Raw genomic sequence first — 60,948 nt, forward strand, 5'->3', positions numbered from 1 at the left:
GAAGAGACCAACACCAACTAACTGTCCTGGTTTTGTGAGACGCCATGGACCAGCCATGGGCTGCAGGCCATTAGCAGTTCTGAGTCAGGCAGAACAGCTGACTCACAGGTGTATCCCATACCATAAATATCAAACTTAGTGTAAAGGAGGAAGTTTGTTGTGAAATGGAGGGTCTTTTGCCAAAGTATCCTTCTTGGGCTTATGCTGTCCTTCTTCTGAAGATTGCCTTTTTGTGTAGTGTGCTTGCTGTACCTTTGCTGTGCTGAGTATAGCTTTTTTATAGTTTGTATTGACATTGGTATTGGTTCATTAAACTTGTTTTCATACCAACCCGTGGGTCTTCTCTTGTTTCTCTGATTATTCATCTCTGCTGGGGAGAGGTCATCAGGTGATAATACAACTACTATGGTTTAGCCCCAGATACAGGCAAACGTAGATGTAACTGTATGGTTGTAAACACCTAATTTAAAAAACACATACAATCAAAGATATTCCAGAAGAGTAAGTAATAGAAGCACACAAATATATTTAACCCCAGCAATCTAGGAGAAACACGAAAGGATGAGACAAAGTGCTGCCTATCCACTTCTTTTTACTTTTGCCTGGTGAAAAAATAAATGGTGTGTGTAGGGTTAATCTCCAGGAAAATTCTGAAAAAATAATTATGTCCACTTCCCTAATAATTTAATCCACCCTTTTGCTTGAAAATTAATTTTATTATTGGGGGAAAGCAGGGGAGGAGAGAGAGAATATATATGGTTATTTTGTTCTGACATGGAATGAAAACATGAAATTGTCATCAGGTGTGATTTACTCTCTCCGTATATCAGTCTTTGTGATCTAAAGAACATATATTTCTTTACTGTGTAGAATGACTAAGAGCCAATTGTGAAGTTATATGCATTCTCACTATTGAGAAGAAGTCATGCAAAAAATTTAAGACCTGAACACTCTCAAGCATATGAATAGCTTTTCTTCCACATGAATTATCCTTTTGGCTTTCCTAGAACTGCTTACATTTTTCAGACTCAGCAGGATGAGGATTATAATTTTTATCAAATTTAAAAATTCACTTAAAATAAAACCAAGGCAGAAATTTGTTAGTGTCAAGAAATATCAAAAGCTTGTCAAATTATCCCCAGAATACAACACAGTGAAAATCCACTGCAAAAAAAACAGGTTTAAATTTGAAGGTATCCAGTAAAATGAAACATACTTAAATTACTGCATTTTCAGTTTTAGTATCATAAGTCAACATTTCCCAGTGTATGTTTTGTTGTCAAAGCATGCTTCTCATTAACATATAGTTCAGCCTTTGATTCTGAGGTATTCATGTGATCTTCCATAACATTCTGAGCGGAGTCCACCACCCATCAGTGCCCATGGGAAATGTATCATTGACTTCTGTCCCAAGATCTATTTGGAGTCCTAATTACATGTATCCAAGAGATCCATTCTTAATGTGAGGGTGATTCACTTTTTAAAACAGATAAAGCAAAGGTACATAGTGCTGATGCTCTATAACCATGCATGCGTTTCTCGATAATAAACACCACCAGTAAGACAGTTTTCATCATATTTTTCAGGTGAATAAAGTAGGAAAAATAAAATCAGTCTGCAAGAATTCTGCTTTTTTTAAAAAAAAGCATTCACAGTACCTTTTCAGTATTTTCTGTGAATTTCTGTAAATCTAAAACTGCGGATCAAAGTAAAAAGGAAAAAAAAATGAAAGAGATCAGTTTCTATGATTTAGCACTCTTATTTCAACACTACAAGTTGTCAATCACATTAGAACATGACTTTAGATGTTTTAATTTACACTGCTATACCATTGTCACAGGTTGAGTTGAATTTGATGCTGATATTCAATACCATGCTGCTGTCATGCCAGCTTCAAAATGAAAGTGCTGGCTGGAGCAAACGATTATAGGGCTTGAAGTTTAGATTGTAACTTAGAGGCTTCATGTTCTGGTTGCTGCTTTTGGTTTCTGGCTTTGGGGTGTTGGGCTTTTCCACTGCGTGTGCTGTGGGTTGGGAGGTGAGGGAAGCTGCCGGCTACTGCTGCCCCTGCTGCCTCTGCTGCCCCTGCTGCCCCTGCTGCCTCTGCTGCCCCTGCTGCCCCTGCTGCTTCTGCTGCTCCTGCTGCTTCTGCATTTTGGTGCACTTTTCTGCAAAGAGGCTAAGGTAATTGTGCATTTTATCATCTCCTTAAACTCTCTTTTTATCTCAACCCCATGGTTTTTTTGTGTGCTACTTGCCCTCACTTCTGTGTTGGGGGTGGGGAGGGAGGAGGGCATGTGAGAATGAGCTGTGCTAATGTGGGACAGTCCATATTTGACATCCCAATGTGCACCTCTAAAAGCAGGATGTCTTAATTACAACGGGCGATTTTGGCAGGAGACAAAAAGGTTAAGATACCAAGAAGCAAGAAGTGATGTGGCAGTGATGCGCTGGGGTCCTGCATGTACTCACTGTGGCGATGAGTATCACCTTAGGGGAATGGCTTAGAGCTGTGCTGTTGCTGTGCTGGTTACTGGCGTGCCAGGTTTTGTTCAGAGCAATACAGGCCTCTCTCAATATCACTGAGACATCTGCCCCGAGGCTGTATAATTATGAATGGCAGGGTGTGAGGGAGAGTATGGACAAGCGCCTAAGCTTCCACTTCCAGTGTTTTGGAATTTCATCCCTGAGCAAGTGCAAATCCTGACAACCTGGTAAAATGTTTGGGAAAAGTCTGTTGTCAGCCCAGAAGTTCCCAAGACACAGAAATCACTGTAATGTGTTGGGTCCTGGCCCATGCCTATCAAGCCCTTCTCATCACTGTTCAGAGTGCTCAGGGGCAAGAGAAAGTCTCTGGGCCTACAGAGAGACCAACAGGCATGGCAGTTGCACCAGAGAACCAGCCTGTGCTGGTATCAGCTGCCCCCATGCAGAAAAAGAAGCATACAAAGAAAGCAGTGCATCTTGCAAAAGGTGAGTATGAATCAAAATCACCGCAGGAAAAAGAGACAGAGCCAGGAGTGCTTGCTCAGTCTTCATCTCTGGCTGTGGAATATGGCCAAGGAGAAATGATGGATGAAATGACTAGCAGGCTCCAGCAATATGAGGGAAGTCTCTCTTCCACTGGACAAGCCTGTGTTTCAGCTGTGGAGGAACGGTCTCAGGAGGTCCATCAACTCAAAAAGAACATATTCTATTCCCCAACCGTGGGGGACTGCGGTGGGTCTGCAGATTCCTTGCCTGGGAAAGAAGAACTTGACCTTGGGCAGATTACTGTGTATCAGTAAAGATATGGGAGGCTCCAGAGATGCAGGTGGTTTGCAAGAACAAAGAGTGCCTGGGAAACTCTAAGATAAGAGGTTTGAATCATCTCATGTGTAATTTAACAAGAATAGCTATTACCTTAGTGATGTAGCAATAACCAATAAGACTATTAAAAACAATTTGTTAACCGATTAGAAATAGCCACGGTAGCATAGAAATAACATAAATGTGTGTTGTTAATAATAAAAAAGGCTCTACATTTGATACTCTACTTGATCTGCAACTATAAGTGTGTATGTGTTGCGCTCACGTACACGTACAATCAATCTGCCACGACAGCGACACCCACCTGTATGGTCCCTTGTTTCAGCCATGAGGACCAAGTGCTCTCCTGTCCAAGGGAAAGAATCTGAGAAGTACACACCATGGTGTACCCTGTGGTTTTACCTACATGACCATGGGGAGGAAATTAAAAAGTGGGATGGAAAATCTGCTTCACTCCTAGCTGCACAAGTACATGAATTACAAGGAAATTCTCTCCCAGAGAATATTACCCCACTTTCCACTGGAAAGTCACCCAATAAGAGCAGAACTGACACTGCTTCTGATCCTCCTGAAGGGAGTCCCAAACCATCTTCACAAGATGCAAGTGATTCCAGTCAGAATTAGAGATGCCCTGTCTCCAGCCAGATGGAGGAGACGGATAACTGGGTTTATTGGACCATAAGGATCCAATGGCTTGGCAAGTTGAATCCACAAGAGTATAAAGCTTTAGTAGATACAAGTGCACAGTGCACTCTAATGCCATCAAACCACAAAGAATGGAACCCATCTTTGTTTTGGTGTGACAGGGATCCCAACACTTGGAAGTGTTGGAAGAAGAGCACTGGAATGCAAGCCACAGCTTGCTTTCACTTAGAGGGGTGGAAGGAGTCACTGGAGTGAACTGCCCCAGGGGTGGAAACAGCCCCACCATTTGGATCCAGATTGTACTGGAACAGGGTGGAGCTCCAGAGCATTTGTGGTGACAAGTCTTCTGTATACTGCAAAGTGATCTCATTTTGAGTGAGAATGGGCAGTGACTGACGTATGATGTGTGTTGTTTGATGTTAATTGCTGCTGAGCGTGATATAGGTGGTATAGAATAAGGGCTGGAGAATGACATGGGTTAGGTCTAAATCTGCTGCTGCTATTGAAAACCATCCTGCTTCATGCCAGCTTCAAAATGAAAGTGCTGTCTGGAGCAAAGTGTTATGGGGCTTGAAGTTCAGATTGTAACATGAGAGACTTTGTGTTCTCCTTGCTGCTTTTGGGGTGTTGGGCTTTTCTGCTGGGCAGGCTGTGGGCTGGGGAGTGGAGGAGGTCACTGGCTTCTCATGCTGCTTTTGCTTTGCACTGTACTTTTATGCAAATAGGCTAAGGTAATTTGTGCATCTTATCATCTCATTAAACTCTCTTTTTATCTCAGCTCATAGGTTTTTTTGGGATTACTTTCCCTCACTTCTGTTTTGGAGGAGAACAGGTGTGAGAGCGGGTTGCATTAACCCAGAACAATCATTCACTTAACATTTTACCATTAAACACTCAATCCAAGAAAAGGACAAGCACCATAATATCCTAGAAACTTTCAGAATATCTAGTAATGGAAGCTTCTAGAATTTGAAATAAATATATTAAATTCCCAGATAAATATTTTTTTACAAACTGAGGCCTTATTGATTTTCTGCAGATATATTTTTGGTGCTTCAAAATATTAACAATACAGCAGAAGGTATTAACTTGAGAATTCAGACAGTTTATTTATTCACCCCTGAGGTGGAGTAATATGGAAGTCATCTCACAACTCCGTATATAACTAAAAATATATGTCTTGGGAGCTGTGCCCTTTGCAATCTAGTTATTGTGGTTGCATTCCAGTATAATCCAAATTGATTAGTTCTATTTTGTTTCAAGGTTATTTAGAGGATGCAAACAAACAAACCACAACAAAAAAACCCAGGCACTGCTAAATTTTCCTTATTCACAACAGTAAGTAAATATTATTGATTTTTATATGCCGCTTTTAAAACCTAATATAATTTAGATTTAAGGCAGCAGTGAAACCAAAATCTCTTATGTCAGTACTGTCCTAAAGAGACAGGGGAAAAAATTAAATATTCCAAAATAAATTATTTAGTCTTTGGATACAGCCCAATTTAGACAAATTTAAAATGTTTCTCTGATACTGCAATAAAAGGAAGAGTAGAATCATACAAACATAGAATCATAGAATTGTTTAGGTTGGAAAAGACCTTTAAGATCATATAGTCCAACCATGAGCCTAGCACTACCAGGCCTACCCCTTAGACACGTCACTTACCCCTTCTACGTGTCTTTTAAATATCTCCAGGTATGGTGACTCAATCACTTCCCTAGGCATCCTGTTCCAATGCTTTACAACCCTTTCAGTGAAGAAGTTCTAAATACCAAATCCAAACCTCCCCTTGCAATGATTTCCTTTTGTTCTGTCACTTGTAACTTAGGAGAAAAGGCCAACATCCACCTCACTACTGTACAACCCCCCTTCAGGTTGAAGAGAGATAAGGTCTCCCCTCAGCCTCCTTTTCTCCAGGCTCAACATCTCCAGTTCCTTCAGCTATTCCTGACAGGGCTTGTCCTCTAGACCCTCTACTAGCTTCATTGCCTGTCTCTGGACTTACTCCAACATGTCACTGTCTTTCTTGTAGTGTTAGCCCCAAAACTGAACATGGTACTCAAGGTGTGGTCTCACCAGTGCTGAGCACCGGGGGACACCCATATCCTTAGTCCTGCTGACCACACTTTCTGATACAGGCCAAGATGCTGTTCACCTTCTTAGTCACCTGAGCACACTGCTGGCTCATATTCAGCTGGCTGTCAGCCACCACCCTGAGGTCCTTTCCCAGCAGGCAGCTGTCCAGCCACTCTTCCCCAAGCCTATAGTGTTGCATGGGGTTGTTGTGACCTAAGTGCAAGGATCCAGCACTTCACTTAGTTGAACCTCATTCCATTGCCATTGGCCAATTGATCAGGCCTGTCCAGGTACCTCTATAGAGCCTTCCTAGTCACAAGACCAACACTCCCTCCCAGCTAGGTATCATCTGCAAACATACTGAGGATGCACTTGATCCCCTCATCTGTATCATATCACAGAATCACAGAAAACATTTGGTTGCAAGACACCTCAAAGATCATCCAGTCCAACCTTTGACCCAGCACACTGCTGACTCATATTTAATCGACCGTCAACCAGAACCCCCAGGTCCCTCTCAGAGTTCCAGCTTTCCAACTACACATCCCCAAGTCTGTAGCTTGCCACAGGGTTGTTGTGAGGTGAGGGCCTGGCGCTTGGCCTTGTTAAATGTCATACAATTACCCTTGTCCCATTGGTCTAGCCTGTCCAGGTCCCACTGCAAAGCCTCACTACGTTCCAGCAAATCAACACAGCCACCTAGCTTGGTGTCATCTGCAAATTTACTGAGGGTGTGCTCAATCCCCTCATCCAGATCATTGATAAAGATATTAAAGATGATAAGCCCCAGTATTGTATTGTATCATATTGTATCATATCATACCATACCATATCATATTGTATCACATGCTTACTGCAGAGGGGGTTGGACTAGATGACCTTCAGAGGTCCTTCCAACCCAGACCATTCCATGATTCTATGATTCTATGATATCATATCTTTAATATGATAAAGATATTAAAGATATTGTGCCCAAGCCCTGGGGAGCACAACTTGTGGTCAGCTGCCAACTGGATTTTACTCCATTCACTACCACTCTTTGGGCCCAGCCATCCAAACAGTTTTTTACCCAGCAAAGACAATGTTCATTGAAGCCATGATCAGCCAGTTTTTCCAAGAAAATGCTGTAGGAAATGCTGTATAAGACTTTACTAAATTCTGGGTAGGCAACATCCACAGCCTTTCCCTAATCCTTCACCTCTCTTTCTCATACAATGAGATCAAGGTAATCAAGCAGGCCTGTATCTAGCGGAGTCCCTCAGGGGTCAGTACTGGGACCAATACTATTCAGTATATTCATCAACGACCTGGATGAAGGCACCGAGTGCACTGTCAACAAGTTTTCTGATGACGCCAAACTGGGTGCAGTGGCTGACACACCAGAGGGTTGTGCTGCTATTCAGCAAGACTTGGACAGGCTGGAGAGCTGGGCAGGAAGAAATTTAATGAAGTTCAACAAGGGCAATTACAGAGTCTTGCACCTGGGAAAGAATAACCCCATTGATCAGTAGAGGTTGGGGACTGACCTGTTGGAGGGCAGTGAAGCGGAAAAGGACTTGAGGGTCCTAGTGGATGGGAGGTTGACCATGAGCCAGCAATGTGCTCTTGTGGCCAAGAAGGCCAATGATATCCTGGGTTGTATAAGAAGGATTGTGGTCAGTATGTCGAGAGAGGTTCTCCTCCCTCTCTACTCTGCCCTGGTGAGGCCACGCCTGGAATATTGTGTCCAGTTCTGGGCCCCTCAGTTTAAGAAGGACAGGGAACAGCTTGAAAGAGTCCCGCACAGAGCCATGAAAATGATTAAGGGAGTGGAACATCTTCCTTATGAGGAGAGACTGAGGGAGCTGGGTCTCTTCAGCTTGGAGAAGAAGAGACTAAGGGGTGACCTCATTAATGTTTGTAAATACATAAAGGGTGAGTGCCAAGAGGATGGAGCTAGGCTCTTCTCAGAGATGCCCACTGACAGGACAAGGGGCAGTGGGTGGAAGCTGAGGCATAGAAAGTTCCATGGAAACAGAAGGAAGAATTATTTCACTGTAGAGTGACAGAACACTGGAATGGGCTGCCCAGGGGGGTTGTGGAGTCTCCTTCTCTGGAGATATTCAAAACCTGCCTGGATGAGTTTCTGTGTGATCTGGTATAGGTGATCCTGCTCTGGCAGGGAGTTTGTACTGGATGATCTCTCGAGGTCCCTTCCAGCCCCTAACATTCCGTGATTCTGTGGTGCTGTGATTTAACCTTCATGAACCTATGCTGATTTGACCTCCCTTCCCTGGCACCAAGGTCAAACTAATGGGCCTGTAGTTTCCTGAAATTGCTTTCCAGAATTTCTTATGGATGGATGTCACATTTGCTAGCTTTCAGTCAACTGGAACCTCTTTAGGGTATCCAGTACTGCTGATAAATGATGGAAAGTGGCTTGGTGAGCACTTCTGCCAGCTCCCTTAGTAACCCAGGGTGGATTCCATCCAGCCCCACAGACTTGTGAGCATCTAAGGGGTGCAGCAAATGGCTCATCATTTCTCCTTGGTTTAGGGGTGCATCCTCATCCAGCTGCCTCTTTTCCAACTCGAGGGGCTAAGTATCCACAAAACAACTTGTCTTACTATTAAAGACTATTAAAGAAGTGAAGAATGCAGGCCAGATCACTTCAAAAGCATTAGAATGTACTACCAAGAAAAAGGTCTTTAGAATTTTAAGTATAAATTCTTTGGAGTGGTAAAAATATGCAACATGAAGGTTATTAAGTAATGTAATAATCTATAATAACATAAAATTAAGCACTTTTGCATTAATTACTCTCCAATACTTATCGTAGGCTTATAGTTAAGTGAATATTCTCGTCAGAATAGTGCTATGCCTGACAGACAGTTGATAAGTTATTTACCTTGGTAGTGAAGAAGAGAGCAAGAGAATTTTTTTCCTATACGTCAATATTTTATACAAAGGAGCCTTGATCCCTCTTTGGAGCATCTACAAATTAGTGCCAGTAAAAAATAACTACAATTGATTTACAATAGTTCTACAGTATATCTGACTCTGTGCATCCCTATGTTATATTAGATGCTGTTCAACACTATAAATATTTAAGTAGCTAATATTAATGGCCACTTTATCATAAATAATTATTACAGTGGCCACAATTTACACTTCTATCTCATGCACTTCCAATAATAATGATATATGCTTTCTAACAATCATGAAATAAGGAGGCTTCAGACAAAAAAGTAGTTGAACAAGCATCTCTGCAGTTTGTAGAAGAGAGTAGGCAGAGAATGAAAACATTGGATAAACTATATTATATCTACAGAAACATTCTGTATTTTTAGACTAGGCATTTCATCCAAGCAAGTTATCTGTATTTTATTTTTCCCATTAAAAACCTGTTTAGCAGAAGTCATTGTAGTATGGTCAGTGTCACTTTCTGCATTAGAGAGTACGTTCCAAAAAAAAATCTCAGAATGATACACATGTAGTGTGATTTTTTAATGTATTTTTTAAAATTAATAATATTGCCTTAAATGGGAACGGTATAATGAAGTAAGATTAAATGAGTTAATTTAAACTTAATTATCCCTAAATGATTATACTTTTTTTTACCCCACTGAGCACTGCTAGTCATCTAGAGAAAAATAACTCTAGTTTACTGAAATGTCAGATGAGGTAAAGATTTACTACTGGCTTCAGCAACAGTTGATGGCATTGCAATTCCCATAAATATTTAGAAATAGAAAAATATATATCATTCTGATGAGAGGAGGAAAGCACTCACCCCGATAACAATATTAACAGTGTTGTTGAAACTAAGTGCAGGCCACAATGTATATTAAGAAGGTTGCTTGTTTTTTCTCTATTTAACAACTATGCTGTAGTATTTGTTTACTTTTTTTCTCTATTTAACAACTATGCTGTAATATTTGTTTACATTCCCTCTCTTACCCTTTAGCCCAGATGTAAACCTAGATGCATCAAGATCCCTTATGAAGTCCTAAACCATTAATAGGATTAAAACAACTGAACATCTACCTACACCATCTTGTGTGTGTACACACTACAGATGTAGTAGTTGGCATCACATTTATAAAAACTAAGCTTTCACTTAAAAATATGTTTCAGTTTTATATTAATTATATGGTAAATACACATTTGACAGATACTAAGAGACATGGTACTGCAGATGCACATTTACTACTGCATGAAGATCACTGAAAATGTATTGTGTTTATGTCCTTTAGTTTTAGTTTTCTGTAAGATTTCTTGAAGACTGAGTGAATGCTGAAATTGTAATAACTAGTACCAGAAAAAATATTGAACCTATGTAAACAAATAAATATAATCTCAAGTGAATCTTTTTTTTTAACACAACTAGGAAAGAAGAAATTGTGCCAGATTGTGTGTTGTCTGCAGTTCTTTTTGACAACCACTTTAAATGTGAATAGCACTTCTAGCACTCTCAGGCTAATAAACTTTCCAGTGGCGTAAAAGAAACATATGCTTGCAACCAGTGTACAAGCTAATTTGCAGGTAGCTTTGGACCAGTATACTGGTAGTCGATAAAAGGCTAATCATGCAATGCACAAATAATTTGACTATTCCTGCATTTAATTTTTATATACTGCACAAAATTTCAAAAGTGATTTAGCTTGTCAAAAAGATGTTGTTTCATTGCTGTATATTCTGTTCACTTCACTCTTCTTCTATTGCACACAACTATAGTAAGAAGTCTTTGAGAGATGCCAAAGTGAGCAACTAAGTCAGGCTTCTGGTTTCCGTGTTTTTATAGACTGGCTTCATTGAACACAAATGTTTTAGTTCCAAAGGAAGGGTCAAGAACAAATCAATTTTTCTCTTTGGGTATCTCATGGGGGATTTCACTCCATGTCCATCACTGGAGCGTAACTCTTTGATTCTGCCATACTGATGATGGAGGATGTGCAAAACTTATGAGGATGATGGTGAAATATGCACATAAGGGATTGAAATCTTTGGACACTCCATTCAGCAATATAAAAAAGCTCAATGAATGAGGCAAACAATAATACTTTTTTCTCCTCAACTTTGAGTTTTAATGCTGACGACTCATGTATCATACAGCCTCCAGTGGCCCACATAAAACTGTTTTTAGCCTCAGGCGGAATCATATTGTGAGATTTCTTTTTAAAGCAAATTCATGAAATCACAGAATCACAGAAAACATCTGCTTAGAAGATATCTCAAAGATCATCCAGTCCAAACTTCAACCCAGCATTGAAGGGTCAATACTAAACCATGTCCTTAAGCACCAGGTCCACATGCTGCTTAAAGACCTCCAGAGACAGTGACTCCACCCCTGCCCTGGGCAGACCATTCCAATGTTTGATAACCCTCTCTATGAAGTATTATTTACTGGCATTCATCCTGAACCTCCCCTGGTGCATCTTAGAACCATTTCTTCTAGTCCTTTCACTTGCCACCAAGGAGAAGAGGCTGGACCCTGCCTTGCTCCCATGTCCCTTCAAGTAGCTGTAGAGAGTGATGAGGTCTCCTCTGAGCCTCCTCTTCTCCAGACTCCCTCAGGTGCTCCTCCTACGCCATGTACTCCAAGTTCTTCACAAGCCTCATTGCCCTTCTCTGGACATGCTCCAGAACCTCAATGTCTTTCCTGTAGTGAGGGGCCCAGAACTGAACACAATACTTGAGGTGTAGCCTCACCAGTGCTGAGTACAAGGGATGACCACCTCCCTGTTCCTGCTAGCCACAGAGTTTCTAATACAAGCCAGGGTGCCACTGGATTTCTTGGCCACCTGCGCACACTGTTGACTCATATTTAATTGACTGTCAACCAGAATCCCCAAGTCCCTCTCAGAGTTGCAGCTTTCCAACCATACATCCCCAAGTCTGTAGCTTGCCATGACATTGTTGTGACCCAGGTGGAGGACCTGGCACTTGGCCTTATTAAATGTCATACAATTAGCCTTGGCCCATCAGTCTAACCTGTCCAGGTCCCGCTGCAAAGCCTCACTACCCTCTAGCAGATTGACATAACCACCCAGCTTGGTGTCATCTGCAAATTTACTCATCCCCTCATTCCCTCATCCAGATCATTGATAAAGATATCAAAAAGGACAGGCCCCAGCACTGAACACTGGGGGACACAACCAATAACTGGGCAGCAGCCAGACTTAACTCCATTCACCACCACTCTTTGGGCCTGGGTATCCGGCCAGTTTTTCATACAGTGCAGAGTGCACTTATCCAAGCCTTGTGCCATGAGTTTCTGAACAAGAATGCTGTAGGAGATAGTGTCAAAGGCTTTACTAAAGCCCAGGTAGACGGTGTACATGGCACGTCCCTCATCCACTAGGTCAGTCACCTTTATGTAGAAGGAGATCAGACTAGTCAGACAGGACCTGCCTTTCATAAACCCGTGCTGACTGGGCCTGATTGCCTGGTTGTCTTCTAAGTGCCATACAATGGCACTCAGGATGACCTGCTCCATAACTTTCCTGGCACTGAAGTCAGACTGACCAGCCTGTAGTTCCCTGGATCATCCTTCTAGCCCTTCTTGTAGATGGGCATCACATTTGGTAGTCTCAACTGGGAACTCCCCAGTTAACCAGGACTGTTGACAGATAATGGTGAATGGCTTGGTGAGCACATCTGCCAGTTCCTTAACTACCCTTGGGTGGATTTCATCTGGTCCCACAGACTTGTGCACATCTAAGTGGCACAAGCCATTGATCATTTCCTCCTGAATTGTGGGGGCTGCTTTCTGCTCTCTATCCCTGTCTTCCAGTTCCAGGGCCTGAACTGTCATGGAGCCACTGGTCTCATTGACAAACACTGATGCAAAGTAGCTGTTGAGCAGCTCAGCCTTTTCCTTGTCTTTGGTCACCAGGTTATCTCCTTCATCCAGCAGTGGGTAGAGGTTCTCCCTAGCTCTTCTTTTATTGTTAACATATTTATAAAAGCTCTTTTTATTATCTTTAATGACACTGGCCAGGTTGAGTTCTAGTTGAACTTTGGCCTTTCTAATTTTCTCCCTACATATCCTTGCAAGGGTCTTGTACTCTTCTTGATTTGCCTGCCCCTCCTTCCATAGCCAGTGGACTTTCCTTTTCTTCTTGAGTTCTACCCAAAGCTCTCTACTTAGCCAGGCCAGTCTTCTGCCCTGCTGACTCATCTTCCAATGCACAGGTGTGTCGGTGTGAGCTGAAATTCCCCCCCCCCCCCACCGACAATAACCAGGCTAGCCCAGTCTGGAAGCAAATGAAGGCTGTATTTACAAGCAGATGAAATGCAATGAATATGTACAAATATACAAAATTCACAACACTTACATATATATACAATCAACAGAAAAACACAACCAAGCTCCCTTTGCTTCCCCCCCCAAGGGGACCCTCCCAAAGGGGCCTCCCTCTCCCAGGAGCTTCGCCCCCAGACCCCCCTGGACAGAGAAGCAGAGTTTAGCTAGAGCAGAAAGTTGTTAACTTAGCTGCCAAGGTCAGTGTGTTATCTTCAGCCAGAAGAGAAGAAGAAGAAAACAGCAGCCAGACAGCCCAGCAACTGCCCCCACTGCCGAACGCAGAATGTGCAGAGTGCCTACCTTGTTTTGGGTAATAGTTCTTAAACATTTCTATCTATCCAATGGAAGTGTTTAGAACAATCAGTATTTTGCTTTCTTACACCCAATAGTGACTTATTTACATTCTTTCACTTTCTCTGTTCTGAACTTTGCAAGGAAAAATTAAAAAGACAGTTTCAAACCACCACAGTGGGACAGCTTGGACAGATTTCCCTCCTGAGGAATGTGCAGCAGTTTGACAATTTGCAGGGCAAGACTCCTGGGCCTGCACCAGCTCTTGTCCCTGCAACTTTTGGCTGTAAAAGGCTTTTAGCTGTAACCTTAATAGCAGCTCTTGTTGACTTTTCAGGTACAGAACAAGGCATTTTAGCTTATACTAATAACGTCCAAAGACAATCAATGGTAGAAAAGATTGGAAGACATAAACACAATACCTTAACCTATGGAATCAAGTTTTGCCAAACATGGTCATACACACATTCTGTGTGTTATAAGGTCAGACCCATGCACAACACATGCCTAGTCCCTGACTGCAAAGAAGTAAAATAAATTACCATTTGTGATAAACAGAGATATGGAGAGTAATTTTGCTTTAGCTCATTAGGCTGTAGGTGAGCAGGAAGATGTGAAACTGCACCCCGGGGATGGAAGCTGAGGGCATTTTGTAAGGGACAACTGCATAGCAGTACTGGAGGCCAAGGGTTCAACCCTGAGGCTTCATGCACTGACCACTGGGAAGACCACCACCTGAAATGCAATGGTGGGAACTGAGGTGGGGGTTTCCACATTTCTCTGCTGCAGTCAGTAATTTCTGTGCATGGGACCCAGGTAAGAAAAGACTGTAAAGTATTACTCGGGATGGCTGGGAAGAGGGGATTGAAAGGCATACATGTGTGTGAAATGCAGAGCTTCTGCAAAGTGAGTGCGGAGTTCTTCTAACTGCGGTTCTGTTGCCCCAAGAGGGGCCCAGCCAGTGAAGGAACAAAGGTGTGACTGTGGTCTCCCCCCGGGGAAATGGGACAGGGTGGGTGTTACCCAAGTCTTGGGAACCGGAACCCAAAGCGGGACTAAGAACATATTCCCCGACATTCCTCCAAAACCAGTCTATTAGGGAGGATGTTGTCGAAATGGGGCAGGAGGGGCCTTCCTGCAGCCGGGAAAAAGGGCTCACCTGTATGGAGATGATGGAATTATAAAACGATGGTAAAGAGGCTGCGATCTCAGCCTCCGGACCGGCTCCATCCCCATGGCAACTCGGGGACCCGGCGCGGTGCGGCATGGTGGCTTTCGAGGAACAGAGGCCGGGCAACACGTGCGGCGAAGCAGTGTTTCCTCTTGCAACGGACAGGCGGTTTGGCAGGTTCGCTACATTCAGCGGGGTGTCTGCTTTCGGACGGGGAGGATTGTTTTCCTCGGGCTTTCAGTTTTGTTTCTGCATTTCTATGCGTTCCTGCAGGCGGGGGACTTTTCCTGGAGAAGAGTCTTTTTCTTGGTGCTGGGGATGCTATTAGGAAGAGGCATCACGCATTATTGGCTGGCTGGACGAGCTGGGGAGTGATGAGGCGTGACCAGAGACGGAGGCGCGGGAAAGCGTCCACTGCCGTTGCCCGGTTCCAACCTATAGACACGAGCTCTCCTCATCCCCGCTCTTCAGATGGCATGTGGGGTGGGAGCGCAGGCAGTGTCAGTCCAGCGGGGCGGGGCCAGGCCGGGCTGTTCCGCAGGGTTTTGACGAGCGAAGTTGGGGGGCGGGTCCTGTGCTTGTATCCCTCCGCCGCTGAATGCTGCGATGGGCCACCGAGTTTGAGCACAGCAGGCCGACGGTTATCGTGAGAAGGAGGGGGAACGTGAGGCAGAGGCTGCAGCAGAGGGTCTGGCTGGCTGACCTCCGGGTAAGCCTCGGCAACTACTGGTCTCCCTGGCTCGACGCCCTGTGCCAGGCCCCCAGCCTTCTCTCAGCTACAGGGACGATGGGGTTTTCTCGTGGTTGGGCTGCATCATGCTTGGGGTGTTCCGTCTGCTGTCATGTAGCAGGGAATCCTTCCTTGCATGGGAGAAGTGGGGAAGCCCTGGGGTCCTGGACTGTGGTAGTTCAGGGAGAGCTCAGTTAGAAAGGCAGAGCTGGCTGTCTGCTTCTTTAAGAAGTCCCAGTATTCTGATACAAGCTGGCTTGCATTCTCTGAGAGGTAGCATTGGTAGTAAGATGCTGGTACTTTATGCTTGATTATCAAAACTGTGTAATAAAGGGAATTAGAGAGGTTGTCCCAGGGGGACTGAATAGATATAAAGCATTTGATGATAAACAGGGTAAAGAGGAAACACCAACAGAGTGGCTGCAGAGGCTGAGGTAAAATATTCAGACAGACAGCAGGTGTTAAAGGCAAACTTTGTTATGCATGCATGGCCAGACATACAACAGAAATTAAAAAGATGGAGGACTGGAATGGCTGGGGAATGAATAAATTATGATTATGGACAGAAGACAGGTCATTCTAACAGGGATATCCTAAACAAGGATTCAAGGTTAGTGCAGGAGGAAGGCAGTTACACTGAATAAGGGTGTTGGGAGCTCTATCTCCTGGGGTCAGAACAGAAAAACATTACAGTAATAGGGGCAAAAGGAGAGGGCTGAACATCCTCCCTTGAACACTGAGTTAAGCAAGACAGTGTTAGATCCACTGAATAAAACTGGGAGGGAACAGAGTATTTAAGTAAGGTGCTTTAATAGGAGCATGGCAAAGGAGGAGAGCCAGGGAAAAAAGAGGAAGGAGGGAAGGGGCTGGTACCATGGAGCATTGGTGTGGAGCATTCTGGTGTCCTAGTTCATATTCTGGGTCTCTGGGGTGTATTCTGCCTGGGGTTGGTGGTTTCATCTACTTTGTTGGGTTGAGCTTCTCAGAAGAATGGGAGGCCGCCGGTCTGGCAGTCCATGATGATGTTGCCATGGTGGTGATTCCAGTTGGTGGGTTTGTGTTCCAGCAATGTCAAGGCAGGGAAAGACAGTCTCTTGCATTCACTTCACACCTTACCGTTGCTGTCCCAGGCACGGGGTCCATGGTAGCATGGAGGTGGGAAGGGGAACGGAAGAGAGCATGGGTAGGAATGACTCTAGCTAACTCTTAACAACATCAATGAATTAACGATGTCAACTTTAACAACATTAACTAACTTTACAAAGCCAGGGATAGATTCTAACATTCTGGGAGCGCAGAAGGGGAAGAGGGAGATGGATCAGAAAGGGAAGGGGTATTAAGTAGTAGGCATTTGCAGGGACAACAAACAATTACTGCAAGCACAAACACAGCAATGCCCAACAGAGCCAAGGATACACAGAAGAAGGGAATCAGCATGCTCAAATCAAGCATTTTGGTGATGCAGCACAGAGCAGTTGTGAATAGACCTCGTGGTCTGCTGCTGTGGTCTGCTGGGGTAGAGATTAGTGTATGCATCACATACAGGTTGTATATATGCAAAACGTGTTTGTATATATCGTATAACAGCTTCTGGTTCATATAATTGTTTTGTTCCCTTATGTATGGGATGGACAATACACTATATTTAAAGAAGGGAGACAGGGACTGAAGCCCATAATTGAGTCATTAATTGTTTGAACCCTGTATGTCACCATATAATACTCTCATTTTACCTTTCAAGAAGGATAACGAGAAGGTTTTGAGAAGGTTGGGAATGATTTGATGGGTATTCATGTTTTGTGGATGGTAAAAGGTTTAGTGGATATGTTGGGATATAAGGGAAAGTACTAGAGAAAGGAAGTTTGACATACATTTGGAAAATCTGGAGGGAAAGAGAAATGATCAACTCTAGGGTTGGTTCATGAACAATTAATACTACAAGTATTAGAGGCATTAATAGAACCAAAAGAAGTGGCAATAGTATATATGAATGGACACCAGAAAGGAATGAAGCTAAGGGAAATCACTTAGCTGACATATAGGCCAAGGTGGCAGCCTTAGAGAAACCTGCTAGAATGTGGATCTTAATACCAAAACTAAAGGAGTGGAACAACTTCCCATATTTTCTCCTGAAGAAGGGAAAGATATGGAAAAAAACTGGGGGAACCAAGAAATGTTGCTTTAGCTAATTGGGGTATAGGCAAGCAGGAAGAATGTGAGGCTCCATCCCTGGAATGGAAGCTGAGAGCATTTTGTCTAAGGGACAACTGTATAGCAGCACTTGAGGTCAAGAGTTCAAGCCTGAGGCTTCATCCACTGACCACTGGAAAGCCCACCACCTGACATGCAGTGGTGGGAACTGAGGCTGCAGTGGCAGGAATTCATGTTGTGGGGGCAGGGGTTCTTTGTTCTTGGATCCAATCAGGATATTGCGTGGGAAGGGGTCCTGTAACAAGGGTGGGTTATAAAGCACCCAGTGGGGGAAGGAAAGGTGTACATGTGGGAAGGCGTGTACCCAGTGCTGTAAATAAACCTTTAACAGACTGTCCCTCAACAAAATTTTTAGGAGGGTGAGCTTGTTTCTTACACCATTGGATGTAAAAGGAAAATAATGATAATGTCTATATAATTCATTGGATTGCTAATGGGAATACAGAGCAGAGGCATAAACAGTTCTCTTTTTTCTTCTGTTGTTGCAACTTTCCTGTGATCTTACCAGAGTATCTATGTTTTGACTACTGTGTGAGGTAATGGGAAAGAGGGAGGGAGGAGGGGAGGAGGTGAAAGGGGCCCCTGGATCCATCCAGGGAGGTCTGAGGAGCTTGTGTTGTTTATAAACTGTAAAAAAAAAAATATATATATATATATATATTACATATATTGTATACTTTGCACATACTCATTGCATTTCGTATTTCTAGATTGTAGTTTGCAGCTTCATTTGCTTCCAAAACCTTCTGAGCTAGTCTGGCAATTTTCATTTTGGGGGTTAATTCTCCAAATTAGTTGGGGGGGTAATTTCAACCCACTACATCGCTAAACTGTAAACTCCCTGGGACCTACAGTGTTTTCTTCCATAGATCCCTTTCTAATATCTATACAGACCATCACAATGAAGTCATCATTGCCTTAATGATCAGTCCTAGCACACTTCCAGTATTCTGGTCTTCAGAGCTGGAACAGTCATTATGTTACTTTTTGTAAAACAGATGTTAGACACATACTGTCCATATTTTATACTAGATACTATGTAACAAAGACTAGATTCCAATTTAATCCTGTGTAAGGATGTACTATACACATACAAAGATCTTTGAAAGTACATCCTAGAATGTGACTTGTGTCACGTGATGTAAGTGTCTCAGCCACCAACATGAATTTGACATTAATTTAGATTTTTTTTGAATGCTCCAGAATATTACTGAGTTTGTAATGAATTAATATTCTGCATCTGTCTGTGCAGGATCTTAGAAATGTATTATGGTAAGCAACGGAATCTCCAAGTTGGAAAGGTGACTGAGTGCCATTTTATATTAATGCCATTCCCTCAAGGGAAGAACAGCACTAGTGCTACTTGTCAAAAGTTGTTTATTAAATAGCTACATTTCCTCACCCATTTGTTAACACCTAGTTTTAATCTTGCAGCTGGCTCTTTATAATTAAACTTACATTGATACTTGTGATAAATTGGGGAAGCTGTTGCACTAAACATATTTTTCTTTTTCCTCACTAATGTCTGAAGAAAACTTACTATGTAACCTTAGCACAGACAAGCTGATCCAAACTCCTGTGCAGTGTCCATGTAATCTCAAGAGTCCATGTTCCCTTTTTTTTCATTAAACATGCTTCTTCCTGTAAGATGTTTATCCCATCAAGTCTAAACAAATTAATTAGATGCATATGTCCCATTATCAACACTGGATGGGTTCTGAATTAGACCATTAGTTTAATTCTGTGTTTATCAGTTCTCTCAGGATGCATTGAATTTCCTCTGAATGAAAGAGTGATGAGGGGAAACTGATGATATATGAGATCCCCCTCATTATTAATCATGAGGAAATCCTATTTGCTGAAATTATTTCAGTTTAAGTTTCAGTCACAGTGCAACCTTTAAGGTGTCTTACCTCTAGCCTGGTACATGAAAACTGAAAAATGTAAACACTTTTAAGAAGATGAGATCATGGAAAAAATAGAGCCCATGAAATATGCTCACTTTTACTGAGGGTTTTTTTTTTTGTTTTTTGATTGGTTTGTTAAGTTTTCAACAAAACACTGACTGAAAGTTTCCCTCGTTCAAAATAATTAGGGCTTGGCAATTCTTGATTCTTCAGTATTAGCAATATTTACTGGGTTCGCAGTGAGCAGCCAAATAAGAATGTACCAGTTTAAGGCATTTTTAGATTTCAAAGGCCACTAACCATATTCAATCACAGACATTTTCATATAACATCTGATCTGATACTTCTACTGAAAGGGGCTGGAAAGAAACAAGAGCTATCTGTTAAGTTACATGAACAGTCCCAGAAACATCACAAGACAGGTGCTCTTTAGGGAGGTCTAGAATATATTCCAGTATTATTCAGGATGCTGTAATTTTTTTAACCACAGAGTTCTAGATAGTCCTAGCCTTTAAAAGGAAACAAAGTCATTGCTTTTGTACCTAATTTGGGAATCCTCATTGGATACTTTGCATTCATTTTTCATATATGTAACTTTACCTTTCCTTTTCAGATCCAATTCTTCTAACAGTTGTGGTGGGTTGACACTAACTGGACACCAGATGCCCACCAAAGCTGTTTTATCATTCTCTTCTCCAGATGGACAGAGAGAAAAAAATTACTAAAGACTTGGGACTCAAGATAAGGACACAGAGAGATCACTCACCAATTACCATCAGTGGCAAAACAAATTCAGCTTGGGGAAAATGAATTTAATTTAACACTAATGAAATCAGAGTAGGATAATGAGAAATAAACCCAAATCTTAAAACATTTTCCCCCATGCCTCCATTCTTCCCAGACCCTACTTCACTCCAAATTTTCTCTACCTCCTCCCCACAAGCAGCACAGACAGATGGGAAATGGTGGTTGTGATGAGTTCATCATCTCAGACACTCCTTCCTCCTCAGGGGGAGGACCCCTCACACACCAGCAAGGAGTGCTTCCCGTAAGAGACAGTCGCCCACAAACTTCTCCAATATGAGTCCTTCCCACAGGTTGCAGTTCTTCAAGAACTGCTCCATGGCATGCAGTCCTTCAGGAGCAGACTATTCCTGCAGTGTGTGACCCCCACAAGGTCACAAGTTCTGCCAGAAACCTGCTCACCTGCTCCATTGTGGGTTCATCTTATTCCACAGATCCACAGGGCGTACCAGAAGTCTGCTCCCAGGGAGCATTACACACTTTTCACATGTGGGGTCCTTCATGGGCTGTAGATGGTTATCTGATCCATATTCACCTCCACAAGCTGTACAGGGACAGCCTGCCTTGCCATTATTTTCACTATGGGTTGCTGGGGAATCTCTGCTCAAGTGCCTGGAGCACTTTCTCCCCATCCTCCACTGACCTTGGTGTCTGCAGTTGTCTCTTGTATATTCCCACTACTTTCTCCAGCACAGTTGTGCAGCTTTCCCCACCCCCCTTTTCTTAAATACATTATTTCAGAGGTGCTACCACTATGGCCTTGGCCAGTGGTAGGTTTGTCTTGGAGACAGCCTTCAGTGGCAGACACAGGGGAAGCTTCCAGCAATTTCTCATAGAAGTCACGCTTTGTAGCCCCCTGATATCAAAATTTTACTACACAAACCCAATACAACAGTTTTCTAGTTTTCATTGATAGCACTATTTGTGACTACACTTCATGTGACTTAGGCATTACAAGAAAGTTTGCAGTGATATCTGCACCATCTGGCTACAGGTACTGCAGGTCAATACTCTCCATCTTTAAAAAGAACCCTCTTCTTAGATGGAAATTTCTTCTGTTTAAAAGGAAAATTTCCTCTGCTTTTCCTGAACATACCAGGTCATGCACAAAGGATCAAAGATTCCAGTTCTAAATTTTGTCTCAATGAAACTATTTTATATCCTTCTCCCATATTCAACCTCCATGTAAAGTATGCTCTTACTGCAGTCCTTTTTTATGGTAAGAGAAACAAAACATTTAAGAATGGTTCCAAAGTATTCCAGAGTGCAACCAAATGACCACAACCAGAGTAATTCAAGTTATCTTTTTTGAGCACACATTACACTTCTGCAGTTTAAATGTCTACCACTGAGAGATACAGCTACCATGAAACAGGATGCTTGAATGTTAAGGGTAATTCAGGCCTGTTTGAACTATTACCTATTCTCAGCTATGTACATGAGAATGCTATTCTAGCTTGTTAGAGGTGGCAAGGGGGGCATCTCTGGAGCTAACACAATATGCTGTTAAACCTCAGTAATGCCATACTACAAGCAACTGCTCAACTGATCTGTAGTGGGAAATACAATGTTCCCAACTGGAGCAAACTGTAATAGAAGGCATGCCTTCTATTGTATCTATTATATCTTTCTCATCTATCTGATGAGAAAGAAACGATTGCCTTGAGTGGGGTTAACCATCAGGTTATCACAGAACAGTTAGCAGTCTCATTACCCTCCAACCATATTTGAAAGTTCAATCCCTGGCATTTTAATAGAAACATAAATAATTAAATTATCATTCCAAAGTAAATATTGTCTGTATATATTCTTATTCAGGAGAGGGTTGAGTATCTATGATAGGTCTAATATTCAGCGTCTTAATTTGGCTTGGCTACTAGAACGATGAAAATCATTCAGGAATAGATACTCAACATATTGATAAACAGAATGATCAAAGACTATTAATTTTTAAAAATCTGTTTTATTGATACAGTAGGTTATTCTGCATGCAAACTGCAGCACTCTGATACGGATTAAACTCATGTAAATCACCAGATGAAGGCATTTCCAAGAATCACACCAAGAGAATCAATCCACATCCAGGTCATCTTTGAAAAATACCTACAAGCTGGTTTGCAGAAGGCATCAGTGATAGACGCCCTTGCCCTCTTCCGATGTCTGTAAATCATAACTCAGTTGCTATTTGTAAAATGTGTTACTAAAACACAAGCATTTTGTGTCAGTGTGAAGTTTTTGCTAGCCTATTTTAAGTAGACAAAAGTTAATTAAAATTTACATTAAAAAATTACTGTAACATTTTCTACAAATCACATTAGATTTTTTTTTTTAAATATAGGATTGTAAACTTTTTTTTTTTTTTCCTCATAGTCAAGGCAAACGTGTAATTTGGGATGCCAGGGGTCACTATACCTGGAGACACTTCATATGGAAGACAGAATACTTTAAAGAAAGATCTAAGCACAACAAAGCTGCATTTTGGTGGAACTGGACTCAGATAGTCCTACCCTGACAGTGTTTGCTGCGTGAAAACAATAATCAAACGCCGCTGTTTTAACAGAGTGCACATACCGATGGCGGCTCAGCAGACCCCACACAGAAGTTAAGGGCTGAGGCAAGCAAACACCGCACCTGCTTGAAGGCACCTTCGGACTATTCTGAAACGCCGCGTTTCCAACCCAGGAAAAGAGACAGATGACGTTCAGACAGTGGGTGGGAGCTCAGAACCCCAGCTAGCACAACCCGCAGCTAGGTTCGGCGCCCGGCGGAGCGGGGCGGGACGAAGCTGGCCGGAAGCGGGGCTCTGCGCCAGGCGGGGCTGGCGTTGCTAAGCGGAAGTGCAGCTGCTGCAGCGGTTGGTGTTTAAAGGCTCCGAGGCGGTAAACGGGTGACGAGTGGCGGCAGGACGGGAGGGTCGGTGGGGTTCTTGTACAGTTTTACGTCTCGACAGCGGTTGCGCTTCCTGGCCCCTCATCCCAGAGGTTCCCGGGCGGAAAGGGGAGATGGTTTCCAGAGCCGCCGATCGGCTACTGATCGTCGTCTCGGTCCTGGAAGGTAAACGGGGGGACTGGCGAGGTCGCGGCCTCCCTGATGTTCGTTGTCATCTCCGTCTTGGGTATAACATGGGAAGTGATCCCTGCCTCCAGATGTGTTTTTTTGATGGAGTAAGCGGGATAAGCTAAGTCGTGTCTAACAAACTGGTTTGTTACTAAAGCTGTGAAGGTACATGTCTTTGAAATCAGTATGCACGACCCCGAGTTTGTTTGTGGAAGTATTTAGCCAAAATACTATTTTAAGTAATGAAAGGGTTCTTCGTTTTTTGAAAAAAGATCTGTCTGTATTGCAAAACTCGCCTCAAAACTGCTAAAACTTGTCATTTAAACTCCATATCGCTGCTGTCCCTAATGGGTGCTTTTGCCACCCTTCCGTCTGAATCAAGCCTCTAGGTAAGCAAAGACATCCCTGCGTCTTATCCAGTCCTCGCTGCTACAAGCAGCAGCATTGCTAGCCTTTCTGTACGAGATGTGGAGGCTCAGTTTTGGCTGGCAGGCTATGGAGTCTTTTCAGCAGGGCCTTGCTTCAAAAAAGCTTTATACCTAAGCATTGGAGTCCATCCAGTGTCTTAAAAGGGGATCATTTTATACATGTCTGTCATTTTTTTTAAGAAGCATTCTAGTATTTCTATTGCCTATTAGAAGTCTACTGTAAACTTTCTTACAGAGTTCACTCAAATCTTGAATACTAGCTAATCATTCATCATTTTGCATTTGAACAGATTATACTTACTGAGGTGTAATTAGCGTGTGGGTGTTGGGATTTTGTTTGGGATTTTATTCTGATTTGGGTTGTTCGGCTTAAGATTTTGTTTGTCAAGTAAATCCTATTATCTCTCTGTCCTTTTCTTGGTAACTTTAAAATCCTGTCATCTGACATGCATATAGCCCCTCCCCACGCAGTGATACATGTAAATTTAAAAATTATTCTGCTTTACCACTTAGGTTATTAACCAGAATATGGGATGATGCTGAACCCAGGACAAATCCCATACAGCTTTAGGCAGTCTACTAATATAGCACTGATTTTTAAAAGTTAATTTATATTCAGGAGCAAGTAGTTGGAGAAATACCTTTCACTGCTTGGTTTTTGCTGCTTTGATGTGGGATAGTGGTAAAATGTGGAGTAGAGGCAAAGCATGAAGTCTTCCTCTCACCTGTTTTCCTTGATCTATTCCAATCATGGATTTCCAAAATCAAATCATAGAATTTGTCCAATTTTTTCCCCCGCTTTGTGGCTTAATGTCTTGCTATTTCTGGATGCTTCACTAATAATCTGTTCCATGTTATGCTCTTCCTCCGTATTTCTGCATAATAGGAAGACTTTTTATGCAATATGAAGAGCATAGCTTTAGATTAAGCATGGGAAAGATGATAGGGTAAAAGTATTTTTATGTAATTTACTTATGGCATAAATGTGAGCTCTTGCTTTTTTTTTTTTTTTAATGGTATCACATGGCAATTACACTCTTTTGCAGGGCGCTATTTTCCAAAACGACCCAAGTACATGCTCATAGTTGAAGCAAAGTTTGATGGTGAACAGTTGGCCACTGATCCTGTAGAACATACTGATCAGCCAGAATTTGCTACAGAACTGGCTTGGGAGCTTGATAGGAAAGCACTTCATCAGCACAGGTAACGTAAGATAGTTAAATCTAATTAGGAGATAAAATTTGATTTTGCTGTCTTTGGTCTTGGTTTTTTTTGCAAAACTCTTTTTAGCTGTACACTGATCTAGCATAAATTTGCCACAACAAATGAATGTATGTACATGGCAAGAAAAATTGTATTTAACAGTTCTAAAGGGTATGTTTTTACACCGCTGAAAATGCCCGAGAGCTTACAGTAAGTTAATAGGGCTTGAACTATATAGTTCAAGCACTGGATTCAAGCTTTCTTATGTGTACCGTGACACAATTACTTCAAGCCTGAAAAGCCTGCATAAAATATTTTTGACAATGTCAGATAGAGCTGAGACATTGACAGTTTTCGAAACCTTAGTCATTTGATTTTAACTGACACAGTTCTATGTCCATCTTTTCTAAGTAGTTAAGAAGGCCGTATTATCTTTGATACTTGAGAGAAAAATGCCTAAATGCACATTATGCTAGACAGTTTTGTGTCTTTTGCACAGATATCTGTTGGAAGCCCTATTTTTTTAAGATACCTTCAGAACTGAAATTGCAGTTTCTTGTCAGGTGCATTGCTTATTCCTTGTACATAAATGAGAGTGAATGTATTTGTCAGTAATGTTTCTTCATTAGGATTTGAGTCTATGAGACTCCAGTACACTCCTCTGAGAAAATCAATCCACTTGTTTGTTCTCTGATTTAATGATGAATTTTTAGACATTCAGCATGAGCTCAGTTTCTGACCTACTGAAACTAGTTGTGTAATAAATACATTTTGTGTGATTGGTATGCTCAAAACTTAAGAATTATAGCTAATTATACAGAAATTTTATATTTTTATTCCAACTGATTTGTTGTTTCAGGCTGCAGCGTACGCCTATCAAACTCCAGTGTTTTGCTTTGGATCCTGTGTCTTCAGCTAAAGAGAATATAGGCTACATTGTACTTGATTTAAGGGCTGTGCAGGAAAAAACCCAGGTATGTTAACATATATGAAGTCTGTAAAAATTATCTTTTGACAACAGTACTGCTACAGGTACTAGAATTTGATTTAAGGCACAGGCAAAACTTTTGAGTCTTTTTGACATCATGCTTCTTAAGGATTTGTGGTCCATATAAATTTCTGTACGGTTTTAGTTGAGAACTTGAAGATTCTCTCTTCTAATGAAGACACTCTGGTGTAATTTTCTTGCTTACCTGTTTACTGAACATATCACTGAAAGAAGAGTATGTTCAGCTAGTCACCCAGGAATCATTCTGTAGTATCTTTTAGTGCAATAGTGCACTCATAAAAGATTGAATTTTTGGAAATAAAATCTAAGGTATATTTCAGTAGATGATAAAGTAGAAGTGCTAGAACAAGCCTAATTTTTCTGTAACAGTATTATGTTATTTCACAAGGGTTTTTAAAACACCTTTGGTTTATTTTGTTTGTTTGGTTTTGTTCTTTTAAAATTATGTAGGCACCAAAGTGGTATCCTCTTCTTAGTAACAAGTACACTAAATTTAAATCTGAAATACAAGTAGGTGTTGTTTTGGAGACTGACTCAAAAGCACTGGTCGGTGGTTTTAAAGCAAAGGAGGCACCCCCTAGAGAAGGGAAAGGTAAGTAACATAAAATAACAATATCCCTCTCTTTGAATTAAACATGCTGCTGTGCCAGTTAAACATACCTCTTGCAGCAAATGTGTTAAGTCTTAAGAGGACTTTAATTTCATTGCATTTCCAGTGTAAATTCTTTACAGCTGATTCATGTACCTTGTGGTAACTTCAAAAGGTAGTTGTGCTACTTTCATATGGGCTGAGTTGCAAACCAACTGATCTTTAAAATCTGAATCAAGGACACGTCTACTCCTATGGGCATTATGCTCATATTTCAGGGCTTTAGAAAGTTCTGTACTGAATAAATAGGGAAGGAGCTTCTTCAGAGAATGCAATTTCAGTAGCTTGGGCTTGGAATTACAAAGTAGTAAAGTATTTCCAATTGTTTGGTAGGCAGCTACTTTTTTTTTTTCTGATGGGATTTTAATCATTCAGTACTTAATCCTGCTCTATTGATATTTTTGTAGTAACAGATACTTTAAATGAACTGCTGGGACTTATTCCACTTCAGAGTACTTTCCTCTCAAAAGTAATTAGTGACAAGTATCAAAAACCTATTAGAGCTCAAATACTAATGCAAGTAGGTGTCTGTGTGCTGTGCTCTTCAGTAATTTTTTTTGTCTGTAATTTTTAATGCAATTTAGTATTTTAAAACAAATCCTTGAACTTGATTGAAGACCCACCCAAACAGATTTATCTTCCCTCCTGATCCCCCACCTAAAAACTTATCTACTTAATTTCTGAAAACCAAGCCTCTGTAAATACAATGGAATTTCTCCTACTTACCTTACAGTAATGCCTTGTGTTCCTTCCCTGTGTGTAACTTCTTCACAATTCTAAATTCGTCATGGCTGATCTTTGGCTGTGACTTTGCAAAATCAAAGTAGTCAGTGACAGCAAGTGTTTTACAAGGCTTCTGGTCAAACGTGGTTGGGTTAAGACAGTAATGAAGTTGTAGCATTGTGTTCAAAGTGTCATCTGTGCCCATTGAATATAAATTAATTTTAAAAAAATTTGTAGAGCTGTGTGTGTGTATATCTATATATATACATATATAGATATAGATATAGATATATTTAACAGCTTTTTTTGTGTTGAAATGCTTTGGTAACAAGCATCAAGATCTTTGTTTGTAATTGTTGCTTTCCACACATAAAATAATTAAAGGTAAAATTGCCATTATATATAAAATTCCTGCAGCAATTAATAAAATCACAAGTTACTTAATTTTTTCTTTCTGCTCAGCATCTGCATTTTCTGGACTAGACCCTAAAACTATTGTGCCAGTCTTGAATGAAGAAGAGGGTTGTCATCAAATTGGACCAGCAGAGCACTGCAAAGACTACTTTGTCTTGTCTGTAACCATTGCATTTGCCACACAGTTGGAACAGGTTTGGTTCCTTGCTATATGTAGTTTTTAAGAAGTAGTATCGTACATTTATATTTTGACTCTCAGATGCCTTATTTCTACTTAGGATTTTTTTCTCACCATTTCCTTGCAATAAATAGCCTTGTCACATACTGAATTAATATATATTAATTTGAAATTTAAAACTTTATTGTAGTGGTTACATGTCCAATTGCAGATGAAAGATCAGAATTCTTCTGGAGCACCAAAACTGCATTTGCTTTACACACATGTATGCATTTCATAAAAAGTATATTCCAATACAGCAAAAAAGTGTGTGTAGAGATAATACCAGTTTTCAGTGTGGTGCCCATGTGCTGGAATTACGAAACACCTTTCAGATCAGAACAGTAGGGTTTATATGTTGCCTAAGGGAAAGACTTATCAGCTTGGTCGAAGTGGCATGCTAATATGATTATTTCAGCTTTAAACCTCAGCTGCTATGTTTATGCTGTACTGTACTATACTGCCTAATTTAAAATATAGATGTGCCCATTTGCTGTGAAAGTCACAACTCCAAGCCATCATGATTTTACTTGATCTGTAACTCATAGTGTATGATAAACTTTCCTCAGTCTCCTTATCTTTTTAGCAGAGAAAGTAATTTTCTGTGTCAGAACTATAGACCCTTGTGAAGTAAATTTACTGTGATCAGTATGGGATTACTACTAGTGCCTTTTTAGGTATTGAACTCAATAGTTGCAGTGGCTACATGATGAAGTAGATGTTTCTGTCTGTTCCAGTCTTTTATTCAATCACATAAATTAATATGGATTAGATACCGAGTGTATAATTTTTATTTATACTAGAAATATTTTGTTGAGGCAATGCTTATTTCTAACTATTTGTGCAATTCTTGATATTATTGAATATATGATATGTTTAAATCCTTAGTGCTGGTAAATCTTAAAGATACTTCAAAATGGGTATTTTTGCTCATTATTGGTATGCTTATAAAGTAAGAATTTTTTTTATCATTTTGGATATTAATATAACTTTTTTGTGTAGTGCAAGCTGGGGATTAAATCAGCTGCTCAGCAGTTTGAGATCACTTTAATTTCCAAGCTAGGATTACTGTAACTGTACATTAATGAAAGAGATTCATTCTTATTTTCTGCATTTTTTTTTTTTTTTAGCTAGTTCCTAGTACAATGAAGCTTCCTGTACAAAGGCCGGAGTTTTTTTTCTACTACTCATTACTGGGAAATGATGTCACAAATGAACCTTTCACTGATTTAATTAATCCAAACTTTGAGCCAGAAAGAGCTTCAGTTCGAATACGTAGTACAGCTGATGTCCTTAAAATGTATCTTTGTGGACAGTCAAAGTTGCAGGTAAGCAGTTTCTTCTGAAATGTGAATGAAAATAAAAGCAATAGAAAATGGCTTAAACTGAAATTTGGAAAGGTTTTCTCTTTCCGAACCTAGATTGTGTTACAGCATTTTTTGGCTCAAATATAAGTTCATTATCTGGCTGATCTGTGGGAAATCCTAGCAGATGGAGTTCAGTCACTTTAGTGTAGTCACTACAGTAAGATGGGTTTCATGGTAAAAGGTATTGCTGAAACATGATATTCCCAAAGAGCTAATGTGGCTTTCCCAAGAGCTTTAAGCCCCAGAACTTGCTTTGCAATCAGACCATCTGCAGTCGAGAGTCCTGCTTTGTTCTGCCTGTGATAACCTTGTGCACACCAGCTGCTCAGGTCATTGTCTACATTCTAAAATCACTGTCCTCAGCACTCACTGAACAGTAAGGGAGGTTTGGCTTTTTTTGCCCCCAGTCCTTAGTCAAATACTGTTTTAAAATATGCTACAGCTCTATTCAGGCAGTTTTGAGATATTCCTTATCTTTAGCATTGCCTTTAAATGGGGGACAAGGTTTAGTGATGGAGTTGGCTTTATGGTTGGACTGAATGATCCTTAGCGGTTTTTTCCAACCTAAATGATTCTATGATTCTAAATACTGGGTAGTATTGAAAGCGTTTATGGCAATCTGTCTCATACTGAGCTCATTACAAAACAAGACACACTCTGTTTGAGGATAGTATGGGGTTTGTAATAACATAGTTGGTAAATAAGACAGTGTTAGTTATACAAAGTCCTGGATATAGGCTCTTGAGAAGTTGTTTTTCTTTAAACATGTACAGATCATTCTAGTTTTCTTATGCAGGTTAGTTTAAGACTGTTTCTGTTCAAATCTTAGTGTTTCAGATACTTTATTTTGACTTGAAATACTTTTCTAATGACAGTTTTTGGAGGAACATATGCAGTAGTGTGTTTGGAATTTTATCTTAGTCTATAGTCTTGAAACACAGTATTTGTTATAGCGTATATCTGTACACATACAGGAAATTTATGCATATTTTCATTGTGTTCAAGAATAACTTCTAGAACAAGTTGTTGTGAAGTCAGATCCACATCTTGATGTACTGTTTCAATGAGTTCTCACTCATTAAAATTTAGGATAGAAGATCAGAATACTGTATTTTGATTTTTATTTTTTTTTTCTGAAAATGAAGAAGTTAATAGTAAAATGTGCTAGCTGCTAGACTGGGGAATGTATGTATATATATATTTATATGTGTGTGCATGTACATATACACAACTGGTTGTAGATAGGTATATTAGTGGTTCACCTTTTTGCATTTGAGTCTTCATTTTTTGTAATAAATAGTGACGATCTGCATGCAGTGTTCAGTTTCATCCTGGCACATCAGGCGTGACTCATGTGGGAGTAAATTTGAAAGAGTAACTCCTAATGAGAAAAATTAATTACTTTACAGTATGTTGCTTTTAACATCTGTCTTTCTCTTAAGTATGCAAATCTTAAGATGTGGAAGGAAGAGCCAGTTGAGTCAAGTTTTGAAAAAGGAATAATGATTCTTACCAGGAATTAAGAACACAGTTAAATCTAAAACTTCTTGCTGTTGAAGTGGATTCTAAATATATGTATGAAGGCTGAGCATGCAAGTAAATTCTTTACCTTGCAGTCATGCATTTTATATACCCATGCATTAAGGGCAAGATTCTCTGCTGTGTGAAGCCACAGACTATTAAATTTGTCTTCCAAAAGGGATGATAGGCCAGGTCCTCAGTAGGACAATGCTGTGATCTGCTACTGTTCTGCACTGGGCCAGTCTACTCAGAACTGGAATTCTGTAGCTGTTTTCATACTGCTCAAGCTGTGGTTCTCAGGATACAAGGACTAGACCAGGGGTGATCACTTTAACTGTTGTATTTATGCTTCTTATAGATGGCGAACAGGTAGTTCAGGTAGAAATGCACAGGCCAGTTACTTTCTAGCACTCTTGTATGTATACAGATCCATCTTTGCTGTGGGGACCAGTCTCTTGGAAGCACTGAAATACCCTTGTCTCTACTTCTGAAGAAAGGAAATGTGGAGATTGATCAACACCCTTTGGCAATAGAAGGAGCATTTGCCCTTGTTCCACCAAATAGGGCTAAGCAGAAACTACCACAGTTGGCTTTGGATATGGCTCCTACTGTTGGCGTATCTGTAACTCTACAAAAGGAGAGCTTGAGTACCCAGGTATAGTTTACTTCTTTATTGTTTCTTTAGTTTGCATGAAGTTGTTGCACAGTTTCGTGTTAAGAAAAATATTGGCATTTCAAAGTCATATTTGATTGTTGAGTATGTAAAAAAAACGCTGAATAAATAGTTTGCTTTAATTGCTTTATTTTTCTATGTCAGAACAATATCTAAAATTATAAAAATGTTGGAGACAGAATTTTTAAGTGCAAACTGTGATGAATAACAAAACTGTATTACTTCATTCAGCCTTTAATTCCCACAAATGCTCCAAATGAACCTAAACAGCCACAGGAGAATGTTCATTCGCTTATTAATGGAAAAACGGAGGGCCTGAAACAGAAATCACAGAATGTCCTAACTAAAGCTGACCACTCATCTTTAGGAGAAGGTGAAGCAACAGAAAGTGAAGTGGAAAGTCTTAAGTTTGAAGAAGGCACAAAACTGAAGAAAAAGGGTGTGTGGTATATCTTTCTTTTTCCCTACTTGTCAGGTGTAGTCTGGCATCATATATATTTGTGGTGATAAATTTCAGGCAAGCAAGAATTATTTACATAAATAATAGAAGGAGGATAAATGTTGTAATTTGATCATGGTGGTTGTGGAAAACACTTGGAAGAGCCATAGAGGGGATTTGGTGATGTGTAGATTAAAAGTGACATGGATGGTCATCAGCCTGAAAATTAATCCCAAAAGTGTTTGAAGTTCCATGAATTTGAGAATGGGAAGGTTCAGTACCATAACCATCATGGTTTAATCCTGACATTCCTTACATAGAAGAGCAAGGGAAATGTAGGAATTCTAAGATTTCTAAGGATTTTACTGTGTGAATAATAAGTAGTTTGAATCTGCATTTAAGAATTTTAGGATTGTGCTTTTTTTATTAATAGTAGTATTAATTTTGTAACTCTTTTGGTAAAATGTAAACAAAGTTTAACCATTTTATCTCTCAGAGCTCATGGCTGAGTCTTGCCAAGAGGTCAACAAACAGTTTACTGAAGAGCTTCCAGTTTTCAAGTCTCAGACCCAAACAAAGTCACCTCTATTGTCAGATCTGCAAAATTCCAGTAAAGTACAATTTATTGAACTTAGTACAGTAAACAAAATTTGAACATTGTAGCAACTTTAAATTTTGCAGTAGTCTATATGCAATTTTTGTTCTCTTGTCTCTGTCTGCCTTAAACTTGTATTCAGCCATGTCATTGCACTTCATATTACCTGAATCACTGAAAATCATTTCATTCCTGGGTTGTGTTAACTAGCTGATATCGAAGTATTAATGAATTATTTTTTTTAAATTGTTAATACATAAATGCAACTAAAGCATTCAAAAAAGAAGGAGGAGAAAAATAAAGTTAATGCTAGCAGTGATGTATTTCCTTAAAAAGTGCAAAATTTGGAACATTTTAGATAATTATGAACAAAGAAAATCAGAACAACTAGCACTTAAAAATGCAGTTGAGTTCTTTGACAGGTTCTGACTGTTTGCTATCTTTAACATTTTTGGAGGACACCTGCTGGAGATCCTCTCTGTGAAACTTGTAGCTTGGTATTTTATTCTTTGACGGTAGTATTTGGCCCCAGTGCAAGAACTTCAGAAGTCTGGATGCAGTTGGACAGCCACTTACTGTATCTTCAGCTGCTTAAATTATGAAATCAGTGTCAGAGTAGCTAAGTTCTGATTATAGGGCATAAGCAGATGTGGTTTACAGACCTAGCTAGTACATTTTAAATTACTTCAAAAATCAAACCTCAGTTTAGGGCCAATTGATGCTGCCTTACATGAGTTCTGTAACTGACCTGGTGCTCTTTCTTTTCCAGTGTGAAACTAAACAGGTTAGTTAGTTTGCAGTAGCTTAATTCAAAGCAAAGGAAGGTTTTTGCAAGCCCACCTCTTCTACATACGCTCAATTTGGCTAGGAGAAATTACATGAACTGTTGAAACTGAAGTCTTATAGCATGCTTAAGATTAATTTAGTATCTTAGATCTTAGCCCATACTTTTCTTCAGTGAGATAAATTTAAATAGCTTTGAAGGTAAACAAGAAAAGAAAAATATGGCAGAATCTTGTAAGAAGATTGAAAGTATATAAGTACAATGAATTTTGTGTGGGCGTTTTGTGTTGTTTGTTGTTTGTTTTTTGTTTTTCCTTTGGAAGCAGTACTTACAAATAGTGGCTATTTTTCCATAGTATTAACTTAATAAGGAACTGAAACGTGCAAGCAACCTATCAGTGCTTGCATTTAAATTGTGAGACCTATATTTAATATATTTTGTTATTTCAGGCAGAACAAATCACTAAAAATGTGCACAAATTCTGTTCTGTCTTTTCAGCTGACCCTAATGGTCCAGTAGCAGCATCTCAACCCATCCCTGTGCATGCATCCAGTTCTTCTGAGCCTGTGTCAGCACAGAAAATTGTCATTCCTGCAGCCTCTCACCATTTTTGCTTTTCAATAGACTTAAGAAGTATACGTGGTCTGGAAGTTGGTTTTCCAATAAACTGTATTTTAAGGTATGATTTATTTCTGTTGATCTCATTCTCAGTAATAACAGTGTCTTTCTTTTTAACACAAAGCCTTTGCTATCTGAATGATTACTGGTAGTATGCTGCCTGATGTCTTTTAAATAGCTGTTTTTCAGCAGTGAAATACTTTGGGATGTTTATCTGGCTCATCACTAAATTTGTGTGCATTACAGCATCATAGATAGCATGTAACACTTCACCTGCACTGTAGTTTATATTCAGTCTCTCTTGAATGCCTGACAATACAAGTCATCATTCAGTCCTTAGAAAAGGAGGACTACTTGTCTTCTTTCTGTCTCTTTCTAGTTGATTGAACAGGGAATTTCTGTAGCTTTCCATGTCTCAACTCAGTAACACCCTGTAGTGTTTTAGTAGCTTCTGATTTGTGCGTGGCAGTTAATCTAAAGGAACCACATTCTAGCCTTAAAGTCAAGAACCAGTGTAGTAAGTCCATTATCATTCTGAAGGCTAGTATTAGGGGTTATTTTATAGTCTTTGCATGTAAGAAGCAAAGAGTGAGAAGTAGCTCCTTTTGTTACATTAATTTTGTGGAGTTAATGGATATGTGAGTTTTGTGCCTGAAGCAAAAGTAGGAAACTACCAGTGCTAGTCTGAAACATGTTGCTTAGAGAAGTTGATGCTGCTGCTAGCATGAGAGAAAATTGTGGGAGTACTTTGGAGAATAAGCAGATATCAGGGGGTGAAAGAAACCTTATTTTATCAACTCGTTTGTTTTGGTTTAGGTTTTCCTTAAGAGTTCTGGATCAAAAGTTCGTCTAGGGATGATTTTGTTCTTTAAGAAAAAATAAAATTCCTACTCATGGACTGTTACTTAGTGATGAGTTAATGTTTTTTTACTGTTTTCCCTTCCATTAGGGCCCTCTTATTGCATCTGATTAAGCATATCTTTAAATGTTCTTGTGGTTTGAGGGTGTTGACTGTGGCTGTGAAAATGCATCTGCATTTGTTTGCATTTGTTATTCTGACAGACCTTTTGTTCAATAGTTTTAACTGGTTACTGATCCATTTATGTTAAAGATTCTGGGATATGAAGCTTTGCTTGAACTAAAGTGAGAGGAGTGGAATATTTTAGAACGTAACTTACACTGATTGATTAACAGTTTTCTGTATAGGCTGTATTATTTAATAGTATGTGAAAAACAATATACAATAGATGGAATTCTGTGACCTGAAAGTTTTTTTCACATAACATTCCAAAATTGAATTTGTTTCAAAACAGTGCCAGCAAGCAAGTTTTGCTGTTTCGTGGACTTTAGTTTTTGCAATTGGTGATGAATATGGCAAGAAACTGAAGTAGAGAAACATCCAAATACAAAAGCTGAGAAAAGCTGCAGGGTAGAAAACTGTATATTATGAGCATTTTTTTTTTTGCAGATCCAAACAAGCTCTTCTGCACAAACAGTTGAGGTATGGAAGTGGCAGCATTTGATGCAGTATTTATTTTACTAGAAATTTATCTGACAGTTGCCATCATCAATTTGAGCAAAGTTCAAGAGGTTCTTGGCCTCCACTTTGTAGCTTATCATACACTGAATTTGTGGTAGTGAAGTAGTTCAGGCCACACTGTGAATCATATTGGTAAAACAATTCAACTTTCCTTTTAGTGAATTAAACTGTGACTTAAACTAGTGAATTAAACTAAATTCTTAAATATGACTGGAATTTTGAAATGGTTCTGACATTACGTGTACGTATACTTGGTTATCAAGTATTGTGTGGTAGACCAGTCTTAGCTGTAAACATAGGTCTTAATATTTCCAAGTGGTATATGAATATAATACTTCTTTCTCCAATTTCTGTGCTCACTTTATTAAAATTCTGCAATTATAGGAAAGATTAATTTGTATACTTGTGAACATACAAATTATCAAAGCTTTTTTTTATTGGTCAAAATGAGCAAATAGAAATGAAGTTGAAGTAAATGGAAATATGCTTGAAAACTAAATTCTATTTGTGCAAATTTTGCTAACTTCAGAAGTCATGCCTCAGTGAAAAATGTTTAGACGCTTTTTCTTGTTGAACATACACGAAAAAAGTATTGAGTTCTAAAATTATTTTTTTCATCATTTTCATTAGGTACTCATATCCATTTTTTGGCAGTGCAGCCCCTATTATGACAAGCCCTCCTGTAGAAGTCAGAAAAAACATGGAAGTCTTTCTTCCACAGTCCTATTGTGCATTTGACTTTGCAACTATACCTCATCAGCTTCAAGATACATTCTTCAGGTGATAATTTGCATTCTTTTTATCTTAGTTACCCTTTTTGTATTTCTGTTGTTGTAAATACAGCCACAAGTTTATATTTTTTACTGCTTGACAATTTATAAAGAATCAAAGTGCTGATGGCCAACGAATGTTTAGTATACTACTCTTCCAGTTTCTATAGAGGAACTTACATTTAAAGTCAGGGAGTATCAAAAGTTTGCTTTTATCTTTTGAGTGCTTTGCAAGGATCACTGCTTATTGAAACAAATACTCTTGCTCTAAGTTGTTAAATTAAAGGTTGGTAGTTGTAAGAAAGCATTACTACAAATTACATAGGTGAGGGTTTGTTTTATTTTTAATGTGTGATGACTAACTGATATTTTTGAAGACACAGCAGTATCTAGGAAGCAGGGTACCGTGTTTAGGGTTCTCAAACAATTTTCCCAGTAGCCTCACCAGCTTTCAATAGCTGATTAAGATGTAGAATAAAGAATCATCACCTCTTCTTTCAAAATACCACTATGTTGAAGGAGATGTATACCATGAGTGGTAGTGACTAGAATTTATTTGTAGGTCTTTATAAATTAAGATCTTGGTCTGTTAAGCTTATTCATTCGATCACTTTCACTGCAGCAGTATTCTTTCTATAAAGTGGGGAAAAGAATGATAATCCTACCAAAGTAAGCAGGAGATATGAAGTCAGTCTTCCTCTGAGTGAGAAGCAGTAAACCAGTTTCATTTTTTTGACAGTTGTGACCATTACTGATTTGGAAAGTTACTTTTAGAACATGAGGTCCTCTTCCTAAGTGAATAGGAATGCTTCCTCTTTTGTGTTGATGCCTGTCACTAAAATAACTTCTTTGTTTCAGATTACCTTTGCTGGTTGAACTGTGGCACAAGGATAAAACAGCTAAAGACTTACTTCTAGGGGTGGCAAGACTTCAGCTTTCAAATGTTTTGGCTTCAGAAAAAATGCGGTTCTTGGGTGGTAATGGTGAACAATGCTGGCGTCAGACTTGCAATGAAACAGTCAGTGTCACAGCAGCACAAGGGTAAAACTGTTTAAAAACAATTCCTTTGTAGCAAATTTTGAAGAATTGTTTAATTTCCCTGAAAAAAGACAATCATCTCCTGTTTACCTTCTCAATAGTAAACAGGATGCAAGAATACTGCAATGTGAGGGTGGGAATAGGCATCCAAGAGATTAAAAGTTAAACTGGCACAGGAATGTTGTGCAAACTTACACTACTACAAGAGGCATTTTAATAAATGTTTATATAAGCTTCTCAGACAGGTGAAAGACAGATGGACAAAATATTACTGGTGCACTTTCCTGAGTAAGTTACTTAACAATTACAAAACAGAAACAGTGAAGACTCTCCATAGTATGCTTTTGGATGCAGCTGGCCTCAGTGAAAGTTAGGGTAGATACGCATCTTTAGAGTGGTTTCAGAATTATACTCTGTGATAGTAGCAGGGGTTTGAGCTTGTATACATCAGAAGGAGCAGTGTTAATGGTTAGTAATGTCTGAGGATAGATGTCCATTTACACAGAGAAACTGATTTTTTTTATGTGTGTGTATGTGTATATATATATATGAAGAAAATTAATTTGTAGTTGCTTCTGTCCTGTCCTTGATGTTAACCATGAAAGCAATCACTGTCTAGACCCTTCTCAATTTCTTTGTGATAATAGAACTCGATTATGACCTTAGAAATACATAATTGCTGTTAAGGCTGAGGTCAGTTTTAAACCTCTAATACTACAGAAAATGAAAACATGATGTGTTTGATGCATAAGAAACCTCAGGTTACTGACTCAAGACCGATATATCTCCTCCCATATTAGTAGAGAACTGATCTCTGACTTTTGTTTAAACTTTCTTGTATGGAATCCTGCATGTCCTGATTCTGTGGAGAGTCAGTTTATGAAACTACTGTACGTTAAGGTTCCCAACTTAATAACCTTTGTGAAAATGAAAGCTGGTTTTGCACAAAAAACAACCACTAGATGGCATTCTCAAAATGTGGTCAGGTGCCTGTGTTGTGCTGTGGGTGATACCTTTCTAGCTTTGGTCTTCTGGTATAGCAGTATTTTTACACTGATACGTTAAACTGACTTTATTACTCAGATTTGAGGCCTGCTATTTTGAATCTTGTTTCGTTTTTTAATCAGTGACTGATAGAAAGTTGTATGAATTTAATGCAATAGTTTGTTAACCTCTGTGAAGTACCAATGTTTGTTTTGGTTTTGTTTGTTTGTTTTTTTCCCTTGCAAATAAGTGTAGAAGATTGCACCTTTGTAAAAGTATTTTAGTGTTGTCTTTTTGTATTTGTTGGAAGAGAGTTTCTGTGAAAACTACATGGTAGTTGCTGCTGCCTTTTGTTGCAAAACCTAATTCTGCGGTTTCCAGGTTTCAAGTGATTGTAATGACCTTTCCATCATTGAGTAGTTATAACTGAATTTATAACTAAGTTTTGTTTCTGACCAAGTATAGGTCTGCACTACAGTGTGCTTTCATGTTAGACTACCAATAACTTTCAGTTTGCTGAGCTATTCATAGTCCTCATCTAAATATCTTTATGTGAAGTAAACTACCTTTGTTTACTGCATTTTTTTTTTGTGATTAAAGATGAGAAAGCCAGAGACAAACTGGTTTCTTAAGCAGAAACCACACCTAATTTCAAATTACTTAATTAAAATATCTGTTATCTAGACATTCTTAACTGTACAAGAGCGAGTAGTTATTTAAACTAAAAGTGGGTTTAAAGTTGGCAGTTCTCTGTGCTGGTGTCCAGAAACGTGATTTTTAGTAATCTGAGAACGTCTTACCACACATGATATGCCCGGTAATTTATACTGTGGATAACAAGTTACTGTTAGTGTTTTGAAAAGCAAGATTACAGAAATTCATCAGATATCTTAGAGTGAAGTCAGCAGGATATATTCAACAGATATATTTGTTGGAAGAATTTAAGACTGCAGACACAATTTTGAATCATTGTCTTGTTACAGGGAAGTGTAGGTAATAGTAAGCTCAATAGGTTCTCAGTGACAAATTACCTGTTAAAGTCAGAAAGCTTCCTTCAATAGATGTCCCCAAGTTAATATATATGGGAGAGCATGTTTCATCACTTATGTAGGTAACTGTTTAGAGTCTGAGCTCGCGTGAAACCTTGTAGCACTTCACTTTTGCTGGTTTGTATGTCATCTTGCAATTCACTTTCTGTATTTTATGACAACTTCCATTAAAATAACATTCTAATGCTATTTATAGGTCAGGCCACAGAGTAGCAGAGCTTTCCTATGCAATCACTTTGGAAGACTACGGGCTTGTGAAAATACAAGAAGTTCTGGTGTCAGATTCTTCTAAAGTAAATTTTACATTAATCTTATCTGTTTTGATTGAACGCTTCTTTGAAAAATGGAGTTTCCAGTTAAAAATCCACTGTTTTTGTATCAGTGTGTAGGTGCTGGTCAGCAACGGTACACTGCACACACTCAGCCTCGTGCCCCTGAAAATCATCCACAACCTCGAGAAACTCTTGAATACAAAGCAGCACTGGAATTGGAAATGTGGAAGGAAATGCAAGAGGACATTTTTGAAAATCAGGTTACTCTTTCTGTTCGCTTCTTAAACTGCAGGACTACATGAAAAGCTTTAGCAAAATCAGTGAGAGGAATATTAACTGCATTGTTCTTAAACTTTGCACTGTTTCAAAAAAAGCTTCATTTCACTAATGAAGGCTATTTTAACTTTAGATATACACAAATACCTTCCATACTTTTAAGCAAGAAGGTTAATTCTCCAAGTGATTGAAATAGGTGCTAGATAGTGAAATACCAAACACCTCCTTCACGACTTCCTCTCACTGTTCATGAAGTACCTTAGATACTCAAGAATTAGATTATTGGCACTACATTTCTTTTTTTGGTCAAAATTTTTTGCTGTGTTTCAACTCTTGAAGTTATTTTAGGTGTTGCATGCTTGTTTTCAAAAGATACTGAAAATCTAGTGTCTTTGGACATTTTTCTCAAACTTAGACTTACCCTATATATTGTACTTAAGGCTAAGAAATACCTTTCACTATCAGAATCATATACTGAGTTAATGAGTCAGTGTATAAAACTTTTTTTTTGTTGTTATTCTTTTGGTTCAAGGCTTATATCTGCTAGTATTTTCTTGTTTAAAGTTGCACTTCCAACAATTTTGATTTAATTTTCTGGTTTGGGGGTTTTATTACTTTTTTTTTTTCTTGCTTTGAAAAGCTTAAAGAGAAGGAAATGGCCCATATGCAAGCACTTGCAGAAGAATGGAAGAAAAGAGACAGAGAAAGAGAGGCATTAGTGAAGAAAAAGGTAAAGAAACTCTTGCTATAAAGAAACTCTTCTGTAAGACCCATTATAAATCGATATAAAATTTGACATGGTGTTTCTTTACTATAACATAGAACAAAAGGTCTGTGATTAGTCTTCATACCTACTGGCATGCATACCTCTAGTCTACAGTAGTGCAAAAAATGAAAAATAGCCCGTAGTCATAGAATACATGTTAGAAATCCTTGCTTTCCTGCAGGCTTTTTAATTTTAATTGCCTTTCACTTCTGCATCCTAGCTGTGCATAGTAAACTGTTAGCCTTTGTTAGGTTGGAAAGGAGGACTCTCTATCATGATGTTTTCTCTAAGATTTTTTTTTTTTGGTACATAAATTTCCAAACAAAAGTTAGTCATGTTTTCTACCATAGCAAGAATTAGTTCTTTGCCTGTCTAAAACGTTTGATATTGCAAGGAAAGCTCAATTTTTTTTTCCTCTTTTTTTCTGGTAGGTAGCCGAATATACTGTTTTGGAAGAACAACTTCAGAAAACCCTGAGAGATCTAGATAAGCGAGAACGACAGCTTTTTAGCGCTGAATCAGAGGTAAAAAGTGTTTGCTTGTTTTAAACAGTGCAACTATGTGAGCTATTTCTGTAGTTTTACACAGAAGCAGTTGTGACCTCTATATAAGAACTGCAATAACCACACTTGTACTGATACAAAGAAGCACTAATCATTTAAGCCAGATTCTGTTACAACTACGCTTTTTTATGGAAATGGAAGTTGTTAGAGTTATAGAACTGTAAATTTGTATAGCATTAACATATCTTGGTTTCAAGTTCAGTATTGTCAGATGAATACTGTACATGTGTACAAGTACCTTACTTTAGACAATTACTAGATTAACCATTCCAATAGGAAGTGACAAAAAGACCTGGAAGAATCTGCAGTTGTCCAGGTTTCATTACTAGTAGCTTCTACTGTGTCTAGACCTCCCTGAAGATGAGGAAATGGGATGCCAAGTCCTCAGGGAAGCCAGTCATATGAAAAGAGAAAATAAAAATAAACTGCCTATTTCTATACTTCCGAATAAACTCAGTTATATAGCTAAACTTCCATGGTGATTTACCAATGCCAACTATCTTCTTCCTCCTTAGATAAAATTTTCTATCTTATCAGTCCTTCCTGTGCTTGTGAACAACATTAAGAAAGCTCCCAACACTGAGACTGACTGGTTGAATCTATGTCCTGTTCTGTACTTGGGCTGTCTGTACCCCTCAGGATCTCGTTTGTGCTGTAAATAGTGTCTGACTTTACCTTTAACATGTATGCAAAAAATCTGATGATTAGATTCAGCCAAATGAATTTCAGTCTGACTAAAGTGTTTATTTTGAATCTCATACATGTTTGTCTCAACTTGCTCTAAATTTAGTGAGATTTTGACCTAAGGGTTTAGGTATAATAAAAAAACCCCGGTGGATTCCAAGTGTGTCTAGACAAAATGATGTAAGGTTCATTTAGCAATTACACAGTTTGAGAGACAGGCCATTTGGAGAGGCTTCTATGTAGCTAGCCGTTACAGGGCCACTAACATCTTTCTAGAAAGTTCAAATATGTCAAGGACTCTTTTCCTGTTTAGCTCAATGAGGAATTCATTCAATATGTTCAGTTTGAAGAATGCAATCTTCCTTCATCTACAGGCACAGTGGCTGCTGCCATTATGACTTTACTGTATCTGCTGTGAAGAAGTATATTTAATATTTTGTGTGTAGTAGAAAGGTGGATTGCCTTTAGCAGTCCCATGTAGAGAGTACACTGAAGATACAGATCACTCCTTTATTACAAGTCAAGCAAGAGTGTATGTGCAGCCCAAATATAGTAATTTGTAGGTCATAAGTTAAACTGAAACCAAATAAAAGAGTACATAGCAAACATGTAGATAACAATGGAATTTCTATTGTTTAATTTCTGAAATTAATATATTTTTTTTCTGTCACGATTAATAGTAACAGTTGTAAGAAGGGCTCTTTGAAACTTGTGAACCTGTGGGTTAATATAAATATGTCTCACTTCTAAGCTTCAAAGAGTAAAGAAGGAGTTGCAAGCAGAGCATGAACGAAGTCTGCAGGAGCTACAGGATTCTGTGCGGCGAGCCAGAGAGGAATGTGCACACCACATTGAGCTAGAAAGGTCAAAAATCAAACAAGTGGAAGAAGACAAGCTTCGTTTACAGCAGCAGGTAAGTACACATATTATTTTGTACCTCCACCTTTTATTCGTTTAAGCTAGCTTTTTTTTTCCCCTTATAGTAAGTATACAAAGCTGAGCAATGTTTTTTGAGGCAGGTGTGTTGTGACAACTTTATAATAAATATTTTATCTGTTGTTTAGTGAGCTGTGTGCTGGGATCCATCTCTCTAAGCCTTGTTCAGTAGTACGGCCAGTGCGCAATGCAGTGGTTATAATTCTGGAGATCGTCATCAGAAAAGATGGTTTTCAGGAGTAGCCAGCATGGATTTACCAAGGGGAGATACTGCTTGACTAATCTGATAGCCGTCTGTAAAACCATGACCAAATGGGTAGACAAAGAAAGAGCAGCAGATGTTACATACATTGACTTCAGTAAGACTTTTGATACTATGTCCCATAATATCCTCATAGAAAAACGCAGGAAATGTGGCATAGAGAGTGATCCATGAGGTGGATTGGAAACTGGTTTACCACCTGGAGGCCTGTGGCCAGGGGCGTTCTCCAGGAATCAGTACTGGGTCCAGTTTTGTCCAATATCTTTATTAACGACCTGGATGGGGGAATTGAGTGTACCCTCAGCAAATTCCCTGATGATACAAAACTGGGGGGTGGTGGCTTACACCCTGTCAGGCTGTGCAGCCATCCAAGTAGATATGGACAGGCTAGGTGAAGGTGAAGCTCATGAAGTTCAGTAAGGACTAAGTGCAGGGTTCTGCATCTGGGGAGGGATAACAGCAGGTACCAGTACAGGTTAGGGGCTCCCCTGCTGGAAAGCAGCTTCATGGAGAAAGATTCTGGAGTCCTAGTGGACAGTAAGTTCTCCATGGGACAGCAGTGTACCCTCGTGGCAAAGAGGGCCAATGGTGTTCTGGGGTGCATCAAGAAAAGTGTGGCCAGCAGGTCTAGGGAGGCTCTTTCCCCCCTCTACTCTGAGGTGAGACCAAACCTGGAATACTGTGTCCAGTTTTGGGCTTCCCAATTAAAGAGATACAGGGGTCTGCTGGAGCAAATCCAATGAAGAGATACAAGGTTGATCAGGGGACTTGAGCATCTCCCCTACAAAGAAAGACTGAGACACCTGGGGCTGTTAGTCTTGAGAACTTGAGAATTGGGGTTATTCACTCTGGAGAAGAGAAAGCTTCAAGAAGACCTCATTGTGGCCTTCCAGTATCTTAAGAAGGCCTACAAGAATGCCGGTGTGGGACTTTTTAGGGTGTTGGGTAGTTGGTAGATAGGATGAGGGGGAATGGATGAAAACTGGAAGTGGTTAGATTCAGATTGGATGTTAGGAAGAAGTTCTATACTCTGAGGGTGGTGAGACACTGGAAAAGGTTGCCCAGGGAGATGGTAGAAGCCCTATCCCTGGAAGTTTTTAAGCCCAGTGGGCTTAAGATGGGGCTCCGAGCAACCTGATCTAGGTGTCCCTGCCCATGTGAGGGATTTGGACTTTTTGGGGTCTCTTCCAACCCTGACAGTTCAGTTCTGTGATTCTGAGAATACTGAGAGGGGATCTGATCAACGTCTATAAATATCTGAGGCCTGGATGTCAAGTGGAAGGGGCCAATCTCTTTTCAGTGGTGTGCATAATAAGACAAACAATGGATACAAACTTGAACACAGAAGCTTTCACCTCAACCTAAGGAGAAGCTTCTTTACAGTCAGGGTGATGGAGCACTGGAACAGGCTGCCCAGAGAGGTTGTGGAGTCTCCTTCTTTGGAGACTTTCAAACTCATCTGAATGCATTCCTGTGTGGACTACTCTAGGAGATCCTGCTTTTGGCAGGGACTTAATCTTTGGAGGTCCCTTCCAACCTCCAACATTCTGTGATTCTGTAATGATTTTATTTGGTTTTTGAAGTCTGAAAGTCAAATTGCAATTACAAGCATATGTTACATGTAGAACCTGTCAGCAGTATGCATTACAGTAACTTAATAAATTGTTACCCATTTGATCTATCAAAACATCTGTGTAACTTCACAGTTAAGTTCACTTTATTCTTCCATGACAAAAACGTATTTGTTTAGTGGTGTAGGGAGAATTATATTATTGTGATCCTCATTTGCCCTGTTAGGATAGCTTTTGCACTAACAACAAGGCTAGTCTAGCTATTTTTCTTGACTGTTAAAGCATCCTGTAAAATTTTAAACGTTAGTGCTAACTTTCTGTGCAGTTACATTTGACAATTTATTCTTAAATAGACTATATCTTAGTAATAGGTGGTTTTCAAAGTACTTGGTTTATGTAAATGAATTACTTGCGCTTTTAATTTCCGGTATGTCATAGTGACACTTCTACAGTAACTGTGACAAATTGAACAACTGTATCAGCCAAAGGTGTATTTCTGTATTAGGAAAAGTTATGCTGTGCTTTTGTGGTTTTTTTAGTTTAATAATAAATGCTGGTACTAAGCTACTTTTTTGCTGTCAGCATGTGTTAATTACAGTACAGTGAACTTTTTAGATGTAGCTAATAAAAGCATGCTTCTGATGTAGAAGAATCTAATCTTGGCTCTTCTGCTGAACAATTATTAATTGAGATGAGCAATTTCAAACTGCAAAGTGCAATCCTCTTCAAAGTGGTAAATGCATCACTTCTGCATCATGTATGGGTTGTTGGCTGCTACCAGTTCTGTGTTAGTGCAGGCAAGATAGCCAACAGCTTTTCAGGCTCAAGCAGCCAAATGCCACTACCTAGGACTCATCTTCCAAAATCATTCTTTTAGGCCTCACTGAATTTTTAGCCAGGTTACAGTTCCATCACAATCACTTTTTTTTTTTCCTGTTCTGAACAGACATACTGTATCAGACCAGAGACCCAGTTAGCTCAGCATTCTGTTGCAACCATGGCTGAATTTAGAGCTAGATTTAGAGGACAAAAAAATAAGAAATGTGTCAATAAGAAAATAAAATTTTGGTATATTCAGCCATACCATCAAGAGTTCATATTTCTTACTTACTAGCCATTAGTGAAAACATTCTTCATGAACTCATCTGATCCCTTTTAAAAAATACTTCTATTTTTAGCATTGCAACATCCTCAGGAAGTGAGTTCTAAGATTTAATTATGTGTTGTATGTTTAAAAATCTCTTTCTGTTCATTTTAACCTCATTGCGTATTTATGAAGAATCCTTTAGGGCCTGTGTTGCATAGGGTACTGTCTGTGATACTGTCTTTATTCCAAACACAAGCTCTGCTATATTTTATCTTATGAAATAAGATGTATGAAGGCCTCTCCTTCCAGTTGACCATCCTGTTTTTCTCTTTGCTGTTCCTACTATTTTGAATCATTTTCCTGCTGGAATGTAAGGTTGTTGTTAGTGCATATTCTGCATAAGACAAGCTGTTTTGTTTTGCAAGGTAGGATGTCGAGTGGGGGTTTGCTTGCTTTGGAGTGTCAATGGTTCCCCTTATAATGTGCAAAGACAGAAAGTTCCTGTTGCTATCAGTTCTGATGGGCCTCTTTTTTCACTTTTTTGAGCATACTTTGTTTATGCTGTGGTTTCTTTAACAAGTAATGTTCTAAAGTAAATTAATAGTTCTAAACAGTATGCTTTGACTTAGTCCTTACCTTTTAAAGAGATGTGTCAATACACAATATCGTGCAGGAGAAGATCCCTGAAGTATGCACCTGGAGGAACGTCAATCTTACTTCCTGAATAAGAATGTTGTTCTTTATTCCTGTGATTGGTGCTGTTCCCTAAAAGTCTGCAACCTGAGGTCTCATGAGAAATTCAGTTTTTGGAAGTGTTTTTACAACCAAGCAAGAAACTAAACATTATTGTAGAAGTTCTAGAAAGAGATGGCATACTTCATGACTAAAGAAAATTAGTTAGTCTTTGTCATCAGTATTGTGACTGTATGCTTTAAAAAGGAATTCTTAAATGGGGAGAGGCAAGGAAAGATAGCATCTTTTGTCCAAGTTGACTGTTGTACTTATGTGAAAAGTAACTGTAGTGAACTACATTTGTATATGTCTTTTTAGGAAGCATCTTTGCTTTCTTTTATCAGCTCTCTAGAAATAATAGATGCAAAATGTGAAATTTTGAAAGAAAAATAGAAGTGACCCAGTCAGGAGATCCAAAGTATTAAAATATTGATGTACTACCAGAAGGTGTTGAAAGCTTTGAAACACAAATGGATTGTCTGAAGCAGTTTCACCAAGTGTTCTAAACTATTGCGTACAATGCACGGGAATACTTGCATTAACTAATTGGACGTATGTTCAAGTGCAGTGTTTGTGATCATATTTTGTGATGAAATGCATCATTTCCATCAAGTGTATTAAGGTATTTTTAGTGGAATTAACAGAAGAGGAACTTAAGCTATGCTTTTAGAAAACATCTTAAGTTTTTAGTATTACGGTGTAACAAAAAAAAGCTGTTAAACATTTGACTTGCTTAATTTCTTTGTGCAAAGTATTGTGTGTTGGCATCATTTTTAAGATTACCCAATATAAGACAAAAAGCAAAGCTCTCTGTTTATAAAATCTCCATAAAACTGTGAAACACAATGAGGGCAGAGGTACACAGCACTAAGTCATTAGTCACTGTAGTCTTTCAACTTCAGCTTTTCTTCTAAATCATTATTTGGCTATACAAAATATAAGTTGTTTCCTCTTTCAGACATTCCTAAACAAGTTATACTGCTGAAATTGAGTAAGTAATAAAACTACATATAGTAGGTAACTCTTGGCTTTCTTTGAAAGATATGAGTAAATCTAAATAGCTTTGTTTTCTTTGTTCTGCAAGTTGGTTTAGAAATGTGAACAGCAACGTTTATAAATCTGAATCTTCTATATATGAGGACAAACTTGGTTTTTTACTTTCCAGCTCTGAGCAAAGATGCTTTTTTGAACATCTTTCTATTAAAACATTGATATTTACCATCATTAGGAAATAACTGTGAATGTGTGGCTTTTCATGTCTGTTTTATATTGGTAATTGACAGTAAGATGTTTGTTCCAGGGACTAAGGAATAACTGAGGTTCTGTAACCTAATTCTTGGACTGTGAATTGTTTTTTCTGCTAACTTGCATTACATTTTTGTCTTTAATTTAGCTTTATGAAGCAGAAAATAAACATAAAAATTTGGAGAAGGAATTCCAGCAGTACAAAGAACAGCAAAGCAGCAAACCAGAAATCCAGCTGCAATCTGAAATAAATCTCCTCACTTTAGAGAAGGTATCTTGTATTTTTCTAGTCATTAAAAACTGTCACAGTGGTCCATGCACTCATAATGGAGATGTAGAATAAACTTGCTTAGTAAAGTAATTAATTTGTTCATTTAATTTCATTTTTTCCAACAATTTATTCAAACTTAAGTGCTCAGAAACACATAAGGCCAAGAATGGCCTTATTTTCTATAGAGGAAGCAATAATGTTAGAGATAAAGGCAGAAAAAAATAACCTATATATTTTAATTGCTACAATCTTGATTTATGGTAGAGACTCTTAGCATTCTGTTTATAAAACTAAATATGAAGATTTTCCTGTGAGGATTAATTTAGACTGGTGTGCCGTTGTATCCATTTGTTTTATTAAGTATTTCTGAAAAGAGATTTTGTTACTTTTCAGTGGAATCACTGTCATGTATGGTTTCTAAGAAATCAACTTAAGTCTTCAGTAGAGGATATTTTGACTAATTCAAACCACAGATATGGGCAATTTATGTCCAGATTTGTTGTAAGGTTTAAGTCAGATTGACAATATAAGATGAAACATTGGACCAGGCTTCTTGACAAAAAAAGAGCACACAGTTATATGGCCTGTCTACATCTTACTATATGCTTGAATAACTTTTACACATCCAAGTAAATGATTCAAGATACGTTTCTGCCTCTACAAACTTAAAAAAATATTAGCTTAAATACTACATTTCCTCCTTTTTGTTTGATTTTTTTTTTTTTCTTTTAAAGATCTTCCCAATTTAATAGCAAATAATGTTTGTCTGATTAGAAGATATCACTGTCTCGGAGTTGTTAATTAAATCCTTCATTATTCAGGTTACTTTGTGTGTGCTTCATAACTGGTTTCATTTACCTTTTAATGTTGATCTTTTTTATACAGAATGCGATACAATTTTTTAGTGTGTAACATTTTTAAAAGACTTTCTTGAATAGTAAGATCAAATATTCACTTTAGATGCATAGATTTTAATTTTTTTTTTAAAGAATGGTACTAACAGGTGTTCATTTCAGAGAAAGGAATGTAGCACATATCTTTCATCTGCTGCAGAACAGGAAAAAATCTACACGTCTTTTAAAAGCAGGCTTTATCCGTCCATGTTTCTGTTAAATTTGTGTTTATAATCTTACTTCGGAAAAAAAAAAGAGGTGGGAGGGGTTGCTAATTCGAGAATCTAAATTTAAAGGTTATGTCAGCAGATTTAGTGCTAAAAACTAATCTTTTTCTTTTTGCATAGATGGCTATCCAATAAATATAAGGCTATATTTTAAACAAGAAAATGTTCATGTGCCATAATATTTATGTTATGTTATATAACAGCTTTAGATGATGTTGTATGTTGCTCTACATAAACAATTCCCTTAAACCAGACCCTTTGTGTATATATACATCTTTCAGTGACTGTTACTGCTGTTACTGCTTGAGCTGATATTATTTTAATTACTTTTAGGTTGAACTTGAAAGAAAGTTAGAGTCAGCTACCAAGTCAAAGCTTCATTACAAACAACAGTGGACACGGGCTTTGAAAGAACTTGCGAGATTAAAACAGGTACACGTTTTCTTCTGTCATATCAGACAACTAAGTTAAAGTGGTATTGGAAGCTATTTATAAATGCTGTTAACTATTGGCAGTTTTCTTTCTATTTGTCTTTGCAAAATAAAGCTTTGAGATACACTTTTTACAAAAATGAAAACAGCAAAAGTGATCCAACTTTGACATTGAACTCAGAAAAGACCAAGGCTCAGATCGGCAAAGAAGTTTAAGTGCAGGCATAATTCAAAAAGAGAAGTTTTTATTAATCTCGTTCCCAGTATTGGTCAGTCAACACATGAAGAGAAAATATTTTGTTCATAACCCTACCATTTTGGGCAATTACAGACCTAACTGTTCTGTATTTTAATTGTAAAACAAACAGTAAAGATGAGAAGCAAATCCTAGCTTTTAGAAACAATGCTGAATGCTGTGTAAAATGAGGTAAAATTTGAACCGAAAGTGGAAAACTTACTTCTGCTTTTGGAAATCCTAATCTCGTACTAATGTGGCATGTGTATATGTAATTACAGTCATTCACAGATGACTTGAAAATACTCACATAAGTAGCAGCTTAATCCTCACTGAATCCATATGCCTGGGTTTTTTGTCATCACCTGTATTTCATGTATTACAGTAAACATTAGCAAAACAGTATATGCAAGATTGGCAAGCATGTACGTTGGCCTTCATAAAGGTATTAGTAAATCACTGATCTGCGTTGTTGAGCAAACCATGACATAGTCAAAGCTTCAGAATTGAAGTTTAGTAGGAGGTTTTTTATAAGCTCTGTTCACACCTACTTCATTCTTGAGGAAAAGTGGTGGTTATTTTGGTTTAGGTAACTCCCACTGTGGGGGTACTTAGTTTTTGGAGAGAAATAAGCTAAGCCTACTCTCTCCTAATTGATTATTACCTTTCTTTACCTATTTTTCTTTTGAACATAGTGAATGTGCTGTGTAAGCACTATTAGTAATTAATTATTTATCTTTATTTGCTATTTTCAAATTGGTCCTTTTTTGCCTAGTGATAAAAGAAGTCATGAATTCTCATCTTCAGTTTCTGAGATATCTATGCTGGACAGGGTGATTGAAGGAAGATTAGAAATCTTATCTCTCTGATTAAGATTTCTTCAGCAGCTATGAAATGTCCAGGCTGTTTTCTTCTTACTGCCAGATTTTAAAGTTTCTATAGAATAAAGAAAAAGTTGTTGCTTGCCAGATCAACTCAAGTTGGTATGACTGTCAGGCTTTTATTATGAATTTCACTGCCACAGACCTGACGATACGAGTTTAGTAACATATGTAGATGGTTTCAGCTAAACCTCTTGCTGAGAGTCTGAACCATGAAATAAGTTGGCATGTACAGTGAATTATGCTACCTAAAACTTTTCTGCTATAGAACAAACCCTTTCAGAGTAGTTTCTTGTGGTTTTTATACTCCTCTGCTTCATTTTATATTTAGCCTATTGATAAAGGATTTAAGTGACTTTAAAGAGCCAAATAAAAGTTGAAGCAGAGCTGATCAAAAATCATTTACTGTGTTTTAAATATAAATTTGGAAACTGTTGCTTTGGGAATTCTAAATTTGCCTTAGTTCAGATGATTTGTACAATTGTGCATAGTTTGACCAATTTATTGTTTAAATTGGATTAGTACCATGTTAATTTTGCATTGCCTCTGGTGAATAGCCACAGGGCTGTAATCTGTGCCAGTAATTTGTCACACCAAAGCTCTCTAGAGAACTATACAAAACATTTGTGTAGTGAGGATTAGACGCTGAAAGCCATATCTTAGATTGTTAATAAATGTTAATGACAAAACCCAGCTGGTAAGTCTTGGAAATGAGATCTAATGCTTTGTGCCCATTGCCAAAAAAATGTTTAAACAGAGATTTCCATTACTCAAAGGTGACCTAGTACAGTCAATCTGTGAACTAAAGAAGCATAATCTACAGGCTAAGCATTTAGTAGAATGCTCTTATGATTTGCAACCATAAAAGTCAATGTTTCCTTAATTAAAAAGTTTCCTTTTACTTTGGAACTAGTTCTTAGCACAATTCTGTAATGGTTTTATATTTTGCAGAATGAGATATGCAGTACATAACTTTAAAAAGCTACGTAACTTAAAAAAGCATGGGAATGTTAATAGAAAATACTCTAAACTCTTCTCCATGTCTGGGATTTTGAATGCTAAACAGTGTCAGCAGTAATCAAAAAAAAAAGATCGAATTTACCTGAGGATGTATACATCATGCTTACCTACCTGTGCTTACCAAAATACAGAAGTTAGCTTAATTTAAACGCAGTTTGTAAAGTTGACTGAACATAGATTTCACCCATCTTATTTTTGTTACTCTCTTTTTTTACTCTGTAGTCCATATTAATATTTCAATTTTTTTATGCTCCTCTTAGGAAGACAAAAATGTCAACAAGTTACCTACATATCTATGCACCCAGGAAGATTTCATAATTTCCAGAGATTTCCAAAACTGTCTTTCAAATTTTGCTGAGTTTTTAATACTGCACAAATGAGGCATCTGTAGTATTTATGTATATAAAAATTATTTCTGAGAGCATAAATTACATGAAATTGCCCACATGCCAGAGATCTTAAATAGTAAATTCAGAACCTGTCTGAGTGCAAAATAAGAAATGTATCAAAACAAAAATCAAAGCTGGCAGAAATGATATTTTCAGTAGTTGATAATCTCAGTTATAAACTAGAAAAACAAAATCTCAAAATGTACGTGCATACGTTATTCAGCGTTCTGTTAGGAATATCTTTTAAAGTCTTTTAATATGTTAGTGCCCTACAGATATATTAAGTCCTGTATTGATGCATTTGTTTTAAACAACGCAGACTGTATTGGATGGCACTCTGTCTTGTCCAGTGTCTTGCTTATCCACTCAGTAATTAATTTGATTAATTCAGCCAAGAATAGGATATAAATCTTTGGGGTAAAAAAACAAAACAAAACCAAAAAAAAAAAAAAAAAGAGAGAGAGAAAACAGTTGGAGTTCCAAGTCTTGGTTAAAAACTGTGTCTTGAAACCATCCAGGCCCTCCTACTGACTTGTCAGCTCTGGGTTATTTTCAGAAAACTTTACTTGAGTTCCTTAGCTCCAATCGTAAGTTTTTCCCACAGACTTGCATGGTATGTACAACTGGGGGAGTGAATAGTGGCTGCTATTTAGCCATTGTTTAGTCTAGTGTGTGTATGTTTACATCTCCCTTTTGGATTTATAGGCAGCTATGGCAAAATAAAGATTGTGCTTCCTTGATTGAAGAGCCTCTTAAGTAGAGCACCTAGCAGCACACAGGGATATTTTTTTAATGATCTGATTATAATAGATACTTAGAGGGAGTTTTATTACTGGTTAATTTTTATTTATTGCTGATATTCCTCTAGTACCATAGGTTTCAAAATATGATTGAGGTTCCCACCATGCAAGCTCCTAAAATGGTATTGTGTGTCTCAAACACTACATAAGAGATTCAAACTATTGCAGAAAAGTAGTAAAACATAGGAGTAAGTGATCTGATTACTGGTATGTGTCTTTTTCATCATTCTCACTTTTGTCTTTTGGTTTTATTAAACATCACTGAAGATGTTTATTAAGGAAAAAAATACTTTATGGTTTTCAAACTACTTCAGTGAGAGCTTTAAGGACCAAGGTACTAAACAAGATCCTTTCTGATCAATAGGAAAGCATTAGGAATATAACTGTCTTCTTCCTGATCTGACTGAACTTCAGACTTCATGTTATTAACCTTTAGTGTGTGTACTTTATCTAATATATACTTTTTATTCAAGATTGTTTAAAATGCCTTTCTCCATTCTGATTACTATTACGAGCATGTTGCTGAACAGTAGAAACCTCTGGGTCATTGAGCGCCCCTGCCTCAAACAGTGGCCTGTCAACTTGTTAGGAAACTTGTAGCCCCACGTGCTTCTTGCGGCCAGCACACAGCACACACTTTCCTCTGAAGCTGCAATTTGAAGAACAATTTCCAAATCTTTCCGTACAGATCTGAGTAATACACTCCAAAAATGGAAGGACTGGATTAGATGATTTCTGTTCATTGGAGTCACAGCTATTTGATTATTTGCATGTATTGTTTCATTATAATCTGTTTCATTTACTAGGCAGGGATGTCATTTTCCTTGTGGCACGTTAAAGCCGTACTGTGCTAGCAAAAAGTGCTACTCTGTTTTGCATTAATTTTCTAGTGTTAATTTTTCAGATTATTTGGCCAACATAATGTTAAAAAAAAATTCTTTGATACACAAATTTGACAGTTACATTAATACTCCAGTGTCCCATGGCAGTAGTGCTACTTTTGAATGGCACAATTATAGCATGAATAAACTGAACTGCAGAGCAAGAAGATTTTTTCCAAAGTTAATTTGTTCATTGCAGTCTGCAGCAATGCAGTGAACTGAAGCTAGTCATATCTACAAATCAGCATAGATAGGAAGGCTAGAAAAGGAGATAATGGCAGTTAGAAGTCCCCTCATCTGTAAAAGATTTAGATATTTTTTTTTACATAATCTAAGAGAAAGATGTCAGCCTCATTCTCTACAATGAGAGGATTTTTTTCCTACAGATGAGGCAATTTGTTTGCAAATTGCATCCTTTTATAATCTATTATGGGGCCTCCAGGACTCTTAACACTGTTAAATAATGTCAACAAGAACACCAGGTTGTAGTGGACAAATTAATTTCAAAATGAGAACTTAGATATTCAGGCTGTACTGTATCTACTACAGAGATATGCATAGCAAGTTTCTTAAGACTTATTTTCTAGTCAGGAAAAGTAGCCAGTCACTAGACTGACTCACTGGATTCTTTACATATAGGGCCAGGCATGTAGAAATTACTAGGCTGCTTCCATATGTGCAGGTCAGCAACTCATCTTGGAGGCTAAATAGAACTTAATGAAAGAAAGTTAACATACTCAAAATTTTAGGTCTCATGTTTGATTAAGCTGGTAATCTCAATGCTTTTGTTTTATGAAACACAAACTTCATTCTGAAAAGGTTTAACTTAGGCAATCAAATGAGAACACCAAGAATGGTGACAGTCTCAAAAAGGAGCAAATATAAGCCTTCTAGATTTTAGGTAATTGAGATAATCAGATTTACTTATACTATTACTTAAGGTGTACTGTTTTTATACCAACATATTCAAGACTAGATCATACTCAGCATTTTATGTTACTACCAGCATTTAGCAAAACAAGCAACTCCAGATTAGTATAATTATCAAAATAGTTACAATAGATCCATTCTTCATGATGGCCTGTTGTATACTTGGAGTCTGACTTTACCCTCTGAATACTCTTGCCTATCCAGATATTTGAAAACCAGAGAGCACCACAGTGCTATGTGCTGGAGCTTAATTAAAAAAAACCAAAAACAAAGCACAAACCCCCACCACCCTCTGTTTTTTGTTAAATACTTCAATAGTACCATTTGGTCTGTAGCATTATACAAATGTCTGTCTTAATTCAAAAGGTGATTAAGGAGCTCCTAATGATTTTGGTATATTTAAGTGATTAATTCTTACTGTTTTCATAACCTAAATAATGATGCTAGTTGGAATATCTGTAGTTTTGACTTTCAATCACTGCTTTTCATTGGATGGAAAAATAACTCAAACTAACCAACCTACATGAAGTACCAGTCTACCTCATATAGAGGCCAACAGTAGATACACAAGATTTAGAAACTCAGCTTGCATATATTTGAATATTCCCCAGCTGCTGGCAGCTGATTAGTTATGTACATCATGAGCCAGCAGTTGCTTTCAGTCTGTGTCTTGTTTAACAGACATCAGTGAATAGATTCTTTATTTCCTTTTCAAACTAATTCTTTCTTTTTTTCCCCCTCATAATATCCCACTCTTTCACATCCACTTTTTTCCCGCTAAATAATTTTGTATTGGCAGCAAACTAGTGATTCCATAGTGACTTACTGATTTGTGAGTATATCAAAGCACAGATTCTTACGACATCTATGGTTACCTTCTTCCTATTCTGGAAATTATCAATTGCTATCCTTTCTCTGGTCGTCTAAACTCGTGAGTAATCTGAGAGGACTTTTTTTTTTTTTGAGAACTTGTTCTTGTGTTTTGATGTATGAGGTTTCTTTGGTGTGGTGGTTAGTTGTTGGTTTGTTGTTTCAGGTTTTGTTGATTGGTTGGGGATTTTTCTTTGTAGTTTGTTTGTTAGGTGGTTTATTGTTTGGGGATTTTGAAAGACTAGTCACTAGTGTGGCCTTTTTACAAAAGCTGAATCTGTTCTTCCTGATGTACCTATATGCCTGCTTTGGTTTTACAGGTTCAACCCATTTGAGCACTGTAGAATTAAGTCCTGCTGTTTTTTCCTAAATGCTCCTAAGACCACTGTTTAAAGAAAGAATAACAATTTTTAAATGGGGAAATAGTTATTCCTGTGATGTCAACACCAATTTTAGCAACGGTTTACACCTCCAGTTGGTCTTGAGATTTTTGTATTTGAATTTTCCTAGAACTCTAGAAAACTCTGGGAGAAGTATCCACTGGCCATAGTGACCTGTTCATATTTCCTACATCTATTTGTAGCTTCCTGTTCTAAAATATTATCTACTTCAGTCTGAGACTGTTCTTCAGACCTATCCCGTATTAAAAAGGGTGCCTCTCACATAGGAGTGTTCTGCAAAGAATTCTTGATGGCGAAGTAAAGACTATGGTCTTATCTTCCCCGAGTGCTTTTTTATGCTTCAGTCATCTATCAGCTGTAGGCTCTCTGGCAGAATTCCTGCTTCTGGTTTTATTGTTAGTATGTATCCTCTAAGAAGTTCAGGCTTTCTGGCCTGTCTCACTGCAGTTCTAATATTAACTTGCTTGGCTGGTGTACCAAATTTAGTATAAAAATTAAGTATTTTGGGGTTGTGTACCTGCTGTGATTTCTTGACAAATACATCTGTGTTGCATTGCTTGCTCACATTAACGAATAGGTCCATTTTTATACCAGTTTGTAGCAAAATTCAGATTTTCTTACCACTTGTTCATCATTGATAGGGATTGCTGGGAATTGACATTCAGGAGATTGCCAGACTAGACTCTCCCAGATAGTTTTTGGGTTGATTGAATAATGAATAAGCTCACACATCAAATAAAATTGCCTTTTTTTTTTTTTTTAGTCCTGTAATAAACAGAAAAATGATTAAGAATCTAATGCTTTAGGTGAAAGCAATGTCAAAACTGAAAAGACAACCTTGCACTTCACACTGCCTTGTGTGTCCTGCTTCCCTGTATTTAAAAAATAAGAAATGCCATTTTACTTTCAGTCCTTTATCTCATTCAGGGTGTAAGACTGATGGGCTTGAGATAATGCGCAAGGTCAGCTGGGAGGAAAACAAACAGAAATAGGACTGCAATCTACACTTCTGTCCACTACTACACTTCTCACTTCAATGTCACAAAATGGTAGTGGACTCAAATGCTACTTTTGTTACTGTGTCTGTGTAAAACTTGAAGTACAACCAAGTAGAACTTAGAATGGACACAGTGATTGGATTATATCCACAGAAAGAGTTACCTAAGGTTTTGTATAGAGCTGGATGAATGTAAAAGGAAAACTGACTAGAGTTTTGTTTTCAAAGTGTTTTTTTTTAACCAGAAATTTAAAAGTTAGTTCTTGAGGCCTTAACACTGGGTACTATGGGGCTGATGGTAGAAATTTCTTGCAGCTATTTAGTGGTTTTGTAGTTTTTATTTCTCTGAAGAGTTACAGTTTAAATACTGTGTAGCAATGGAAAAAATCCCAGTGTTTTGAGCAGTTCTGCAAATAGTAAGTTTTATGTTTACCAGTTGAAAGGGTTTATAACATTTTTGCTCTTTTACTAATAGGAAGATATCTTTGACTTGGCCTCACCCAGTCCAGCCTGGACAAGTGTACTGCAATTGTGATAGTTGCTGATTTTACTGCATTATGGATACCAAAGCTAAAACTTTCCATTTAATTCCTGTGTTTCTACTGCTGATGAAGATTTAATTGTCATGACTTCATTCCTGAAGGCTTGCTCATGCCACTATAATTAGCACTTTAACATGTAATCACAAAGTCAGCTAAGTTATGTCTTCATCCCTTTCCACATTAGCGTGAACAAGAAAATGCAATGGCTCACCTTAAAAAGCAGCAACAAGAGCTGGAGCACATGAGGTTGCGATATTTGGCAGCAGAAGAAAAAGAGCTGGGAAAAGCAGACCGACAAGAGCTGGAGGATATCAGAAATGAACTTAACAGGTATAAAAACATATGTTTAGATTATTTTTTCGTTTCTTTCTTGATTTTTCTTTAGCCCTGCCTTTCCTGGCCGTTTGTTCCAAAATAGAAGGTTCAGTTAAATCAAGGTTATAATTGTCTTTCAGTCCAATGAAAGAACAGTTTGGGATGTACCTTAGGTAAAGATTATATATTTAGAAAATGCAACAGTACTACAGTGTAGAAAATCTGTGGTTAAGGCCACTCTAACCTGTTTTTTATGTTACAGTCATAACTGTACTTCATCAGGCTTTTTTCTATTTTAACCTTTCAGGCCTAAGGGTAACTTCTGCATTGAGAAAAGAAGCATGTACAATTTATGTTCTGAATACATTAAAATTTTAAATATGCCTAATGTTGTCCACCAAAAACTATCTTCAGTAGTGTTCTGTGTGTTGGATTTTTTTTATTTGAATGTTGTTTGCAATATCAAAGTAGCAGCCTCAGTAGCAGATACTCTAGTTACATAGGCATATAGAAATGGTATTGTTAGAATTGAAGTTTATGTTAACTTTTTTAAACTTGGCTTTCCCTAGAGAAAGCATAACTTGTTAACTTTTATATTTTTTTTTTAACGAAGTACTTCAGCAGATAAATAACCTGAAGATTTCATACCAAAATAATCCTGTGTTTAATATGGTTTATCCTCTGATTGTTTCCATTTTATCTACATCAGGCTAAAGCAACAAGAAGAAGAGAGAAAGCAATTGCAAAATGGTAGGGATAATTCTGCTGGTAGAGTGGACAGTCTTCATTCTAAAAAACTAAATGAGGGCATGGATGATTATCTTTCTCGTCTGATAGAAGAGAGGGATACCCTATTGAGAACGGGAGTATATAATCATGAAGACCATATTGTAAGTGAACTGGATCGTCAGATCAGAGAAGCTATTGCAAAAAGGAACATCACTAAATAAAAGCACACAAAGTTATTAAAAAGAGGCAAATTTGGGCAGGATAAGAGACCTTTATAAACTTGTACTACTCACCAGAATATGCAAGATCATGCTTATTTTTCGTGCTTTTTTAGCTCTCTTTGAAGTCAGTGTAAGTATTTGCAACGTGTTAAGTACAGTTTAAAGTTTTGTGGGGATGATGGCTTTTTTTAATGGTTTTATATGTATATGTGTGTAAATATATTTATCTTGTGTACTCTTTTTTCTGAAATGTTTTCTACCTCTTTGCATCACCTGACTAGGTTTATTTGTAATATTTTTAATATTCATTCTAAAATTCCTTATCAATACTGTCGTAACTTATTTCCATTTTTAAAAAAGGTCTCGTCATGTAGACTAGGGAAAAGTGGCATCAGCTGTGTTTCCTGACAGAGCTCTTAGTTCTGAACCAAAGTGCATCATAGATCAAATGTCACTTTTTTACTAAGTCACAAAATAATCAATTTTTTCTTCTAACTGTAGCTTACATAAATAAATTCCATAGTAAATGAGGGGAGAAAACTCTCAAACCTTAAAAACTGAAACTGAATCAATTACTAAGCTAACCCAATTGTCCAGGATGAAAATCCCTTTGTTACCCTAGAAGTTTTGCGCATATGCCTGTACGAGCAAACCCTGGAGAGCAAATAACTGGTTCAGAAATATACATGCGTTCTTACATCAATCCTTAACGTAGAGAGATACTTGAAGCATTAATTGAATCTATACACTTTAAATTCTGAGCACATACAGAAAATTGCAGCTTTTCTAAATAAAGATGCTTTATTTAGTCAAGACCTAACCACTTTGCAGTTACTTACCTTATATTTCAAAGCATGCTATCTCATTACCACTCAAATTGCATGTAAGGTTTTCTTTGATTGTGGAAGTATGAACATAGCACAGTCTCAAGATGTTAGATGTCAGAAGACAGATTAAGAAGAAGTGTTAGCTTGTGCATAATCATAGCTGAAAACTGTGTTGGTTTCCAGCCTTCATTCTATTTCAGTGATTTTAAAGTTATTTATGTGGGTGTACCTAATGTGTGTTCTTTCACTAGGCTTTTTTGCGAGTTCTGTAGGAACAAATATTTATTCATTTGAGTGTCAAGTACTGAAAACATCTTAGAATTTGTTTCTTTCAGGATGCACAAAGGTAACAATGCAAAAATTATCTTTTTTTTCTATTTTCGATTTTACATAAAAATCAGTGAACTGGTGGACATGGCTGTATACATGTAGTAATTTTTTAATTGTATCTGGCTTTGCCTCTAGGTGCATTAGTTTTGCTCCTCTCTTTTATGGCTGTATCCTCTTGCTAAATAAACTATTCATTTAGGATCCTTGAAGTTTTAAACAACCTGTATAAACAGAGGTCATGTTCTGTGAGGAATTATCACTTTGTAAGAAATGCTGTTGATTACCTTGCACACGTCTGTATTTTTCCTGTGCTTTAACAAGACTGGTTAGGCAAATACCACCTTCGTAAGTCCAGTACAAATACATGAAAAGTAATTTTACAGTATTTTTACATTATGGCTCTGTCATATAACTTCTGCATGATCATATGCAATTATTATAAATGGACCGGAGAGCTCCCATCTTGACAGGAAGCCTTGCCGCGGTGTTTTTCTTCAAATGTTTGCTTACTTGCTAGAAGTGTAGTTTCTTCTTCAAACGCTGGAGGGTGCTTTAGACTTAAGGATCACAAAGTTTGTGTTATCTGAATCTTTGCAATTGGTGACTTTTTTTGAACTGGCATTCTTTGACTTTTCAGGTCTGATACTTCATTAAATAAAATTCAAATTTGAAGTAAATGTTAAGGATTTTGTGTATGTTGTTTTGACTACGTATTTGGAAAAAAATAATTTTGTGTACTATTTCTGGTAATATGACAGTCTTCAGGGCTTGAATCTTTTAAAATTGACAAGTTCACTTCCAAAGTTAGTTTTCATTTCTAATTGGGTCTCTTCCATGGCTTGTAGAGACA

At 38.2% G+C, this 60,948-nt stretch overlaps 1 protein-coding gene across 2 annotated transcripts; it reads left to right on the forward strand.

The window, feature by feature from the left end:
- Positions 1-23,438: 23,438 nt before the first annotated feature.
- On the forward strand, positions 23,439-58,941 carry CEP120 (centrosomal protein 120). 2 transcript variants are annotated; one of them, XM_054397748.1, is made up of 22 exons: positions 23,439-23,490; positions 24,968-25,124; positions 25,984-26,098; positions 26,584-26,725; positions 27,968-28,113; positions 29,267-29,464; positions 31,452-31,679; positions 31,929-32,138; positions 32,635-32,726; positions 33,379-33,380; positions 34,014-34,194; positions 36,304-36,453; positions 37,302-37,484; positions 39,711-39,807; positions 39,897-40,046; positions 40,703-40,792; positions 41,260-41,352; positions 42,827-42,988; positions 48,057-48,179; positions 49,633-49,731; positions 57,861-58,006; positions 58,701-58,941. In XM_054397748.1, the coding sequence occupies exons 1-22, from the start codon at positions 23,439-23,441 to the stop codon at positions 58,939-58,941; spliced, it is 3,057 nt and encodes a 1,018-aa protein (XP_054253723.1). The 2 variants fall into 2 exon arrangements, with proteins under 2 accessions (XP_054253723.1, XP_054253722.1); XM_054397747.1 differs by lacking the exon at positions 33,379-33,380 and having other exon boundaries at positions 32,635-32,746.
- The last annotated feature ends 2,007 nt before the right edge of the window (positions 58,942-60,948 follow it).

This window comes from Indicator indicator, chromosome Z, assembly GCF_027791375.1.
Source record: "Indicator indicator isolate 239-I01 chromosome Z, UM_Iind_1.1, whole genome shotgun sequence".
NCBI lineage: Eukaryota > Metazoa > Chordata > Aves > Piciformes > Indicatoridae > Indicator > Indicator indicator.

Bases quoted from the DNA above. Each gene is read 5' to 3' on its own strand.
- CEP120 (XM_054397747.1), top strand. From the start codon at position 23,439: ATGGTTTCCAGAGCCGCCGATCGGCTACTGATCGTCGTCTCGGTCCTG. The intron at 26,099-26,583 runs GTATGTTAACAT...AAAATTATGTAG, and splicing joins CTGTGCAGGAAAAAACCCAG to GCACCAAAGTGGTATCCTCT. The intron at 36,454-37,301 runs GTGATAATTTGC...TCTTTGTTTCAG, and splicing joins CTTCAAGATACATTCTTCAG to ATTACCTTTGCTGGTTGAAC.